The 72,089-nt window shown below is 39.5% G+C and overlaps 1 protein-coding gene, 2 long non-coding RNA genes and 1 other non-coding gene across 4 annotated transcripts; 3 read left to right on the forward strand and 1 right to left on the reverse strand.

Annotated features, from left to right (window-relative positions):
- The first annotated feature begins 2,013 nt into the window (after positions 1-2,013).
- Positions 2,014-2,119, forward strand: LOC145603261 (small nucleolar RNA R71). The gene has a single exon (XR_014104781.1). It is a non-coding gene; the product is annotated as a small nucleolar RNA R71 (small nucleolar RNA).
- Positions 2,120-8,589: 6,470 nt separating this feature from the next.
- Positions 8,590-13,837, reverse strand: LOC145601541 (uncharacterized). Its single transcript, XR_014104416.1, has 5 exons — positions 13,546-13,837; positions 13,223-13,297; positions 11,300-11,528; positions 10,381-10,660; positions 8,590-9,071 (listed from the first exon to the last, which is right to left on the reverse strand). It is a non-coding gene; the product is annotated as an uncharacterized LOC145601541 (long non-coding RNA).
- A 545-nt stretch (positions 13,838-14,382) lies between these two features.
- Positions 14,383-16,333, forward strand: LOC145603062 (uncharacterized). The gene is made up of 4 exons (XR_014104679.1): positions 14,383-14,473; positions 14,882-15,169; positions 15,674-15,791; positions 15,897-16,333. It is a non-coding gene; the product is annotated as an uncharacterized LOC145603062 (long non-coding RNA).
- A 1,267-nt stretch (positions 16,334-17,600) lies between these two features.
- LOC145602149 (uncharacterized) lies at positions 17,601-28,794 on the forward strand. Its single transcript, XM_081658317.1, has 4 exons — positions 17,601-17,936; positions 23,729-24,721; positions 25,855-25,898; positions 27,825-28,794. The coding sequence occupies exons 1-4, from the start codon at positions 17,715-17,717 to the stop codon at positions 28,666-28,668; spliced, it is 2,103 nt and encodes a 700-aa protein (XP_081514443.1). The 5' UTR covers positions 17,601-17,714; the 3' UTR covers positions 28,669-28,794.
- Positions 28,795-72,089: the final 43,295 nt, after the last annotated feature.

The following is a 72,089-nucleotide window of genomic DNA, read 5'->3' on the forward strand; positions in this document are numbered from 1 at the left end:
ATACAAATGGGAACGAGAGAATTCACTAAGCATGGAATCTAGAACATCTACTCTAAAGCATTCACTACTTGAGGAAGGTTGTTGCATGACACTATTTAAATCAAACTCAATTGAGTCATTGTCAATTTTCAAAGATATTTTGCCTTCCTTCACATCAATAATGGCCCTAGAGGTGGCTAAGAACGGCCTACCCAAGATAATAGGAATCCTTTCATCCTCATCCATTTCTAGCACGTAAAAATCCACGGGGAATGTAAACTTCCCTACCCTAAGGGGGATGTCCTCCACTTTCCCCATGGGAAATTTAATGGACCGATCCGCTAGTTGGAGAGTGGTGTTGGTGGGGAAAAGGGTTCCTACATTGAGCTTTTGGTAGACGGAGTAGGGCATGAGGCTCACACTCGCTCCTAAATCACATAAAGCTTTGTCAAACTCAATCCCATTGATAGAACAAGGAATGGAAAAACTACCCGGATCCTTCAACTTAGTGGGAAGTTTGTTGGAAAGGATTGCACTACAATTGGCGGTCAAGCTCACCGTTTCACACTCCCTTCTCCCGCTCAAAAGATCTTTCAAAAACTTAGAGTAATGGGGCATTTGTTTCATAGCATCTATAAAAGGGAGGGAAACATGCAAGTTCTTGATCACATCCAAAAACTTCCCAAATTGAGCATCAAGCTTAGCTCTCACAAATCTTTGGGGAAAAGGTAGCCTCTCCTCTCTAGGTTGGAGATTTAGGGGCAAGGGGGTGGTCTCTTTTTCCTTTTGCACCTCAACATCCCTCTCCCTCTCAACATTAGAAGGTTCCTTGGTTCTCTCACTCCCCCTCTCCAACTCTACTTCATTTCGAGGTTCTTCCTCAACTAAGGGGTCACTCCCTACTACCTTTCCACTCCTTGTTGTCACGGCATACAAAGGTTTTGGGTTGACTCCTTGACTAGGGATGGAGGAAGAAGAAGAAGAAGAAGAATTGGAAGCAAGTTCGGCAATTTGGGTTTCAAGCATTTTCATATGAGCATTGGTTCGCTTCTTTTCTTCCTCATTCCTCTTCTTTTCCTCCTCATGCATCTTCATGATGGCATCTAGCTTAGCCATCACGAGATCATTAGGAGGGGCCTCAATTTGAAGAGGTTGTTGAGGTGGAGGAAGTTGGGATTGATGGAAACCCGGAGGCCTATTGGTTTGGGCATAGTTAGAAGCATTTGGCCCCTATTGCCTCCGGCTCCTTGGTTGGGAACATTACCTTGTCGATTATTTCCCATGTTACCTTGATCACCAAAATTTTGATTTTGATGGTCTTGGTATCGGGAGTTAGGTTGTTGGTTTTGGTAGCCATACCCTCTTTGGTTAGAGTAGCCTCTTCCATTGAAATTGGAAGGGCCTCCCCCACCATGATATTGGTTACCATAACCACCACCACTTTGATTCCAACCACGGTTTCCACCTTGATTCCAATTCCCCATTTGATTAGGGTTTGGCCTCAAGTTCCCTACATTTTCCATTCTAGGAGAAAAATTCATAGCATTGACATCTTCTACACTATCATCATGTTCATAGGGAGGGGGTTGAACTTCACAAGCATACACACAATGGGAGGTATCATGATCATAGGTTTCACAATTTGAGCAAAACATGCATCCTTGAGGCATTTTATTATAAGAAGAGGGGGAAGAAGTGGCCATACCATTGCCTCCCTTGGTTGAAGGGGAGGTATTACCATGAGGATTGGACCTTTCTTTCATCATTTCATCCATTTGCTTGGCCATCTTGGAGATTTGGGAAGAAAGGTTGTTGATTGCGTTGGCTTGCTCCAATGCATAGACACCTTTGCTAGAAGTGGCCTCCCTTTCTCCTTCGTACCAATCATCATAGTGCTTTGCGGCCTCCTCTATGATGCATTCCACTTCATCCTCTCCCTTGTTCATGATTGGACCGCCGGCGGCGGCATCTAGGCTTGTTCTCCCTTGAGGTGAGAGACCTCCATAGAAAGTGTGGATGAGTTGATACTTGGGTATCCCATGATGTGGGCATTGGCGTTGGAGCTCCTTGTACCGGTCCCATGCCGCACTTAGAGTCTCACCACTCTTTTGGCGAAAGCCTTGGATCAACGATCGAGCCTCGGCGGTCTTCCTATGGTTATAAAATTTCCTCAAGAAAGCCGTAGTCACTTGGTCCCAAGTTGTGAGAGAGTTAGGGGGCACCTCCTTCTCTAGCCATTCTAGACCTCTCCCAATTAAAGAAAATGGAAACATCTTGAGGCGGATGTACTCTTGAGTCACCCCGTTGGCTTTGATTGTGTCACAATATTTCTCAAATTCTTTTAAATGCTCATGAGGACTCTCAGATTTTCCACCCGAGAATAGTTTCCTCTCTATCAAAGCAATCAAATTGGGCCTGATTTCGAAGTTGTTGGCTTGAGTGGTAGGAGTTAGGATCCCACTTTGGGCTCTAAAGGCTTCGGGAGCCCCAAGACGACTTAAAGGTGTATTCTCTCCCATTTGAGGACCGTCTTCACCTCCGGACTTAAAGTTTGAAAAGGGGTTGATTTCCGGACTTGATAGCGAATTAGGGCTATCTAAGTCTTCACTTGAGGGTGAAGATGGTGGAGTATCTTCCAATTCTCTTACTCCTTCTTTCGTTGGGGTGTGAGAATTTCTACTCCTCGCTCTCGCTTCTCTTCGAAGTAAGGACAAAGATCTTTCTAACTCCGGATCAATGGGAACCAAAGACCTTAAGCGAGTTCGTCCTCTGTTCATACAACAAAGCTAAGGAGAACGTAAGCACTGACAAGTAACAAGAAGTAACAAATACTAAAAGACAAGGAATGAGATAGTCTCAAATGAAGTAGTGAAAAATTAATGGAAGCCGTCTCCCCGGCAACGGCGCCAATTTGACAAGGGAATAATCGCGTCGTCAAACGACTACACCTCAATCAAATATAATTTATACACCTAAACAAACCTAATACAAATATAAGGCAAGTATAGGGGTCGAACCACAAGGAGACATGCATAAACACCACATTCACTACTCAATACTTAAGCTACCTCGGAACAAGAAGTGTGAAAAGCTAAGAAATTAAACTAGAGATTAAGAATGATTAAAACCAATATAACTAAGCACCAAGGGAAGTAGGTAGATGTAGTTGCCAATTGATCATGCAATAACACGAAGGCAAAGCAACGGTAAACTAAGCATGTAAGAATATCGAATTAAAGCTCAATCTAACCGCCTTCCGGGGTCAATCAAATTCTCCTAACATAGCCTCTATGTTTCCACACTAGAACCATATATTAGAAGGTGCAATCAAAGAACTATCGATAGTAATGGATCTTAACTAAGTCAACTTCCGTTTCTTGTTAGCAAAGATTCACCTTTAATCAACTAACAATGTGCACTTGCAAGAAGATTAAAGAACATCAAACACACAAAGACTTTAATCACCATTAACAAAACCCCAACATCATAAGCATGAATCAATCAACAACTACACCATCCCCACACCCTTGGCTAGGGGACTACTCACAAATCATATTGAAGGCAATATCAATCATCAAATCAATAAGCATCAACATGATCAATAAGCAATGAAGAAAATCAAGATAAGCAAATAAAACTAAATACAAAAGCAAAGAAAGAGAGTAAGAAATTGCTCATTAATTGAAGATGAAGATTTACAAAGGTTCAAGCAAGCTCCTTCTTCAATATCCAAGTTCATCAATGGAAATCCACACTTTCTCTCTCTACTAATGAAGTTTCTCTCACTAGATTAGGGCTAAAATGTACATAATGTTCTCATTACAAAACTAGGGGTCTTAATATGCCCCTCACATTACTCTAAAGATGAGTTAAAATGCACGGAAATACCCACGAGTGCGGCCGCTCCATCGAGGGTGAGCGGACGCTCCAGAGGGTATTAATTAAAACAGCCGCCTTACTGGAGCGGGCGCTCTCCCAGACAGGAGCGGGCGCTCCAGGTGTGGAGCGGGCACTCCTTTCTGATGGAGCGGACGCTCCATAAGTCTGGAAAATAGGGGATCAGATGAGAAAATGGAGCAGGCGCTCCTCTCTGGTGGAGCGGGCGCTCCATAAGTCTGGAAATCAGAACATCAGATGAGAAAATGGAGCGGGCGCTCCTCTATGGTGAGCGGGCGCTCCTCTTTACAGCTCCGGACTCTTCTCCAAATTCATGCTCCTCTCTTCCGCTATTCCAATGCACTCAAAAGGTTGACTAAGCCTCGAGCAGGACCACACGAGCACTCCATCAAACCTACTCAAACACTCATACACAAACATAAGCATAGAAAAGAGGGAAAGCGGCAAAGCAAGGCCAAAAACAAAGTAAAAAGGAGGGGAAAACACAAAAAGGAACAAGACAAAGAAATCTAAAACAAGGTGCTTGAAAAGGCTCAAACAAGTGTCAAGTGAAGGGAAAAACCCTTAAAGAAAAGGGTAAAAGAGTGGTATAAATACCACTCATCACTTGGCTAATAGATTATAAGTCTTGTGAATGCGGAATATTGTTTGTAAAAAGGTAGTTTAGAAAGAGAGAGAAAGAGAATAAGAATTAAGTAATTCTTAATGAGAGTTGATAGAGAGAATTGAGTAAGAATTGATAGTAGTTGATGATTGAAAAAGGGGAGATAAGACCTCTATTTATAAGAAAAAAGAGAAGGTCGAAGAATAAGAAAAGAATCCAAATTCGAATCGAAATAAAACTCGTAGACAGCAGTTTTTGCGAATTTTGTTTTTATCATATCCTTTGATCCAGAAATCCAAATAAGGCATATAATATGTCGTTGGAAAGCTCTTGAAGTCTAATTTCTAATTCAATCAAAATCAGATTAAAATATTTTGTAGATAAAAAGATATGAACGAAATAGTAGGACGGTGTCAGTTTTGGATAGAGTTTCGTATATCTTTTCATATCTTTTTCGTTATAGCTCGGAATTATTATTATAATATATCATTGGAAAGATAATTTTAAGATCTATTCAACCATATAAAATTTAGATAAAAAATATGAGGCACGAAAATAATATCTGACTATCTTTGAACATGTTTAAATCCGAATAGAATTAGGAAAGTTTTAAAAAAGGAAAGTTTATATTCAAATCAAATTCTATGATCTTATCTTTTCAAAAAAGGATAATTAAGATATTTTAGAAACTTATAGAAGATTCTAATCAATCCTAATTAGTTTAGGAATAGGATTAAACCTTTGGACCCTCCTCATGATCATTGGGTCGTAGGTAAAATCCGGTTTGGGCCCAGTTTAGTATTTTGGCCATAACTTCCTCAATATTCATCGGAATTGGGCTTATAATATATCGTTGGAAAGGTCTTTTAAATCCCCATCCAACTACACCATTATTGGACCCTTATCATGGACCAAAATAAACTGAATTGGACTTTTTCATAAAATAGAAATGGTTTTCGAAAACAGAAAGAAAGATTTTTAATAAAAACTAACCGCAACACTTGACTTTTCACACTTTCACCTCATTCGATTAGGGTTCGACGTGAAAGACATTCATCACTGGGTTTGGTTTTGGGGAGACACAAATGGGTGTCTACACTGTTAAACCAATCCTGGGCCACCCCTTTGAGAGTGGCCGGGAAGCATCTACACCAAGTAGCATCATCTACACTTTGCAAGTATATCAAGTTCTTATACGAGGTAATGTGCTCCTCTAGGTTGCCCGTACCATCATAGGCACCCACTAGTACACTCTTCACTTTTGCTAGTCGAGGGGACGCTAGTATGTCTTGCGAAAACGGAGGCAGCTTATCTCCCAAATTCAACAAACGCATTTGCCAATCAATAGGCTGAGGCTGAGCGGACGTTCCGGCCAGGTAGGGGGCTTGGCCGAACATCTGACCATACAGCCCATATTGCCCAAAGACTTGGGGAGTTGGCTGTATCAACCCATTGAGTACTTGAGGGGGTTGATATTGTGATGGCTGAATTGGAACGGGAGTGATAGTATGAGCAGCTTGACTTCTGCTGGAAACGGCCGTGTTGGTGTATTGGGAGAAAGATTGGTTGGAGACTTCATCCGGCATGGTTGGGGTAGAGGCCGTGTCAGAGTATGCGGCCCTCTCCCTTTGCTTGTGCCGAATGTAATCCCTTGCGTCCTTGAAACGCTGTGACGGCTCAGTCTCAACTCTTTTCGGCTGTCTGTCCCTCCCCCCAGCCGACTGTGTTTTTGCCAGCAGACTAGAGAGGTTGGTCCGTGGGACTTGGGGAGACCTTCCATGCGAACGGCGGAATGGGGTGTTACCAGCATCAGTTGCATTAGTCTTGTTGTTGGCTTTCTTGGAAGTGCCTCCTCCCCCCTTTTGCTGAGTAGCCGCCAACTCCTTGCGGAGCTTAGTCAGCTCGGCCATTAGGGTAGCTGGGGTGACAGGAGGTTGTTCGGCCTCTTCAAATGAGGCAGTCAAAGGATTGCTTGAATGTATGGTAGTACGTATGTCTTCTACATATCCATCCTCGCCTGGACGAGGACCAGAATTAGGTGTCTGACCATCTATTGCCATAACGGACGAGTATCCCCACAGACAGCACCAAATGTTTCGGGGTTTTTTGTGATTCCCTCGGATACTGGTCACGCTCTGCTGACAATGAGACTAGGAATCCTGCAAACTAACGAATATTCCGGTGATCGGAATATTCGCCTCCGACGATCAAGTTAGCGATCGGAAACCGAAAAGGCTAGAGAGAAAAAGTAGAGAGAAGTTGGAGCTTTTAGTGCTCTATATTGATGTTACGTCAAAATCCACCCCTCCCATCAAAAATGATTGGGGTATTTATAGGGGTGGGAACATGTGCCCCTCTAGGGTTTATGCCCTAGAATCTCGTGACATGATTGGTTGCGCAATCAGAGGTCGCCACGTGTCATGGGGGGGGCACCGTTTTATGGCTTTCAAGGGTTTCTCGGGATTTGGGCCTGAGGTCATCAGGGCCTTTTTCTCTTTCTGATGTTGAATTAGGGTATTTAGAGATGGCTGACATGTGTCACCCTGACAGGTGGACACGTGTCTCACTCCCATAGGGCCACGTGTCGCCTTTTTACTGGGCCACGTGTCACTATGAGATTGGGCCACGTACCTGGGGTATTTTTACCCTAAACAGTAGGGTTCGGGGAGGGTGGGTTTTTTGGGAAAATTTCCCAGAATTGAATGCTCTCAACCATCTTCAATCTGTATTGAATGCAGATTCAATGAAGGTGGTTGGGAGATGAAGGAATTTAAAGGGAAATGGGTAAATTTAATGGTAATAGTTAGGTTAATTAATCAAAACATAAAACTAAGGGTCCGTTTGGCATCGCTGTGGTTTTCTGTTTTTTGGTTTTTTGTTTTTTAAAAGTATATTACATATGTTACATAATGAATCAAAAAATATTTAAACTTATTAAAATCATGATAATTTTGAAAACTGAAAACAAAAAAGTGAAAACACCTTTTTCTTGTTTCCTGTTTTTGGTTTTTAGTTTTCAAAAAAAAACAGGAAACTAAAAACCAAAAATGATGCCAAACAAGCCCTAAGCAAATCCAATAAAATTGTTAAGTAGTAGGATTAGAAAAAAAGTAAGGGCATATATGTAATTGTGCAGCTCAAAAGTTACTAAATAAGGAAAAAAAATTGTTGCAAGTAATATGAACCACCCCAAAAAGGAAATTGTTGCAAGTAAAATGAACCGGAAGTGTACGACACCAATTTTGATTTCAGGTCGAGGAGTACGGGATTCTGAGCCAATGAAGGTTCACGTCAGAAACTACAACATATTGCCAGACCCCCTTGCAAGAGGCTGCATAGGACAGCGTTATATGAGCCAAGGGTACTTAAGAATGTCATTTTGCGCGTGCAATTGTAGTTTCCTTTATTTCGAACTTGTAATTGGTTCTGTTATCTTTGTATTGTTCGATTACGATCTCTTATCTAAGTGTCGTATGGCTTATTATTAATGAATTTTAATCTCCCCCCTTCAAAAAAAATGAACCGGTAGTAGTATTAGCAATTAATTAATAGCTTTTAATGATCACTACTACAAAAAAGGCCTTAGAGAACTGTTATAATATGCTTTATAGATCGCCTTAGGGGCGTTCTTCTGCTAAGCGATGTATAAAGTATATAGATCGGGTCGTTTAGGCGTTTTATATATTAACAAATAGAGAACGGTTGTTAGTCACAACCGTTCTCTTTTCCCTTCTTAAAATCGTACATTAAGGAAGGAATATAGAACGGTTTAGGCCACTTAACCGTTCTATATTGCATTACAATAGAGAACGGTTAAGTTAGATAACAGTTCTCTAATGTTTTTTTTTTTTTAAAAAAAAAATCCGGCTTTATATATTTGATAATTCAAATTACCATGTACGTATTTAATCTTGTATTATTCCTGCATTTTGATAATCTGTATTATTTTTGTATTTCATTTTAGACCTGTATTTGTTGTATTCTGTACTTTATTTTGCACATTTATCCTGTAAGAAAAATTCCACATTTTCTATGTAAAATAAATTCATGATCCTGTATATGTGAAATATAACTGTCAGTATAATAAAACTAACCAAAATATTTCCAGATACGACGAAAGCCATCAAAATATACTTCATATATATAATTTAAAACATCCAACCACAATTAAATTGAATCATTCCTACAAAATTTGTTCTATACAAACAAATACATGAGTAAAATATTAAAACACCTTTCTAATTAATGATGATTCAAAAAAAAATTATGCTTAGATATACCAATACCATATTGATCTACAATTCACATAAATCATCGTCGTTGCCATTTGATTTATGGATGGTATCCAGTAACATATGAAATCCACCTTTTCCTAAGCTTGTCGATCATTTGTTGAAAATATGTAGGAGGAACTTGCTTAAAATACTACAAAACAATGTAAAATACATACATATTAGTTAATAATATACAATAAATTCATCTAATTAAATATAAATTGATATACCAATACCATACTCTTTTCGCAAATTATGCAAACTGTTGGTTTCTTGGACCTGCTTTTGTTTAAATCAATTGAGCCATGTTGATTCACCTGCAATAAAATGTTATTTGCATGTCCTGCAATAAAATTTGAGAAGAAATACACTAAAACATGGTGTTGAGGATGTTTTGAAGTCCCTTAGTAAGTCATTCTAGTCAAACTATTTCCTTAGAAGTTTTTAGTTCTAAGACTTGTGAAATTTTGGTCTGCTAATGTATTTTTGCCTAATTAAATGTTGCTCTCATTCCAATAGATCTTCTAGTTGATAAAATTTAAAAGTGCATGGGAAATCCAGAAGCTGATGCATATAACGAATATTGAAATATGAAAAAGACAAGCAAGTATCATTACTTCAGCAGTTTTAGAGAATATTGTTTAAAATAATTTGGTACATTTTGAGCTGTGACAATATAATGTTGTATCACTATTCTCACTTTTAAAATGGATTGGAAAAGGATCATGTGGTAATATCACTATATTGCCCACATTGGTTATCAACGATGTGCAGTACAGAGGTTGGTTTGCCTGGTTTCGCATCAATTTAAATTAGATTGGAGAACGAGCTGCTCACAATATTACTATACGAATGCTTCTCCTTTAAAGTACTGATGTCTTAAGTGGAAGAGGTTTTATATAAGCATATATGAATGACTTTGTTCATTTCAGTTTTCAGTTTGTAAAACACCGAAAGAATTGAAATTTAGCTGCCTCATTATCCTCCAAAGCTAATGGTAAATAAACTTAAAATTCCCAGCCCTTGAAAAATGATTTAGCCATCTAAATCTTAACTACTACCACTCATCAAAAAAAACTCTCCACAACATTCTTTTAATGAATGAAAGAGTCCAGCAAAATATTTCTTCCGGGCCATATATCTCAAGCTACCAAGTTTGACAGCAGAAAAAATAAAAACTTTTCTAGATTTGATATTTACACCATCATATAGGTGTATCAGTAGCAATAAAACACATGAAATAAATAATTGACATATACTCATGGTTCACAATCAGAAACAAATAATAGGCATCATGGGAAGGCAAGCCTTAAGAGCATTTTTAATTAACAATAGCTGAATATGGCTAGAAGACATGGAGCAGGGTGATTCTGTGCAGAATCCTAGCAAGAAGCAGGGGAGTAGCTACCAGCCTACCAGGCCTCTCATTAGGCAATGCACAGGTTGTTTTTTTTTCAGGCACTGCACAAATGGATGCTTAACATGTTCTGGGTTATAGGTATATATTTGAATGATGGAGTAACTATTTTACTTAATGCATGTCACAAATGCAGTCTAAAAATGAGTTATGGTCTAAAAAGTTAAAGAAGTTAAAGCAGCAGCAAAAGGTGGTTTAAAATAGCTTACTGTAATGAATTTAGAGAGATCAAAATAACTTCTTTCCGAACTTCCTCCCAGTCGCGATAATTGATATTCACTCTTTCACGAACAACTTCACCAATGTATGATGAAAAGCAATTTATTGTGATTCCATTCCAAGGGGATTTTGACGCCACTCAGAATTGCTTTTCCAACAATTGCAGCTATTGTACGATCCCTTCGATTCTCACACTCAGCAGATTTTTCAGCCTCATCAGTTTCAGAGGCCTCATTAGCACTTGCTTGCTTTCTATGTTTAGACAACAACCTACAAATATACAAATATAGAATCATCACCAATAAGTGTCATTAAAATCAAATAAAATAAAGCATTTGTTGCAAAAATCTATATCAAGAATAGATTATAAAATTCAATACAAGAACCAGATTTTGTTTTTAAAACGGCACCCAATTCAAAAAATAGCCTCAGCCATATCCTCAACAATTCTACGAACAACATATATTATCACCACTAACCAAAACCAAAAATAGTAGTACTATTTTATGCTTATCTCACTGTTTAAAACCAAAAAAAAAAAATGATTAGGGTTCTAAATTGAGCTTAGGTAAGATTAATTTGGCTAAAATAATTTTGATTACAATTGAAATAAATGTAAATTCGACAAAATTAGGGGTAATTTGATTGAACTTACTGCAATTCGCCTGAAAAATTTGCATACAAACAATCGATTGTGTTTATCCCTAAAACTGGAACTTTGAAGTTTTTTTTTTTTCAATCCTCTAAAATTCGAATTGTAAATTACTTTAATAGATGAAAACTATGAATTTACTTCTGTTTCCTTCATAATTCGAATGATTCATGCAATTGGATTGACAAATTATCAGAATCTAATTACTCTATGATTCGAACCTTTGTTTCAAAAAAAAAAAAAATATTCGAGCCTACCTCATTGCACTGGTTGCTCAGCAGACAGGTGCGGTGCTGTAGACGTTGTGCGGCCGTGGAGCAGTGGAGCGTGGTGTGGTGGCGCGGCTAAACAGTAAGCGGCTACTATGGAGGTTTCACTTTTTGAAGCAATAAACAGTAAGCGGTGAAAGTGAAAGTGAAAGTGCGCTTCAATATTCCTTTAAATCGCCTTTGATTAATTTGGGTACTCCGTATATTTTTTTTCCTCCTAATTAAATTAAAAAAAACCAATTAATCAATACAATACAAAACGGTTGTCAAGATGACCATTCTATATCATATATAATAATTATTTAATTTTTTTAATTATTTGAGTAAAAAGAAATAGAGAACGGTTAACTATGCTAACCGTTCCATATGTATTAACATACAGAACGCCTTTTATATAAACATGTTCTATATTCTTCTGGAGAACGCCTACCTTTGCTAACCGTTCTATATTTTGCGATCTTTAATCTTGTTTTTGGTGTAGTGGATGGAGTCATTAATTGAGATTATTGTGGATTTATTTGTTGATACCGACACTAAACTTAAAATTTTATGAAATTGAATTTATGACATATATAGGACTGTAAAGAAGATCGGAGGGAGGGAAGAACATATTTGAACGGTGGGAGAAGGCGGTCGTGGCAGCGGTTGATCGAAGATTTGGAGGACGATGAGAATATCAAGGACAACTTGAACATCATAAAACTCAGCAAAATTAATCTTAACCAGACCTGAATCAGGTAAATTTTCTGTATTTTTCAAATTTCCTGGTTTCCTGGGTTCTTATTGGGGGTTTAAGGTTTGATTTGGGGAATTGTGGCTACAATCATATGAGGCAACGCAGATTTACTGCTTTTGAATTTGATTTTATGTGGAAGATCTGGGTTTTCTTTGAAAATTGTGATCTTTATTTTTCAATGAGGTTATACAACTCAATACATTTTTTACTTTTTTTTTCCAAGTTTGATTTTCATTGATTTGAAATGTAACGCCCCGACCTCTAAATCAGTTATTAAGAGAATCTTAACAGCGGAATTAACCTAACATGGTCGGGACGTCACTGCCGTAATTTCTCACGAGATTTACAAGGCAACAAACATGCTTAATTAACAAACTTGATTTATAAAACATAGTAATCTATTTATAACAAACATTATTCTTAATTTTTTTTTTTTATAATAGAAAATCCTATCTTATCTCAAACTTTACTAAGTAGCTTAGTCTTACTATTCAAACTAAACAACTTAAAACTATAACTACTATTAAGTGATAACTGAAAGTAAAATCCTCGCTACTACTCGTCTCCATCATCCCCAGCTGTACCTTAAACATAAAAACATAAAAACGGGTGAGCCGAAGACTCAGTAACGAACTACTCTAGTAGTGTAACATCATTTCAATTCATTTTAGTTAACAAAACAGGGAGAATGGAATATCTTAAAACATTTAATAAAATTCATATAATGATATATATATAACGTTCATATTAACATGCTAGTCGCTGGCAAGTATGACATGGCGGAACGTCTTCCACGATGGGCCGGTGCCCATAACATAGAGCAGTTGCTCGACATAGTTAGGCTAATGCCCCATGGGTACATGCATGACCGAAAGTAACCTGTAAACATATACTGCCAGACGGACTAGGTCTTTCACTGTTTTTTATCATGTTGTGTAACTTTTACATAAGTCATTCATAGATTCATGACATACTTTTGTAAGATCCAAAGATCAATAAAACAACGTTTATCAATAAAATCATTCATATAAATCATTAAACTGAAGTACATTAATAAACACGTTCATCATCCCGCAAGTCATTAAATCCAGAGATATAAATAACTTTCAAAAATGACATCATGATTTTATAAATACATTTCAAAGGGAATTGCGGGTACTAGCAATAGCCGTTACCTCGGTTTATAGTCCGATAACCTTCTTGTTAGCTTTTATCTTATCGTTCTCACTGAGCTCCGAGGTCCGATTCCTCTTTTATGAAACAAGAATTTAAATTATCATATTAGTAGGGAAAAATTGATTAAAACTATAAACTCATTAATTATTTTTAGTATGAAAACAACATAAATAGTCAAATACTCATTTTTATTAGAAATGGGTATATATATTAGTACGTAAGTATATATATGATACTATGATCATTTAGAAAAAATCAAATACTACTTTATAATCAATAAGGAAAGTTAAGGATTATTAATCCTACAAAACAATAGACTTACATGAGCTTAAACAAAAACAAGGAGCTTGGCAAGATGACAATCACGCACGAAGCTATAAAAGGAGGGGTGGCAGTGATGTTTCTTTTTGGTGGGAAATTAGTATGCTAAAGCTTGTAAGGGAAAGAAGAATGAAGATAAAGATTAGGCAAGTCACTTGGTAACTACAATCTCATTGTAGTGGAGTAACGTGGGAATTGGATGAAGCCAAAAACTTGGTCTTATCCCAAGACACAAGCTAATGCTTAGCCGTGAAGGAAGAAATAAGAAGAGGTGGGTTTTGTCTTTTATGGTGAGCAAGATCAATTCTTATCATTTGCAAAGTGATAAGCTTAGGAATTACATAACAAATGAAAGGATAGCAAATTCCATGTCCATCTCATAAATGTGGAGGTGGTGAAGAAATATGAGGTGATGCTTGTCCTTTTGTGAGTAAGGGTATTTTGGTCATTTCATTCTCTCGGGTAAACTACAAATTTTGATATAAATCTGTAAATACATAGTGGAACATGAAAAATATTACTTAGACTGAAATACATTTTAAATAAAATTACTTTCGTTCGTAAAATTAGCTTCTGGAATAATATAATCTTAAAATAAAATTAGGACTAAAACATTCGTTCTTCGTCAAATAGAGATTAAAAATAAATTAAGCTTATAATAAAGATTAGAGTATAATAAATCATGTTGTAAAATCCCGGATATTACATGAAAAATCGTCTCCACTCAATTTACCCTTAGTTGGCAGGGGATGTATGTGAGGAAAAGAATTTAACATTAATAAAACAAGGCCAACATAATAGTAAATCAATGAGCGAGCATTTGTTTACTAATACAAATTACAAAATTTAAATGACTTTTATAAGAAAGAGATAGTGAAATCTTGAAGCTACCAAGAGGCTCCCATGGCCAGTGCGTAAGAATTCCAGGGGTATACCACCATAATATATGTTTTCAAACTTATATCAGTTTGGGGATTTTTCTGCAATTAGTTTAGGCGAATTTTTCGTTGTTCGTTATCGATCGATTAAGCTTCATGTTTATTTTATGGGTTTTTATTTGTGAGTTTGAGCTCCAAGTTTTTAGAATGAAAATTTTGATTTCTAGAGCTTATTGTTTATCCATCTTTTCTATTTTCGCTTACTTGGAGTAAATAAAGCTCTAAGGTTCTTGAATACAATGGATTTTTGAAGAAAGAGATTAGGAGCATGTGACGTCCTCTTATACAATAATATTTGTGATCATTCTAATCTGTAGAATTTTCTGTGCTATTTCCTATGGTTTTATGTTCTACCTTTTCCTAGCTATAAACAATTTATTTTGTTTGTTTTCCCAACAGATTACATATTAAGGAGGGTTTCTATGGTAGCTATCACAATCGCTTTGAATTTCCTCATGGCGGTGTAAGGACATCTATATATGTTCTCTGTCCTCAAGGTCAACATCCTCTCTCTATTTGAATTGATTCTGATAGCAGTATTTGATCTTGGCATTTTCTGTAATTTGGTGCTTGATTGTCGCAAGACTATTGTTTACAAAGGTCAGTTGAAGCCTTCTCAAGTCTCAACTGAAGGGGTACTATTAGTGGGACCGTGGCATTGAAAGGTTTACAAGCTACATGGCCCTGGTAATTATATTTAATTGTTGTACATTCCATGGCATTTCTTTCACCAAAGTAGAGGAAGACCAGTTAGTTAGTTATCAATGTCTTCATCACATATTAATCCAAACCATTTATTAATCACCTTCAGTTCAAGAAACTCTTTGTGCATGTAATGCTCTTTCTTGTAATCTTTGCTCTTTGTGGAAAACTTTGAGGTGGATTTTTCTGATGTACTGTAAAGTCATTAGCTAAGGCAAATAAAGAGCAAAGAATGATGCTTTCGGGTTTTGAAAGAATTGTGCCACCATTTACATCCGTTAGAGATTAGTAGATGCATTAGAATTAAGTAGATTAGCTCTTTAGTATTTAATAACGGCGTCCACACTATGGACTTCATATAGAAGACGAGATCAGGGAATCGCCCTTGTGTCTTGTGATGTTTAAGTGAATGTGATTGTTTCATGTTGTGGTCATTTGAAGTTGTGCTTTCAGCTGATACTTATTGACTTGTTCCTCTTACAATTACAGATGGTGCAAAACTGCAAACTCCTCTTCATGTTGGTGGGGCTACAACAATGTTGAGATTGTTAAAATTTTTCTAAATTGGTAGGGATTAGAGAATGTTGAAATGAAAGCCAAGAATATGGTATGGCTTTGTGCACTTTGGTTAAATGTGCAAGAGTGCTAATATTGCAACGAGTTGTAAACTTTTTTGTTATTTCGATCCCTAATAGTACTCTGATATTTGCAGTACTTGCAGTACTGCGAAATTCCATTACACATGGAAGCAAAGAATGGCTGCAATGAAGCTGCAAAGCTGCTTCTTTCTCATCGTGCTTTTGTGGACCAAACTAAGGATGGATTATCCATAGCTAAGAAGCTTTAGTTACAAATTGAATAGTTGAAGGGCATAGGGATCATGATCAATCTTTCGGCGTTCATCAATTTTCTTCCTCAATTGTTTTGTACGGAGTAATAGAGTTGTTGATCATTCCTCTATCTTTGCTTCTGCATGAAACCATTCTTGAGTCTTTCTTTATTTTTTTTGTATAATTGATTAATACATACAGTAATTGATTAATACATAAGTATGTCATATAATTGATTGTAAGATTAATACATAATGTACTATAATTTTGTGATAAATCAAGTTTTTGTATAAATGAAGCAATTATTGATTCTTTTGCACTGTCCTTTGTTGGAGTTATTCACTTGTTCCCATAGTACAACTCCAAGTCTTGGTTCATTGATTTTGCTTCAAAAGATCAAAATTCAAATTTGCTTGATTGATACCATGATTATGGCAATTAGTTGACTTTGATCATCATATATTTCCTCCTCTCTAGCCGTTTAATACATAAATGGAAAACTAATTAGTAAATATGCATAATTAAATGGTTTTTGATTGATTTCTTATGCATGGTTCCCGTGAAATACTAATTCCCTTCTTTTGACTTGAGCTTGGTGAAACTTCTATATAAACTGAAGCATCTTCCACTTCACAAGGGAGATACACAATTAAAAGCTATACTTCTCTTCTTTACTCCAAAATGTTACACAAAATAACTTCTAGTTTTGGGCATTGATCATTGTATTCTCAATCTAGCTTTTCGTAGTACACCGGAGAGTTAGAGTCGTGTAACCCTGGAGGTCGATTGCTATGAGTCCGTGTGTACAAGTACGGGGCAAATTCGACTTTAGGGCAGTGATGCTATGTCACGCCACGACATTAAATCAGATAAGTTTGTTCTATTATTAATTGCTATTAGTCATAATTCTTACAATCACTCCGTTCAAAGCAATTTATTTTGGAAGTTTAATGAATGAGCCTTAGCCACGACACAATGTACAAGAATACATCTCCTAACACCTTAGTTTAGCATGTCGTGTCACAAATCTCACAATATAAAGTTTCAAATAACAAGTGAAATAAGCTATAGGAGTTATATATACTTATCAATTTCCATAACCGAATTAGATTGGATTGGATTGAATTGAATTTAAAATCGATTTGGATTCGGTTTTAATAATCCAAAAGGCGTGGGATTGGCAAAGTTTATGAATTTTGTTCAGAAATAATTAATATAAGAGTATTTGATATATTGTATTTATAAATCATAATAATTGATTACACATTTTATAAAACCACAACATATCAAAACTATGTAACTATTACTGAAGTCAAAACAATTAGCTAATGAGCAATAGTGATAACTTGGGGAAACGCGCGCATCGCGTGCGGGTCCACAACTAGTAAAATGGGAAATTTATAAGAGGTAAAAATAAATTAAGCTAATTAAGTTAGAGTAAATTAAGGTAAAATTAAAAAGGGGCATGTTAGTAATATCATGTTAAAATACGAACGTTACCTGATAAATACGGGACGCGATTTAGCAATTCACAATATTTTAAGGGTTGAGGATGTTTGGTACTCCACAAAACAAAATCGCCGCCCCTTATTTCTTTTTCTCTCTCTCTCTCTCCTCTCCTCTCCTCTCCTCTCCATCTCTTCTACTGGAGTTTAGTCTTGAAAAGTAGTCATTATTTTTGCGAGCGGACTAATAACACAATGGCCGCAAGAGTAGTCTCAAAAATTGCAAAATCCGCTTTTATGATTTATCCTCCTCGATTGGTTTGTCGAAATCGTTTTCATGATAACCAACCGAATCTACATCTCATAAGGCGCACATCCTTTACTTCCAGCAGTGGCAGTGGCAGTGGCAGTGCCAGTGCCCATTACCCCTTTTCGACCGTGCCGTCGAACCAGAGAAAGGATGCGGCCACGACTAAGGCAAGTTCAAAATTTTATTTTCTTTTCGTTTTATCACAATTAGTGCATTCATGTTATCAATGTTGTAGGGTAATTTTGTTAACAAGTCCTAATAATTACGAGTCTTAACTTGTTAATCTCATACTCCACAACTTTATACTACTCCCTTAATTCGCTTAAATTCCTTGATTACCACATCAAAAATTTCAATTTCCAAATCTAATTGCTCTAACCCATATTCAAATACATGAAGAGAAGGGAGAAAGGTAACTATAAATACAAAATATGGTGGGGTAAGAAATTGAAGGTTGTTGGCAGTCAACACCCACAACGTAGCCACTAGTCAGGTCTGGTCATCCGTCCAGGCGGTCTTCTCCTTCAGTCGACTGAAACCTCCATTTCCCCTGCTTCTTCGTGCTTCATAAGGTGGGGGTAAATATTTTTTTTTGAGGAAGGGTAAATACCTTTATGTGGGTTGGGGGTAGCTGAGGGAATACCTCCACGTTACTTTTAGTCTTTACTGTTGGACTATTGGTTATAATCCTTCTCTTTTACTCCCTCCGTCCCTAATTGATAGTCACTTTTCATTTGCTAAAAAATCACGGGAATTAAAGAGAAATAAAGAAAGTACGTTGAAAGGGAAATTGAAAAAAAATAGATAGAGAAAGTAATTAAAGTACTTGGGAAAGTAAAATTTACATTGAGAAAGTTAAATTTACAAATATTTATGCAAATGTTAGAGAATTTTGGTAAAAAATAATGTTAATAGTATTTGAGAAAAAACAAATGTGACTAACATTTTGAGTCACCAAAAATAACAAAAGTGACTATCAATCGGGGACGGAGGGAGGACATTTGTTTAAATCTGATGTCAGCCTTTGACTTTTCTCATTAAACTTTTTTGAAAGTAGTTTTTTTTTATTTAATTTAATCTCTATTTTTTTGTTTTTTCCTCACTGGTTATAAATAAAAAGAGTTAAGTATAGAAATGGTGATGAAGTTTTTGTTTTTTTCACCCTTTGTGATTGTGTTAGATTAACCGAGCACTTAACTCACCGGAAAATCTTTTAACTTGTTTTGAACTCAGCAAAAAAAACTTAGTCACCCAACATAAACATAATCACCTTCCCAAAAACATAATCACTTATCAATATTAAATTCTGAAATGAGTTTAAAAGCTGAATATATAATAATAGCCATTGGGATAAATTACAAAAGTATAAATACAAAATAATTCCAACAGCTATCTATTCCAAAAGGCTACCCAAAAATTTCTCTATTGCTATCATCAATGCAACAAGAGCTTAAGCGATCAAAACATCTTGAAGGAAAAAAAAAAACCAAAAAAAAAGAACAAATTATTTAAACTGACATAGTATATGTTCATTAAAAAAATGTGGAATTGCAGGAAGAAATAAAAGAGAACGGGAGGAAAATAAAAATTTAGAGTGTTGTAATTCTGTTTTTAATATTTGTTTTAACTTTAGTAGTTTTGATTAAGTAAGGTACCTTGTATTGTGAGGCTGAGTATGTTGTCCCGATGTTCCTCCAATGCTTGTTTGGCTCCAATTTGGATTGATGTACTGTTGAAAGTTTGAAAGACAATTAAATAGCTTTAATTGATTTTTTGTATAATTTGTATGAAAATGAACAAGTACTTGCCACAGCCTGCCTCTGATTCCGTTGGAGTATGTGTACAAACCAACCCCTCTGTTGATGGGGCAGTGGTTCTTTGCCTCTTCGGGCTTGGTGGTGTGTCATTGGGTGCTGTAGGACAAGTCTTCTTATTGTGCCCTTGCTGTTTGCAGTAAGAGCACTTTGTGATTGACCTTTTCTAGTTACCCTTGTAGTATCTACCACCTCACCAATAGATTCTTGAGTGGGGGTGGAGTGATTGGAATGACACTTGATTCAGGCCATTCATTTGGACCATTCAAGGGCTCAAGTGGGTACCGGTATGCCCTTAAGTAAGTGGTTGTACTAAACCACTCAGAGTTCCCGGGCCTTCCATATTGCTGCTACAGCATGCCTACAAGGGATACCCTTGTTCTGCCACACATTGCAAGTACATGTCTTGTTGAACAAGCTGACTACAAACCTTATTTGTGTACCTCCTTCCCTCACCATAAGTGAAGTTCCCATCCCAATAAGCCACCCAACCCCTTGCCGCCAATTTAGACCATTCCAACCTCTGCCGAATTCTTGGACACAGTTGAATGTCCTTATGAAGTATGAAGTCTCTCTTTTTTTGCATTCTATCCATTAAACCCTCCCTAATATCTTCTAACATTGTTATGATTGGTTTGTGCCTTGATGTTAAAATGTAAGCATTGAACACCTCATTCATGTTGTTGTCAATGCTATCACACTTACATTTATCTGTTTGAAAAGCCCTTATCCACTTCACATAAAACCTGTTCCTCACATCCTCAGCAGCCTCTGTGGTAATCTTAGAAAATTCATTCATGTTTGCATTGAAGTCATTCTCGGACACCTCCGGTAAAGAAGTTCCCCCCCCCCCCCCCCCTAACTTAGTCCAAAAGTTGCAATACACATGCCTAGCACAACATCTTGTCTCGGCCATAGGCCACACATTTGCAACTACCTTCAACAACCCCCCTTTTGTTGGTCAGACATAATAGTAGTATACCTTGTTCCATCAAAGGTACCTAAATCAACTGCCAACAACTCTAAGAACCACTCCCAACTACCCTGTATCCTTCACCTCCACTCATGCCCATGCTATAGGGTACATTTGGTTATTTGCATCTCTACCCATAGCAACTAATAACTGCCCCCCTAAAGGACCCTTTAAAAAACAACCATCAATCAAGAAACCCCTTTTTAATGGAGTCAAAACACATGTAAAGTCTCTTAACTTGTCCTTGATCTAGGCTGAACTTTATAGTGTTCAATGGGTTGGCTCTTTTGATCTCTTCTGCATACCTATACAACATAGAGTATTCATGTTCATACTCTCCAATTATAAGTTGATGTGCTTGGGTTCCAAGCAAGCCATAGAGACACCTTGATCCCATACTCAGTCCAAATTGTATCCACAATCTCCCGACACTTCAAATATGGATTGACCTTGAATTTCTTGTGGTAGGTTTCGGCAATCCATTTAGCTCTCATTTTTTTCACAGTGGGTTTCCTACCACATGTATGACTAGCTACTAATGTCTTCACAACTAAAGTACCATTGTCTTTGTCAACTGAAGCCCAAATGTAACAAGGACATCCATTAGTATGTGCTTTATATCTAGCCCCTTATTGCCTTTTTAGTGTTCCTAGTGAAATACACATCCCTCCCAACAATAACACAGTAATTACTAAGAGCCTTTCTCAACTCTATTGCATCTTGAAATAATTGGCCAAGAAAATCATGCCCGAGAGTGAGCATGTGTGCTTTATGTGTGAGGGGTTTTGTGTGCTTCATCTTAGGGGATTCAGGCATTAGGTTCCCATAATTAGCTTCCTCTTCACAGTCAATAGGACTTTGTGGGCAGCTATCATAGTCACTATCATGAGCTTCCTCTCCTACCCCTAGCTGACTTGAGAACATCCTAGTTATGTCCTCCTCTTCAGAGTGTAACTCATACTCTTTCTTTTTGTGGTCTTTAACTTGTGTTCCTGTACAACCTTCTAATCCTCTTCATCACTCCCTTGATCATCAAAGTCAATGGCATCGTCAATGTCATCCGACAGGTTCACATGAAAGCCTCCCTCTGTTTCACTAACCTCATTGGACATATCCCCCCCAAAAGTCTCATTTGTACCCTCACTGTCAGTTCCAAACAACCTGGTTATAGTGGCAGTCACTCTTTACCCCCTCTGGACAACATGACCTTTGTTCCCACCCAACCAGTTCACCCCTTTACCTGGCCAACTACACCCTCATACCTATCACTATCATCCTCTTCATGTTCGGTGTAAACTTCCATAAGCCTATATTTAACAAGTAAACTAAGGAATTTTGCAAAGGTAGCATCATCATAGTTTAAGAATCTAATGCCTGTTTTTTTTTGTTTTAGCAAGATCACAATAATGCATCTTAATAATGTCTTTATACCCTAAACTACCAATGATCTTCCTCATACCATCCACATTAAAATTAGTAGGGAGTTCATCAAACATTTTCATTTCACCACCAACATACTCTAAATCAGGAGTATGTTTCCGCACCCCACCAAATCGAACAACAAGTGCCATTAGGATCATCTCCATCTACAACATATAATTGTCATTTAATTAAAAACTACAATAGCTATTGTTTAACATCAACACACATTGAAAAATAAAACTTCCATATAATTCATAAACAAATTAACACATAAATACACTTTACTCGACATTAAATACTAAATCCTTTCAATTAAGTACAACTACTCTGTTTCACACTACTCCTTTCAATTATACTAAAGTCAAGATACCCACCCAATTTAACCATGCATTAGCAAATAAAGAGTCTTATAACAATAATCTAAAGGTAAAAATACGAAATTTTATCATCAAACACCAAATTCGACCCCAAGTTAGGAAGAATTCCACAATTTTTGACAAAATTTAAACCCTACTTTTTTCGATTTTAATTAGTACACCACAATTAAGGAAATTAAGAACAACTAAACCAAAGAGATGAAGTACAAATTTACCTTTCGAAGTGCCGAACTCCTTTAATCAAGCTTTCCAAAAGAGCAAATCACCATTAACTCATTAAGAGTGAAGTTTGAAGAACTAACTAGTAAAGAAAATAAAAATAAAAGGGGAAAAAGGAAATACGTGGGGAAGGGGATGAAGTGCTCCAAAGGGGGAAATTTTGGGAAAAGTTCATAAGAGAGCCGTCATTTTCACAATTGACATGCCTCGTGTGAATAAAGAAAATTAAATACTTGTTGTTTTCTTATTGGTTAACCACAAGTGACTAAGTTTTTAACCCAATGTATATGACAACTGATTAAGTTTTTGCTTCCTTTTTATTTTTATTTTTTTGCCAGAATTACCCCTCCAATCACCAAATGGTGAAAAAAAATAACATAATCACCAAACGGTGAAAAAATATAAAACATAATCACCAACCTTATGCTTAACTCTAATTAAAAACAATAAAATACCTTATAAAATTTGAATGTCAACAAAAAAATTTACAAAAAAAATAACTATAAAAAATTAATTTTCTGAATTTTTGGAGAAAGTATATTGTATTGTGGACTTGTAGTATACATGATGTGGAGGAGTAAGAAAATGGTAGAAAGAGAGGGATGATTTAAATTTTTATACTATGAGTGATGATGTCTTAGGTTGACAAAATGATGGGGAAAATATTCAGCAGATTAATTGGGAAAACTTTCCATCCAAAAGCTTTAAGATATTCATCATACCTCTTCTAAGGTTCAATTTTATTTGTTCCTAATTTACTTCTTAGGGGTTTATGTGAAAATTTTGATGTTTTTCAAGTAATTGTCATATAAAATTTTTGTGTTTGAAAGATTAAAGTTTTCGGTGTGCATGTTGAATGTTTAGATATTAATTATGTAAAATTAACTTATATTGTTAAAGTTATTTGTATGTTGTATCTAATGCATTCGTTGTCTACATATTTTGGGTAATCCTAGTACTATATATATTAGGTGTTCTCTCTCACATTATTTTCTCATTATATGGATCAACACCATGGATACACCTTTATTGTTGTTTCAACTTGCTGTTTATAAATTGAGTAATAATACAAGTATATAAAACTTTAACATATACATATCCTGAACTAGAAACCATTTAGGCATCATTAACCTTTGGTCCGATGTATATTCCAGGTTGATCAGCCCAAATCAAAGTCATATACAATAGACGACTTTGCAGAGATAGAGGAAGCCTATAGAAGTGAGTATTATCCTATTCTTGCATCACCCCTAGTTCAAATTTTTTCTGTCTCCATTGACACAAATTTTGATGATGAGAGACCATGTAAACTCTATGGTTTGATTCGAGCCACTGAAAGAGAAGGTACTGCCAGCTTTAGTCTCTATGATCGAGACCATGACAGCCCAGAAACAATTTTGAAACATGGCTATTTGTCCCTAATTGGGCCACAATGCAACAATGATTTCCCATGCTCACTAGGCAACACTAGCACAAAAATGGATCTGTATCTAAGGGATAAGACTCGGAACATTGAATTCATCAAAGCACAAGTTGATTTGGATTGTAACACTGAAGAGGCATACGATAAGCTTCAAAAAGCTGTAGTCCGAGGTGAACATGGCTCTGCTTCCGTCTACTATGCTACATTTCAGTTTGCTGCTTTTGCTTTTGTTGAGGTTGCAATATTTGCCAAGTATGATGAGAGTCGCCCATTTTGTGATGTTTATGGAAGCATTGTTGCCGGGTATGCCAACAGCAAAAGTTACCACAGCTGCGAAGATGGTGATATGGAGAGCACACTGTTTAATAAGTCAGCTGATGAATTTGTGCGAACCCCTATTTCTACACCACTTAGCCTCTCTCGATATGTCGTGGCAGTGCCGGTGCATTCCTCTCTTAAGATTCAAGCACACTTGTGGGATTTGCATTTGCAAGATGGTCCGTTTGCTAGCGGCTTTGTAGAATTTTTAGCAGCTCCTCATAGTGCCTCTAACAAGTTGATTTTTGGAGAAGGTGGTTCTGTTGTTGTGGCCGTCACATGGGACAATGCTTTTAATCGTGTTTATGATGCAAAAGATATGACCAACTACGCGGTTGAGGAGGAGGAGGAGGAGGAGATTGATCATGAGACCAAGGGTACAGATAATGCACAGAAAAACTCCTTGGTAAGTGGTAATTATGGTTTACAACTTCTCTAGTAAACTACTCCCTCCGTTCCTAAATGTTTTTTACGTTTCCATTTAGGGTGTTCCTTTTTATTCTTTACATTTAGTATCTTTCCTATTTTGGTCATAAATTTTGGACTAAATTACCCTTGTTTTACAATTTTTTTACTCAAAAGTCCTTACTTTTTCATGTGCTATTGTACTTTTTATACTATTTTATTAGTTTTTCAACCCTTATTATTACTTTCTCTCTCCTCTCTCCTCTAATTTTTCCACCCCACATGCTCAACATTGTATTTTTCAATAAATTTGTACTTTTAATCATTGAAATATTCCAATATACCTCAACTTTACACAATTTCTTAATTACCGCGCATAATTCCAAACGTAAAAAACATTAGGGAACGGAGGGAGAAGCTATTTCTACATAAACTAAAATTCTTATTCCAAAACTTAATTTGATGATTATATCAAAGGAAAGAATACAACAAGGACCTCAACTTTCAAGAGTTTTGAAATAGAATGGCTAAATTGTAAATATTAACATGAGTATAATGTACCATCAAATAGGTAAATAGTACTATTCAATATTGTAGTGGTATAAATATTTTTCTTATGATACAAACAAGTATGATGGTATAATATACATGCATAATAGTACACAAAAAGTACCATTGTAACTATAAAAAGTACCATTATGGATGTCAAATGACTATTTTACCCTTCTATTTGCAAAGAAAAAATATAGGCGATATGCGCATAGATGGACTCGAACTATAGTGTAGGGATGTAAGAAATAACGTAAAAGGGTTTTTTTTTTTTTTTTGCCTAAATTTCTAAGTTTCCATTTAAACTTTGATCTTATGTTATATTTAGTCCAGGAAACTTTAGTTTTCATATACTTTCCTATCCTAGGCTATCTATATACAAAAAAATTGAAAATAATCATTATTATTTGCAAATGTTGGCTTACCTTAAATGGTTTAGTACGTAAAAGACTCATAATTTGGGCCGATTGTCTTATATCTTTATGTCTACTCTAAAGCTGCCAACTTTTTAATTAGATGTCAATTCTGTTATATTTTCCTGCCAAATGTGGGATCTTAATTAATTGGCATCTCTTACATTTTCAGGTGCTTTCTGATCAGCTACTTCCGTTATCCGAAAATGCCTTGAGGTACATTGGTTTTATGTCTTTTAGCTTCTTGGAGTGCATGCATGCAGGCTCGTTTATGTGATTTAAGTGGCCTAGGACCAACGTACAAACTGGGGCCCTAACTAACAAGTACTCCATATTATTAATAATATTTAAACTTCAAGGGGAAAAAAAAAAAACCTACAAATGGAACTTTTTCTTGTGATTAACAAAAGATCTCATAATTTCTCAAAAAAAGAAAAAAATAAAATAAACTATCTCATAAAACATTTCTTATAAATATATTAAAGTAAAAGCCCAAATGTTCATACTAAACAATTTCTACTACTCCCTCCGTTCCTAAATTACATTCCTCTTTCTCTCTATTATGTGAGGAATTAATGCTAAAAAGAGGAATGTAATTTAGGGATGGAGGGAATAGCATTTTTTAAAGTAAAGTCAACAATAGTTAACTAAAACAATTAATGTAGTTACTGCTTACACCATATGAATATACTCAGAGCTAAAGCATTAGAAAAATTACAAATTTTGTAGGTTACTTGTATGGTGTTACTTGTATTATGAGGTTACTTGTAGAATATTACTGGTTTTGGTCAGAGTGTACTTGTATTCTGGGGTTATTTGTAGGGTGTTACTGGTCTTGGTCTTGGTCTAGGGTTATTTGTAAGGTGTTACTGATTTTGATCAGGGTGTTACTTGTATTCTGGATTACTTGTAGGGTGTTACTGGCTTTGGTCAGGAGTTACTTGTAGAGTGTTCCTTGTTTGGTATAGGGGTTTGGTCTGCGATTAGTTATAGGGGTTACTGAGAATACAAGTAACTCTAATATACAAGTAACTCTAATATACAAGTAACTCATACAAGAAACCCAAAATACAAGTAACATCTGCAAGTAACCCCTAACAAAACCAATAACACTCTACGAGTAACCCCTGCCACACCGTATGGCCCGCCAAACCTCTTAAAATTAAATATACTCTTAATTTGTTACCTACTCTTTCACCAGCTTTTTTTTGAATTAAATATACTCTTAAAATCAAACTTTTTTTTGAATTAAATATACTCTTAAAATTAATTTTTTTTTTTTTTAATTCAAAAAAAAAAAAAACAACTAATAACTTTACAAAAGTATGCATGTCTTCAAACAAGTGCATCCCATCAACTGAAAACGGGCTTTACAATTTCATATGAAATTAATTGAAATCTAAGGACTATCTAACAATCTAACACAAAGGGTTACGACTGAAAAACTTTTACCGAAGGTATTGAACGAACCAATCAAACAAATCCAAATTCAGAAAACATATGTATGAAAAATTGAAAATATATGAAGAATTTTTTTTTTGGGTAAATTATAGAAATGAAAGGAGGATTATGTATAATCGAAAAATGCTCATAATATATGAAGAATTTTTTTTTTGGGTAAATTATAGAAATGAAAGGAGGATTATGTATAATCGAAAAATGCTCATTGAAATTGAAGAGATACATGATCGTTTATGATAATTTTCATCATTAGTTAAGTAATTTGATTTCATTAAGAGGTACTTGAATTTGTGAAACAGAACTAGCAAAAAAGGGGGATTGATTGAATGATTTTTTGTTTTTTTTTTTTTGTTTTTTTTTTTTTTTTTGGGTATAAATTAAATATAGTTTTATTTTTTTTTTTTTGAGAAGAAATTAAATATAGTTTGGAAACTGAATAATTGGTGCGAAAAATTAGGGGGAAGAAAACCAAACCATAACCGTTTGACTTCTCTTGAAAACAGACATATTATAGTTTTTGGTTTTTTTGGGGCCTTAAGTAAAACTAAATTTGGGCTTTACAACATTGGGCCCAAGGCGGTTGCCCCACCTGCCCTGCCCTAGAAACAGGCCTGCATGCATTGATGCTTGTACTATATACCAGTATATGACTTGTTTTTTTGTTGGACTTTATGTTGCTAGGAGCACACATTCATCTCAGAGTAAGCTGCGTCCAGTTCGTGGAGACGAAGTAATTGAGGTGCTGTCAATATTTATTGATAGCAAAGCTAATGAAAGTCCTTCCGTTTGTGGCTGCGTTAGAATCGTCCCGAGTGGTAGAGAATTTTGTATATTTGACCGAGACATGAGTGATCCCGAATTTTGTTCAGCTGGTAAGCGCATGCTATCTTTAGGAAGTAGTGGGTGGATTATGTATTTTTACATGATGGAGTCTTGCATAAGATTATATCTTAAGGATCCGGTGAAGGATCTTGAAATCAGCAAAGGGACGATCGCCGGGCGGCCCTCGTTTGATTGCTATGACAAGCGCATATGTTCAGTGATTGAAGGTGCGCATGGGTATGCAGCGGTGCACTACATTATCTTTAGCTATGGATGTAAGGCTTTCATAGACATGACCATCTTCATTGATGATCCTATTCGGTCTTCTGCCAATATCTATGGCCATGTTTTTGCTCGGTATGGCAGCCACGATTATTCGAGTGTCTATGACAAGAAATATTATCAAACCAGACTTTTTGACAAACCACAAGCTCACCCAGTCAAGCTAACCAACAAGTCATCTAAACTTCGAATTCCTTTGTCAAGATCAGCTTTATCGATGCCTGTAGACGACTCCCTAATAGTAGAAGCAAATTTGTGGGTAGCAAATCCAAATCAAGATGTTGCTGTTTCTGGGACAGTAGAGTTTGAAGCTGATAATAAGTACGAGTCTTGCATTATCCATAAAGAAATTTACGGACAACGCTACCGTATTCAAATATCGATTAAATTTGCTTGCGGGGCTTTATTTTATTCATCATGAGTCTTATTGACTTACAAATTCTTAAATGGACCTGGTTCACACTAATTTATAGTGGAGCACCAACATTAGAGACAATACGATTGTTTTATTAATAAAAAAAAGGTTACTATATTAAAATAAGGAAAATTTGTCATAAACAAACTTTTAAAGTGCCCACTTTACTTAAAACAACCTTTTAAATTTTTTTTTGCAACTTCAGACCACATTATAAATTTTTTTTATCAAAGACAACCAAGTGCTACTTTTCGGCCTTGATTCTATTTTCCCCGATGTTGACCACTAGTGTGCAACGCACATGACCTCATGTATTGCTTAATACACCAATTTTCCCTCCAATTCACTCGTACTAAAAGAGGGATGAAAGAGAAGCAAGGGTTTTGATAGGAGTTAATTGGAGGGAAAAGGGGTGTATTAAGCAATATAGGAGGTCACGTGACTCGCACATTCGTGGTCAACGTAGGGAAAAATAGAGTCGAAACCATATAGCTGTCATCTTTGTTAGGGAGGTGGTCAAGCTTCATGGGGTTCCTAGCTCTATAGTTTCGGATCGGGATCGTATATTCATGAGTATTTTTTGGCGAGAGTTGTTCAAGCTACAAGGCACAGAACTCAAGAGAAGCACCTCGTACCATCTCCAAACCGGTGGTCAAACGGAAATAGTCAATAAGACCTTGGAAACATATCTAAGATGCTTCGTGAATGGGCAGCCTAAATCTTGGGGTAAGTGGTTGCATTGGGCTGAATTTGCTTACAATACTGCTCACCATGAATCAATCGGGTTTACCCCATTTCGAGTGGTCTATAAAAGAGATCCCCCGAAGCTAATTAGGGTGGGGAGAGGCCAAACCCCAGTGGATAGCCTGGAAGTTTGGTTGCAAGAAAGGGATTGGGTGCTGGAGGATTTGAAGATGAACTTGCTTCGTGCACAGCAAAGAATGAAGGCAAATGTTGATTTAAAGAGACGAGAGGTCGAATTTCAAGTGGGAGATTATGTCTACCTTAAGCTACAGCCATATAGACAAAAGTCTCTTGCTAAGAGGCCTAATGAGAAGCTCTCTCCGCGTTTTTATGGGCCATTTCTGGTGGAGCAACGCGTGGGAAATGTGGCCTATAAGCTGAGTTTGCTTGATTCTTGTCGCGTACACCCTGTGTTCCATGTCTCTCAATTGAAGAAGGCACTTGGCAACCAAGAAGTGAGCCCTACCATATATACCAACTCAGTTGACAGCAGAACTGGAGTTGCTGGCAGAACCAGAGCAGGTGCTGGCTGTCAGAAAATCCAGCAGCTCTCCCTCTCACTTGGAGGTGTTGGTTAAATGGGAAAATCTACCCATGATGGAAGCCACCTGGGAAGAAGCTTCTCTCATCAACGAGCGTTTTCCTTCCTTTCACCTTGAGGACAAGGTGAGTCTTCTAGGGGGAGGGAATGTAACGGACTCAATGCTCAACAAGGGTCATGACTTAATTACTTATTCACGAAGGAGAAGGAAGGGTCAGCAAAATAGAATGTCAGAGAATGCACAACAAGGCAGCCCCCAAGCAGAGAGCAGTCACCAAGCAGCAGAGCAGCATCATCCAATCAAAGGAGAGCCTTGACAGCTGCCACAACAACACAACTTTTGTTGTTTTATTCTTTTTGGCAGATAATGTATATATAAGAAAGGGAGAGTGGGATGTGCGAGTTAGGCAAGATTATAGTAATTCCTAGAGCTAGAGAGTGGTGCCCTAAAGGTGCTAAATTAGAGACTAGTAGCCTCAAGCTACCCTTGTTTGTTTCTTCCATTTTCATATTAATCAAAAAGCTGCCCATTTTCCTCAAAAATCAAGTCTTTATTGCATAACTTAATATTAATATAAGTGAGTAACCACTAGAGTGTTACATGTTCATGTGACCTTTAAATCCCAAGGCCTAGAGGTTTAAACCACCTGCTGCAGCTGCTGCCTCGCAAGGCTTTAACATTATGCAAGGCTTATGCTGCCTCCGCTGCCTCGCAAGGCTTATGCAAGGCTGCTGCTGTATGCCTCTAATGGACATGGATATGTAGAAAAAAGTAATTGGCATTCTTATGAGCTTAAAATTTTCTTTTAAGTGGTAGGATTTGATGAGAATCGTATTGCTTATCCCCTGAGTAGTGTGTGCATTTGATACGCAATTTGGGGTTTATCTTGTGTCAGATAGTGTGGATATGGGAATAATAGTTTGCTAAAAGCTAAGTGAACTACAAAGTATAAAAGACCATCTTCTTTTTGCTATCTTGTTTTTGCTTATGAGAGTCTTTGGTAATTGCTTATGGTGACTATCTTGTTTTGTATGGTGACTATCTTGTTTTTGCTATAAGAGTCTTTGCTAATCGGTTTTGCTATCTTGTTTATGTTGTTTGAGTGTAAGTGATAGAAATGTGTTATATATGATGCAGGGAACTTCTTATGTGTTGCTTCTGCTTCCATGTTACTGCTTTTGCTGCTGCTTCCATGTTGCTGCTGCTCCTGCTTCTACTTCCATGTTACTGCTCCTGCTCCTTCTTTTCTTTATGTTAGGATTAATTCTGCTACTTCAGTTTTTGGTAAAAAAAAAAAAAAAAATTATTTTGCTGAATTTGCTATACGTAACTCATTGGGTGAATTTGCTGACTTAATTACTGTTGCCGTGCCGCCCTGGCATGGTTGCAGCTACTGCTGCCCTGCCGAGCCTGCTGCTGCAGCTGGCTGGCAAGGTTGCAGCTGCTGCTGGCCTCGAAAGGTTGCAGCTGCTGCTGCCCTGCCAAGGCTGCTGTTGCAGCATCCCTAGCAAGGATGCAACTGCTACTACTCTGCCGAGGCTGCTTGTTTTGCTTGATTATTTTTTATTATTATTTTTTTTTTGACGAGTGCTTGATTATTAATCTATAACCTTTGAGGAAAGCGAAGTAATGGAGGGAAGAGGGGGAGAGGCTGAATAAAAAATAAGGTTGGTCCTTTGTCCGTGTTAAGAATCTTTTAGAATGTGAAAATATATTTTGCCAAGGCTTTTCTTCTCAATCTTCCTTACTGCATGTATATATGGTTGAATTTAAGGTAGTATTGCTCTGCTTGTTGTCTTTGATTAATAAACACTTCGAGATCTCTTATCTTTGTTTGTTGATGCAGGTGGCTGTCGGAAGATGTTATCTATACATACGCAAGGCTGCTGCTGCCTCGGTTCGCTGATGCTGCCTCGCCAAGGCTCGCTGCTGCTGCCTCGCCAGGTGTTACATTGGTGATTTGGTGTGACTTGTATTTAACAGTGACTTGTATTTTTTTTTTTTTTGGGACCAAAATTGTAATATTACAGCCTTTTTAAATGAAAATATGTAAGTTTATATATATGTTAGAGTTTATATATCAATTTAAGTGGAAAAAATTCAAAAAAAAAAAATTTTTTTTTAAAAATTTTTCTGGGCCATTTTGGGCGCCGGTTTTGAATAGAACCGGTGCCAAAAACCCCTTAAAAAAATAGCAGGAATGGGTTATTGTAATTGCCACCGGTTTTGAACCGGTGGCTTTTCAAGGTAGTATTGCCACCCCTCAAATTCCCACCGGTTCAAAACCGGTGGCATAGGGGGGTTTTGAACCGGTGGGCATTTGCATTTTTCTACTAGTGGTAGTTAATGTGGAAGACAAGCTCTTCTGGGAGGTCTGCTTTGCCCCTCCAAGTAACTCACCCAACTCCAGCATAAACCAGGCCATACTTATGGCCACTCACATTTATACTCTTCACCAATGGCAGCCTTCTGCATTAGTTTACTTTTTGATGCAGTACATCAGATAATCCTACATTGCAAATTTGCAACTCTTTCTGCCTTTTACAGTTCTTAAGGTTGGAGACGGAGTTTTCGAGCTGTTTTTTACATTAGGTGACATTCATTTGGGTGGTGATGACTTCAATAAGGTAGGAAACAATGGAGTGCCTAATGATGTGTTAGCTTGAATCAGTGCTTTACTCTTGTGTAGTGAAATGATACAATTGTTTGTAATTGCTACTGCAGAGAATGGTAGATTGGCTAGCAAAAACTTTCAACAAGAATGAGGGTATTGTTTTTCGAAATGACAGAAGCTCTTCATCGTCTAACTAAAGCGGTTGATCATTGTTTCAATGTTTTTTTTTTTCTTTTTTTTTTGTAAAACATCGTCAACCATTCTCCTGATTATTGTTTCAATGTTGTTTAAGGAATAAGGTCTAACAATTTCTTCGTAATCAAGGCTTGCTTCTTTAAAGCGTCTAACAAAGTAGTGTATCACGTACATATTTTGCAGATACAAATTAAATTAGCTCTTGAACTTATCTAACTATAATCAAAATACTTGAAGGAGGAACTTATTACTAATAGCTTGAATTGAAAAAAAAAAAACCTCGTTCCTTGATTGTATCTTTTTTTTATTTCAAAAAAAAATCCATTACAAAAATTATATTACTAAATCATAAATCATAAGGAGTATTATCAATAGTAACATGAATAACATCAGAAGTACAAGTAGGGATTATATTATTCGAATTCTCTGATAATTTAGCCTTCCATATTTGTGCCTTATGGTCGAGCACCTTTGTTTTTACGGCTTTGACGAAGTTTTCAGAGTCTCTCGGAATCCCCAAGCTTTGATCAACAAAAATTACAGCATTCTTGAAAGCCTCAACATCAACAAAACAAATAGATGTATTTGGGGGTATCCATTTCCGGATGAAACTAACCGGAATCCCATAATCTCGCAACAGATTAAAATTGGGCACAAAAAATTTGCAAACCTTTCCAAGATGCAAATCGCGAAGGAGCAACGAACTTACAATTTCAATCATATCATCGGTATCACCCATAATCTCCTTCAAACACTGGAGTGAGGGAACAATAACGGAATTCAACCCCTGATCAAATATGGTCGGGTTGCTGCCAAACACAAGACTACAGATATTATTTAGTGTGAAACCATAGTTCAGAAATACCTGGATCTTTGGTTTAAGAGTTTTAACTTTGAACAATAAGATTTTAGGCGAATTAGATACCAATATTCGAATATGAGACTCCCTGAATCCAACGTCGTGTTTAAGATAGGAGACAACAGAATTCGCATTTGCGAGGAAATTCAAGTCAGCAACTGTTTTCGCACCTCGATTTCTCCAGACTTGTAATTCGGGTGGCTCATGAGCAGCAATAATGGGTCTCTTACTCCTCCTTTTGTTACTCCAACACTCACCAAGATTCTTCTTCGAAACTAGATTATTAGCCTCTTCCCTGGAAAGCCCCAGACTAATTAAATAGTTACTTAACAACAAGGTTGAAGTCGAATAGGGTTGAAGATGCCGGATTTGGATTTGGAGGAGACTTTTGATGAAATTGCTTGTGTTATTGCCTATTTTCAGCATCTTCTCGTTTGTTGCCTATTGATGGTTAGGAGGCGGCTAATGTATTATTCATGATCAATTTATATACCTAGTATATGTATATAGGATTAGGGTTACCGGTTACATGATAATTCTAGAAGATTTCACTTTTTTTTTTTTTAAAAAAAAAAAAAAAAAAAAAAAAAAAAAAAAAAAAAACCAAAAGACAATTCTGCAGTGTAGTGACGATTATGCCCTTTCAAATAATTGTAAAATTTAATTAATCTTGTTTACTTGAAAAAATAATACTACTCACCCAGTTATGATTAAAGGCTAAAAGTTTATATATTGATGACTCAACCGAATCTTCACTATCCCTTCTTACATTCTCTTCCTATCATTTTTGATAGCAATATCTACTTCTCTACATGTATTTTGTCAGGTAATGCTATTACTGAAATCTGAAACTCTGTTTTGGATGCTTTAATATTGATCATGTATCTTATCCATTTCTCTTGCTTTAGGGTCAGTTACTTGTTTGTTCTTTCCTAAATGTAAAAATGCAACAACTGTTTATATATAGTCAGAGTTGACAGTGTAGGTGATTTTTAAACGAGGAAATACAAGTTACTCATCCTGAGTAACAACAAATGTAACTCAAGGGGCACGGATGTAATTTCGTGCTTTTAAGTTGGGGGTAAAAACGTCCACAGAAGGTATTTTTAAAAAAAAACAAAAAAATTAATATAAAAAAAATTGTGTAAAATTACAATATATGCCACTTGAGTAACAAATTTCGTTACTCAGGAAGAGTAACTGGGGCTTGCTCTTTTTAAACCATGTGAGAATGAAGAAACCAACATCAACATATTTATGCTTCTATTGTGGCACCCTGCAATCTTTGATCTATATGATGCCAGTTGACCCTTGATTCTAAAACACCAAGATTGTCTGATACTTTGCATTAAGAAATACATGTAAACAATTCAACGAGCCAGTTTGAGCGTAGTCTAATTAAAAGCCAAAGTAATGAAACATATGGATGCATTGAACATGTAATCATGATGGACACAATCTACAAACTGTTATGCCCCAACAATTTTTGGCTGCATATATTTGGGAGTGAGTTGAATTCTTTATATTTTCATACAGTATTCTTTAATTGCTTCAATTCTTGTGGATTTTATTTAGAAGCAGTTTGTCACGGGTCGTCTCCCACACCAAGGATGGGCGTCAAGAGGCTCACTAGGCAGCAAGGCAACAATCGAGGCTAGGGGGCTTGCCTTAGTGCTCAGCTAAGCACCTCCCCCTATAGAGCTTTATTTAGTACCTTGCTTCAAATCCTAGTGAACACTCACTTGACAGTAACACAATAATGGGCCATTTGGACGGGCTAATGGGCTCCAAATGGGCTCAAATTTTGGGGTCCACCATATTTTGGGCCAAGGAAGACCATGGAGGTGACGGTTTTCCAAACGGATGTCCCGAAGTATGAGTTTGGGCAACGGGCAGCCCGGAATACGTGAGAAGCTTCTAGAAGGTTCCGGGCTTATCTAGAGTGATCTTTTGAGGGAGTATTCTAGAGGGGATGTCTCTAGAATATTCAAGGATCTTCATGTACATAGTATAAGTGTCTAGGGACTTCTTGTATGTACATAAGGGTTGTAGAGTTCTAGAGTGTTCTAGGGTGGTCTTGAACATTCTAGCTAGGTGTAAGACCCCTAATGAGCCATGCGGGGCATGGCGTGCCTAGACAAAGGCACACTACGGCTTGGCTTGGTGCTAGGCCTTGTAAATATTAGTATTAGACCCCATGGTGTGGCTAATAAGTAAATAAAGGCATATGGTTGCCTATATATGTTAGCTTGGTAAGCTAAGGTTGTTTGGATGGGCATTGGACCCAAGGATTGGGGCCAATAGTCCATTATTGTGTTTCTGTCACTGGCGTGTTCACTAGAATTATAAGCGTAATACTATATAAAGCTCTATAGGGGGAAGGTGTCAGTCATGGCTTGGTTCGACCATGAGTTTATCATTGGCTAAGGCAATGATGCATTGTTCTATGGATAGTATGGTCTATCTAGGACTTGGGCACGACGTGAGCTTGTTGGTTTAGTGGGCTAAGTGACTCGGGTTTAAGCGAAGGCTTGTGGGGGCCTTTGCTGGTTGCGTGCTTGGTGTTGGCTACGAAGCGACGCGTCGGTTGAACTCCGGCGTTGCTAGGAAGCGACGCGTCGGTTGGACACCGGTGTCGCTATGGGACGTTGCCCAGCCAACGGCACGGGAGACCGAAGCGACGCGACGCTTGGGCACCGGTGTGGTGTGGTGAAGCGACGCGATGCTTGGGCTCCGGCGTAAGTGCTGACGAGGAAGCACGTGGGTGCATTACTATGTGATAAGTTGGCACGGATGATGGAAGTTAATCCTTACATGAAGAGGTGCGATGGGAATGCGAAGCAAGGCGTTGGTTAGAGATAACTGATTAATGCGAAGGGGTGTGATCTATGGATAAGGATCGAATGCTCAACCAAAGCGAAGCGACACTTCACATTAAGGATCAGGGATTAAGGGCAAAAGTATTCTGATTGGAGCGAAGAGACACGAGTGCTGATGGTGGCGATCCGCAACGTTTGGCTAGGATTGCTGATGGTGGCGATCCGCGACGGTTGGCTAAGGACTGTCATATGCGATGCTTGGTTAGGATTGCTGACTTGTAATAGTTTACGGATAATAGCATGAATGCCACTTGGCACGCATGCATGTTTAGTGTCTGTTCGCATTGGAGTGGGTCTGTCCTCCTTTTGCCTATAAATAGGTGACCTTGGGGTCTGTCCAAGGCATCTAGAAAACATCGTGTAATTATGTTATTAATGTTATTAATAAAAGAAGTATGCTTTGTTATATTCTAAGTGTTCGTGTGTGCCATTGTGTTTGATTATATTGTGTTCATATAATATATGAAGGTGACAAGTTAGGCTGGTTAGTGAATCTAGCGCCATCATAGTTAACGAAAAATTAACTGTGAAATTTTGGTATCAGAGCAGGCTTTACGATAGCGTTGTTGCAATTTTATGTCGCCCAATAAGAAGATCTTGAAGAAAGTTTCTCGTCCAGTTGCCCCTTACTTACGAGAAATCAAGCGTTTGAAGAAAGATAAGTGTCGACGTTATAAGGCACTTGATTATCAGATTAAGGATATAGTAGAAGAAGGTATTGATTACTTGTTCCCTGAAAATTGTGGTTACTCAATCCATCACCACATTCTCAATCCGGTCCCATTAAGTGTTGTTCCGCCCCCGTATAATTCTGGCCCTCAATCTTAGTCCCATTAAACTAGCATTCTTCCGAAAGCTTTTGTTACTCAATAAGCGTAGAAATATGGTGAATTTTCTGAAGATAACAAGGCCTCTTTGGCCAAGATGGAAAAATACTTAGGCTTGGGGAATGATGATTTACCTCCAAGTACGGTTCGGGAATCGATTCATTTGCTCTCCGAGCAACTGAAGGAAATGAATGGGATGATTCAGAATTTGGTTGGAAAACAGAGAGAGATGTTCAGCCCCAATGGAACTCCTTTGTACAAGGAGAAAGAGATTGAAATGGAGGCGGAGATGAACTATTTAAGGGAAGAACTTTCCCTTATTCGCAAGGGGATTGAGGAGAAAACGTCTTCGTATTCTTCTGGGGATCGTGCTAAGGTTCCAGAACCAAAGGCATTTGATGGATCTAGGGATTCTAAGACCCTAGAGAATTTTATTTGGGATTTGGAGCATTACTTCAAAGTGACAAATCGGGGAGATGGTGGCAAAGTTGATTTGGCCGCACTGTATCTTTCCGGCGATGCGAAGTTGTGGTGGAGATCCCGCCAAGAAGCGGATAGGTTGGCCAGAAAAGATCCCATAGCTTCATGGGATGTGATGAAGGAAGAGATTCGGAAGCAATTCCTGCCCAACAATACTTCTTGGGTTGCACGGGATAAGTTAAAGGATTTGAAACACACCAACACTATCCGTGAGTATGTGCAATTTATGTCTTTAATGTTAGATATAAGTAACATGTCCGAGGAGGACAAATTGTTTCAGTTTATGTCAGGTTTGAAGCCATGGGCACAAACCGAGTTAAGGAGACAAAAAGTTCAAGATTTAAATTCTGCTATTGTTGCCGCGAAGGCATTAGTAGATTGGAAGCCGTCCACTGTTTCTGATAATAAGGGGGGTAAAGAGAGAAGCAATGATCGAGGAAAGAAGCGGAAGTTCATGAAGAAAAAGAACTTCCAAAACAACGACAAGTCGGGTCAGAAATCCGACAACAAGAAGGAAGATGGTTCGTCGAACAAGAAAGGCCGTTTCACTGACGGGTGTTTCATTTTTAAGGGCCCTCATATAGCCGGCCCGAAACTGTCCAAAACGCCAACAACTTTCTGCGTTGTTGGGTGAATCAAGTAGTGTTGAAGAGGATGTTTCGGAGAAGGAGCAAAGGGAGGACGAAGTTGCACCCAGGATGAATACAATGAAGATATTGTGTGCTGCGATCAAGGGTGAATAAAAGGAACCAGTTGATGGCCTTATGTACTGTAGGGTTACGGTGAATGGTTCCGATATGTGGGCTATGGTAGACACTGGGGCTACCCATAATTTTCTGAAAGGTGGTTTGGTTCGGAAGATGGGGTTGAAAGTTCAACCATCTTCGCATATGATTAAGACATTGAATTCTGCCGCTGCAGATTCCGTGGGTATTATGAAGGATGTCTCCGTCAAAATGGGGACATGGAAAGGAAAGGTCGAATTGCTTGCTGTAGAAATGGATGATTACGAGTTGGTTCTTGGCAACAAGTTTTTCAAGCAAGCAAAAGCTATGGTTGCGCCCCACTTGGGTGGTGTTATGATAACCGATGAAGCATACCCTTGCTTTGTTCCTGGTAGGTTATCTACTGCTAGTGTTACTTCAACTGATAGTTTGTTGTCAGCCATGCAGGTTAAGAAAGGTGTTAAACGTAGAGAACCTACGTTCCTAGTTGCTTTGGTTGAAATGAAGAAGGATGTTATCGTTGAAGTACCAGATGAAATCGCTGATTTGTTGAAGGAATTTGAGGGTTTGATGCCTGGAGATCTGCCCAAGAGACTTCCACCAAGGCGTGAAGTTGATCATGCAATAGAGTTGGAGCCCGGTGCGAGGCCTCCTGCTAAGGCACCGTATCGGATGGGGCCATCTGAATTGGCCGAATTGCGCAAACAGTTGGATGGTTTGTTGGATGCGGGTTTTATCAAGCCATCAAAGGCTCCATATGGTGCGCCAGTGTTGTTTCAAAAGAAGGCCGATGGGTCAATGCGTATGTGTGTGGATTATCGTGCGCTGAACAAGGTAACGGTGAAGAATAAGTATCCCATTCCAAGAACCGAAGACTTATTTGATAGGTTATCTAAGGCTACTTATTTTACTAAACTTGATTTACGATCAGGTTATTAGCAAGTTAGAATTAAGGAGGGTGATGAGCCCAAAACTACTTGTGTAACTAGGTATGGATCGTATGAATTTCTTGTAATGCCGTTTGGGCTAACCAATGCCCCGGCTACTTTCTGTAACTTAATGAATAATGTTCTTTACGAGTATCTTGATAGTTTTTGTGTCGTTTATTTGGACGACATTGTTGTGTATTCGAACAGTTTAGATGAGCATGTTAATCATCTTAGGTTGGTTTTTGATCAATTGAGGAAGTACGAGTTATATGTGAAAAAGGAAAAATGCGAGTTTGCAAAAACAGAGATCATGTTCCTTGGTCACAAAATTAGCAAAGGAAGAGTTCGGATGGATGAAAACTGTTGGGGTTTGGTGAGTCCGACTCACCGCGGAAATAAACCCAAAACCAAGATCGCACTCGCAATAAATAAAACCATGAACATAATTAAATTAATCACAAGATTAAGTTAAGCTAATTACCTTTGACGCGTGCTTCGCTCCAAATGAGCTCTTACTTGAAAGCTTCAAGTCCCGCTCGCACGGAGACCTCCAACGAAGTCCACCCGCACCAACAAAACCGACTAGGTCCAATGTCTTGGAGTTAGCAAGACCCGACCAATAAAACCCGAGTAATAATATTGAGTTCAAAGGTTTTCACTAATTGTGATGCCTTTTTCAACTCTTACTCAAGCATCATTCCCAATGCCCATACATGGGTATTTATAGGAAATGATGGGAGTATCATTTGCTCTCCCATCAATGTGTGATACTTTGATTTTTCCATTTTATTTTAAAGCTAAAATAAAATTAATAATCAAGCTAGTAATAAATCAACAAGTGGCAAGCTCATGTGAGTGGTTAGGTGAGGACCATTTGGAGAAGGGGGGGACCAAACTTGCTCCCCACTCCCTCTCCCATAGCCGGCCAACACACTTCCCACACACTCAAGGACCACAAGCCACATGGCACCCACCCTTGGGCACCAAGGCAGCCAAGGTGGGCTGCCATGTGGTGCGGCAGCCACGCACAGCAAGCCTAGCAAGCATGCGGGCTGCTGCTGCTGCTGGCCAGCATGCCCCGCATGCTTGTGCGGGCTGCTGCTGCTGGCCTTGTGCCTCGGCCAGCACTGCTAGGCCTAGCAGCAGCGGGCTGGCGTGCCTAGCATGCTAGCATGGGTGCGCTAGCACGCACCAGCCAGCCTAGGCTCGGCTTGGTGCGCATGCTAGCCACCATGCTAGGCCATACGCCCTTAGCACTCGGTTTGCTAGGGCATTCCGATGCTAGGGGTATTTTGGTCTTTTGTTGATTTATTACTATTTCTCGTCTCGTCTTTCACTATTTTTCGACTCGACTTCCGACGCTCGGTTTCGACGCTCTAAGCTCGAATTTCCGACGTCTAAATAAATATTACTCGGTTGACTCATTAATTCCTTCCGAATTAATTCGTCGATTCGGTTTGTTGAATGCTTGGGTGTGACCCGAAGGGTTCAGTCAAGATTAAGCTGTAACATTAATTATCCATTAATATTACTGATCGGAAGCGGCCTCCACCCAGGCATTCCGATCACTTGACCTTACTGAATATATTAGCTTTCTAATAATTCTGAACCCGCTAACGGAATAATACACTTGTTCGAAGGACACCATTCCTTTCAATCTCCCACTTGTCCTTCCGGACAAGTGCTCATTTTGTGTACAGCCCTTTCCTATGTCGCTTAATGTCTCTTCATGAACTATAAGGTAAGATTTATCTTGTCATCCTTATTACGTCCAGAAGTGTTTCCCGATTCCGAGTCCGACTGTCAATAAACAGATGATTTCTAAAATCCATCCGAGCACGGCCATGCATTTTACAGTCTCGCTCTACGAGAGGCCTTGTATACAACAAAGACATCTTCCCTATTTTACTAGGGGGACATTCCCAGTCTTGTAATGTAGCTCCTCTTAATGAGAGGACCTAGCCGCCCGAGTGTTGCCGTTATAATCCCCTATTACGGCAGACGTTTGACAACATCAAAGCGAACTAGTACTCAAACAAGAGAACTCCCACTACTCATGGTCGAGGAAATAGGTTCCGATAGCCATAATGAGAAGTATACTTATGACAAAAATTTTAAATTTCTTAAAGTATTCTCATAGGTCGATCCAGTATGGTTCTAAACCAATACCTGTGCAAATGATTTATGACAATCATGTCCTCGTAGCACATGAAACGGTGCTATAAATCAGACTACACACTAATCTCAAATGGTCATTAATCGTCCATCGTTTAAATGACCTTGATTAGGGATAATTTTCGATTATAATATTCAATGTTCACTTAATAGGTGTTTCCTTACCAAGACTGGTCTTGATACCCTATTTTGAATATTCTCAGAATCGAATGGACTCATTATTTAATCCTAAACCACAATTAAATAGCATAATGGAGTAATAAAATGTTGCATGAAATTTTATATTACTCCTAAACATGAATGGTTTTCCTTAGTGTCTTACATTAACTTTTCTCAAAATTAACTAAAAACACTAAACAAGGAAATCAAAGCCAGTCTCCAACATGCTTGATTCCCATTGCCTCAATGTGCTTGTTGTGCTTCACTTGAGGCAAAGGTTTAGTAAGTGGATCGGCTACATTGTCATCCGTTCCAACTTTGCAAATTCTGATTTCACCCTCTGATTTCCATTCTCGAATCATGTGAAATCGCCGCTTGACATGTTTGACCTTCTGATGTTCTCTAGCTTCTCTGGCCTGAGCAATAGCTCCATTGTTGTCACAATAGAGGGCTATTGGACCCTTTATAGAGGGTACAACATCAAGTTCGCCAACGAACTTACGAATCTAAACAGCCTCCTTAGCTGCTTCAGCAGCTGCCAAGTATTCGGCTTCAGTTGTAGAATCTGCAGTTGTACTCTGCTTTGCGCTCTTCCAACTAAACGCCCCTCCATTTAGACAGAACACATATCCAGATTGCGATTTGAAATCGTCTCTGTCTGTTTGGAAGCTTGCGTCGGTATAACCTTCCACAACCAAATCCTTTGTGCCACCATACACCAGGAATTTATCCTTGTTCCTTTTCAGGTACTTTAGGATATTTTTGGCCGCAGTCCAATGCGCCTCTCCTGGGTCTGATTGGTAACGGCTCGTAGCACTCAAGGCATACGACACATCTGGCCTAGTACATATCATGGCATACATGATAGATCCAATAAGCGAAGCATATGGGATCTGATTCATTCTTTCCCGCTCATCAGGTGTCTGTGGACACTGCTTCTTGCTTAGGGTTATGCCATGTGACATTGGCAGGTGACCTCTTTTGGCCTCCTCCATGCCAAATCGAGCAAGTACCTTATCAATATAAGTACTTTGACTCAATCCAATCATCCTTTTCGATCTATCCCTATAGATCTTGATGCCTAGTATGTACTGAGCCTCTCCCAAGTCTTTCATTGAGAAGCACTTTCCAAGCCAGGCCTTTACAGACTCTAACAACGGAATGCTGTTTCCAATGAGCAATATGTCATTGACATATAAAACTAGGAAGGCGATGTTACTCCCACTGACCTTCTTGTAAACACAAGATTCATCTGGATTCTTGATAAAACCAAACTTACTGATGGCTTCATCGAAACGCAGATTCCAACTTCTGCTTGCTTGCTTTAATCCATAAATGGACTTCTTAAGCTTACAAACTTTCCCAGCATTGTTTTGGTCGACAAAACCTTCAGGCTGTGTCATATACACAGTTTCTTCCAAATAACCATTAAGGAAGGCGGTTTTGACGTCCATCTGCCATATTTCATAGTCGTAATATGCAGCAATCGCTAGGAGGATCCGAACGGATTTAAGCATTGCAACTGGTGAAAAGGTTTCATCGTAATCAATACCATGAACTTGTCTGTAACCTTTTGCCACCAATCTAGCTTTGTAAATGAATACATTTCCATCTTTGTCGGTTTTCAACTTGAAAATCCACTTACATCCGATCGGTATATAACCTTCGGGTAAGTCAACCAAGTCCCAAACTTGATTTTCAAACATGGAATCCATTTCAGATCTCATGGCCTCTTGCCATTTAGCAGAGTCGGTGCTTGCCATCGCTTGCTTGTAGGTTGCCGGTTTATCTCCATCCATAATCAGGATGTCCTGATTCTCAGTTAATACTAAACCAAGATATCTATCAGGTTGAGATCTCGGCCTCAGAGACCTACGTAGGGTAATGGATTGAGCATTTGCATTGTCGGTTCGACTTTGCATATTTTGATCATTTTGACCTTCGTCAACAGATGCTGTTTGAGCACTTTGACTGTCATTATGATTTTGTTGCTCATCCTCACGAACTTCGTCGAGTTCGATTTTCCTCCCACTTGTCATTTTGGAAAGGTGCTCCTTCTCCAAAAAGACACCATCGCGAGCAACAAACACTTTGTTCTCCGATTTGTTGTAGAAGTAATACCCTTTGGTTTCTTTTGGGTAGCCCACAAAGTAAACCTTGTCAGATTTGGGATGAAGTTTGTCAGAGATCAATTTCTTGACATATGCTTCGCATCCCCATATCTTCAGAAAAGATAACCTAGGAGGTTTCTTCGTCCATAATTCATATGGAGTCTTTTCTACAGCTTTTGATGGAGCACGGTTCAGTGTTAGTGCCGCAGTTAGAAGTGCGTGTCCCCAGAAAGAGATAGGAAGATCACTAAGACCCATTGTTGATCGTACCATGTCTAACAAGGTCCGATTTCTCCTTTCGGATACTCCGTTCCATTGTGGAGTTCCTGGAGGTGTCAATTCTGAAAGTATACCCTTTTCTTTCAGATGGTCATCGAATTCTTGGCTCAAGTATTCACCACCTCGATCCGATCGAAAGGCTTTGATTTTCTTGCCAAGCTGATTTTCAACTTCACTCTGAAATTCTTTGAACTTTTCAAATGATTCAGATTTGTGCGACATGAGGTAGACATAGCCATATCTACTATAGTCGTCTGTGAAAGTGATGAAATATCGACGTCCATTTCTTGTGGTTGAGCTCATTGGTCCACATACATCGGTATGTATAAGACCCAATAAGTCACTTGCCCTTTCTCCCAACTTGGAGAATGGCTGTTCAATCATCTTGCCTAATAGACATCCTTCGCAATTCTCAAACGATTCTAAATCGAAAGAGTCAAGAACACCTTCTTGTAGAAGTTTCTTGATGCGTTTGATGTTAATGTGGCCAAGACGACAATGCCACAAGTAAGTCTGATTTGACTCCATGGTCTTAGCTCTTTTGGTATCATTATAAACAATTTGTCCAAATACACAAACGTGTCATTCCATAAATATAAACAAGATGATATATCTTGTGATCAAGTTTACGTCCAACGCCACAAGATCAAAATATGGTAGATAAAACTAAACAAGTTTTAAATCTAGACAAAATATGAGGTTACAAGTGTTCTTTGAAAGATCATCTTCTTCTTCCACTTGTACTCATATCCACTTGAAAAGCATCGCTCACTTTGTTCCTGAAATAGGAGCATATAGTGAGCCAATTTTTCCGGTATCTAATACCTCATAAATTGCTTATGTTCAAGTGTAAAGATGATACCTGAGATCGAGGTTACTTTTCCATTCGCCTCATCTGCTAGATACATGCTACATTCTCTTTTGTAGTGTCCGGGTCTACTACAATAGAAGCAGCGCATCTTAGCTTTGTTCTTGAACTCCTTCTTCTTTGGTCTCAGGGCAACCTTAGCCTTCTTGCAAGAATAGGTTTTCTGGAGCTCTTGAATAACTTCCATCAAGGAAAGTTTGTTCCGCTTGGCCGTAAGTCGCATCTTTAATGCAACATACCCCGAGTGGAGTGAGCTTAGTAGCATGAGAGCTGCTTGCTCATCTTCCACTGGTTTGCCAATTAGCTCCAGATGGGTGAATAGCCTTGTCATGCTGAGCACATGAGCTTGAAGTGGCATCCCGGGTCTAAGTCTTGCATTATAGACCTTAGCCCATACTTCTTGTCTCTCTTTGATGAGACATCCATCTTGCGGTGGCTTGATCCTCATGTTCGAGAGTGACCTAGTCACATCTTCCACATGTCCATCATAGTTGCCTCTGGTACTCTTGGTGACTCTCAAATTGACTACGTCTTCTAGAGCTTTGAGCATCATGTCCGGAAAATAGTTGGAGAACTTCTCCTTCCATTGTACCGGGATGGAGTTTGCCATGAGTCTGGAAACTCTTTTGCAATCCTCACTCCATTCCTCATGTGCCTCATCACTCATAATCCCCTTTGAGTAAAAACTCGGGATTTGAGTGTCCAGAATGTGCTCTAGGTAGCAATTTCGGAGGGTCTTTCGGAGTTCCTCTTCCCATTCCTTAAAGTTTACCAAGTTCAGAGAAATTGGCAACTTTTCGGGTAATTCCGGGAGCATAAGGTCGATGTTATTAGTTGAAGACATGATTCTACAATTGAAAGAATTTAAAATAAAAAACCATTCATTATACTTAAATAAGATTGAAATCATGCATTTTAATCAAACTTATTTAAAACGTCTTATTCACACATTAAAGATTGTCCCCAATATTGGTGAGAATAAGTCGATTCCAAGATCCAAAGAAACAAAGAGTGGTTAAGCATGCTTTGGCTTGTCTTAACACTCAATCTCCTAAGGTAAGCAACGCTTTGCTAATGGCTCCAAGCCACTCTTGGTTGAATAAATCGTTGCATCCCATGCTCTCTAAACAATTTATTCACTTTGCCACGACATGTTAGGACTCCATCACTCATATCGTTGAGTATAACCAAAACCACTTGCATACCTAGTATGCCTTACGTTCTTTGGAGAAGTAGTGATGCCTCGCTTTGGCGTAGCCCACCACTACCCTCGTTCGGTTGGTAAGTGTGTTTTGGAATGGCAAGTTTTACTCAATTTTAAGGGACCTAGGGTTTCTATGTTGGTTGATTTAAGTGAACTTAATTAATCATCTCAACATTCGAAATCCTAACCATGCATCTAACATATAATTCATATATATAAACATAAATATATATCGAAAACATAAATAGAGATGCATTTGGCAACTAGCATGACCCCTTGAGATCTTCAAGTCTTCAAAAGGTCTTCTTTTGCAACTTTATGGCTTCGTCTTCTAAGAACCCCGTCTTCAAGACTTGACCAAATAATATAATTGCTAGTGTCTACGATTAGGACTAATCTAAATATTAAGGTACAAAAATACTCAACGGTTCGCAGACCGTATTTAGATTTACAAAAATACATCACGGATCACAGTCCGTATTTTCTATCCTAATCGGGCCCCACTAGTTGCCATTTCATAAAACCTGTGAGAGAATTTTACATTCCATTCATCCATTCACTATCTGTGAATGGCCCATGCATTTTACAACGATTAAACAAGTAACAATGCATAAAACCGCGCGCGAACTAGTAATTAATCTAGGTGGTTAATTCAATTAACACGCCTAATTAAACTAGTCAAAGTTGTTTTATCCGGTTAAGGTAATGACTAAGATACGCTCCCACTAAATTCCGCATCCAAACTTAATTAATCCAATTAATTAAGTCGGTGAACCCAAATATTTGTCAAAATTAATTTTGCAAAAGTCGCTCATAAACCCGAGGCCTAGCCTCCAAAATTTTAATTAAATAAACAAAATAATTAAAATAATTAAAACGACAAGTTAAGCAAAATTACGTATTCCATAATGTCTAAGTGCCTAGCACTAAGACTTGGAACCCAAAATTACCCTTGTTTACATATTAAGCAATGCTAAAATTAACTTTAAAAAATAGCATCGACTTAATAACCCGGGGTTATTATGCTAATTATTGAATCGTACATACCGTACAACAAGCTCGTAGCATAACCATCGGCACCCCGCAACACCAAGCATGCCCATGGGCTGCTTGTGCTCGCACACGCCACGCCCAGCCAAGCCAAGCGTGGCAGCAAGCACAGCGCGCACAGCACTATGCTGCTGCTGCGCCATGCTGCTGCTCGTTGCTGGCTGGTGCGGGGTGTGGCTGGCAGCGAGCAGCAGCCACTACTAGAAAACAGGCAAATAGCGACGGACTGGTTCCGACGGACACATTTTTCCGTCGGAAAAGTCAAAATTTCCGACGGATTTTTGATCCGTCGGATATTTCCGACGAATTCAACAATTCCGTCACAAATCCGTCGGAAATTTCCGACGGATTTTTACTCCGTCGGAAAATATGTGCTTTCCGACGGAAAAATCCGTCGGAAAAGACATTTTCCGACGGAAAAATCCGTCGGAAAAGACATTTTCCGACGGATATATAGTCCGTCGGAAATTTCCGACGGAAAAATCCGTCGGAAAAGCCATTTTCCGACGGAAATTTCCGTCGGAAAATATTTTTACTTTTTTTTAAAAAAAATCAAATTTCTTAAAACCCTAGACTCCCTCACATAGTCACATTGCCGCCTCCTTGTCTTTCCTCTTCTCTCTCCTCTCCTTATCCTCTTTCCTCTTCATTCTCCCTCTACCTCCTCCTCTCTCTTCTCTTCTCACCGTATGCCCTCTCTCTTCTCTTCTCACCTCACCGTATGCCCTCTCTCTTCTCCTCTCATTCTCGATCCTCCTCTCTCTCGTACCTCCTCTTCTCTCTTCTCCTCTCTCCTCTCATTTAATCCTCAATGCTTCTTCAAAATCACACATCGCAACAGTCAGATCGTCTCCACTGTATCCCATTGTTCGCCGAGCAACTTCATCAACATCCACAATATTTTTTATACATAGCTTGGTGTTTTCCATGGCCAAATTAATGGTTTTTTGGTGAAATTCGACCATGAAAAGTGTAGATCTACACTTTTTATGGTCGAATTTGACCTATTTAAACCAAATTCAAGCATTCAAAGCCAATTTCAGTTAATAAGGTATGTTTTTTCGAGTCTTTAATTTTTTTTGGTTTTTTTTAAATAATATTTTCGGTTTTTGGCTGTTGGATGTTGTTGTGGTGGCTTGTGTGGTGGTTTGGTGCCATGGTGGTTTGGTTTTTGGTCGGATCTGGGTCGTCTAGGAGGGTGGGTCGGTTTTAGGGTGAGGTGGGCTGGGAGTTTTTCGGGTTTCTGGGTTGGGATTTTAATTTTTTTCTTTTTTTTTTTGTTTAATTTGATTGGGTTGTGGTAGTTTGTTTTGGGGGTGGCGGTGGTGGTGGATGTTAGAGGTGGGTGGTGGGGTGGTAGATTTGGGCTCGTTTGTGTGGGTTAGGGTTAGGAGGGTATGGGATTCGGTGGTGTGGGTGGTGGTACGGGGCGGGTTAGGGGGCTGGTGGTGTGGGGTGGTGGTGAGGGGTTAGTTAGGGGCTGGTGGTAGTGGCGGTGGTCTGATGTAGGGGTAAGGATTTATTTGGTGGTAGGTGGTGGTCTGGTGGATGATACGCCGTGCCGTGGTGGCGCGGCTTTTTTTTTTAATTCCTTAAAAGCAGTTTCCGACGGATTTTCCGTCGGAAATTTCCGACCGAATTATATCCGTCGGAAATTTCCGACGGATTTTCCTGGTGCTGTAAAAACCTGTTCGACGGAAAATTCCGTCGGAAATTCTGTCGGAAAAGTGTTTCCGACGGAATTTTCGTCGGAAAAAGGCAGATTTCCTACGAAAGGTTTTCCGACAACCGGTTACGACGGAATTCCGTCGGAAACTGGATTTCCGACGGATTTCGGGGTGGTTCCGACGGAATTTTTCCGTCGGAAATGACCTTTTTTCTAGTAGTGAGCCCCACTCCCTTCCTCGCACACACAGCACCACGCACCTAAGCACGAGGCACCCAGCAGCCTCGGCAGCCACATATGGGTTGCGTGAGCAGCCCAGCTGGCCGAGAGCTAGCTCGGGGCTCTTAGGCCTCGTGTTGCGTGCTAATGCTTAGAAAATTATCGAATTTTGCGTGTGACATTATAAATCAATTCTAAATTAATTTTAGAATCAATTTTTGAGGAAAAATGAAAAATAACAAGTCCAACTTAAATAATTCATCCAAAGCAATTAACCAAATTTATTACCAAGAATCATTCTTTAATAAAATTGGTCTAACTTGGTGTAACAAAAATAATTAGGGCATTTCTCACTATTAATTTAATCACTTTAAACTAATCTTGAGATTTTGACAAAATAAAAGGGAGTTGGAAAAATGAACATAAGTTCAATAAAGACTCCAACTTTAATACTTGTGACTTCATGAAAAATTATATCTTCCAATATGAAGATAAACTAATTTTTTTTTTATCACAAGTTTTAAACTTTATGATTCCAATCAACTAAAAAATGATTAAATCAACAAAGTTTAACCAAAATTCATGGAATTTAGTAACTCAAAGTTTCAATCACTTATCATAAGTAAAGATTGAATCTTTAATACTTGGAAGCATCAAAGAACAACTATTTCACACTCAATGCAATTAATTTGCAATTATATGAAAAATAAAACCAAACTTTCAAGCACCAATTACTACCAAGTAATCATGCTTAAAGTGGTCTAAAATTGCATATAAAATAAGGAAAGAACCATATACATAACCACCATAAATATGCAATCAATTTTCAAGGTTAGAAAGACTTAAAATTTTTCGTCAAAACGAAAAATCCCTCGAAAAATGCATTTCTGGTCGTTTTTTGGCTAAAAACCGAGCCCTAAAAGGGTAAAACCATTTCCAGAACACGTTTTCCACCCAAAATTCACTATTTTTGGGTCGAAATCTGAGTTCGGGGCTGAAGATAGCTCAAATACGAGGTAAAAAATAGGAAAAACGAGTTACTAATATAATTAGCAACTTAAAACCAGAAAAATAAGCCATAATAACACCTTGAAAATATCATGATTTTAAAAATAAACGAGCGAGGCTCCGATACCGCTGTTGGGGTTTGGTGAGTCCGACTCACCACGGAAATAAACCCAAAACCAAGATCGCACTCGCAATAAATAAAACCATGAACATAATTAAATTAATCACAAGATTAAGTTAAGCTAATTACCTTTGACGCGTGCTTCGCTCCAAATGAGCTCTTACTTGAAAGCTTCAAGTCCCGCTCGTACGGAGACCTCCAACGAAGTCCACCCGCACCAACAAAACCGACTAGGTCCAATGTCTTGGAGTTAGCAAGACCCGACCAATAAAACCCGAGTAATAATATTGAGTTCAAAGGTTTTCACTAATTGTGATGCCTTTTTCAACTCTTACTCAAGCATCATTCCCAATGCCCATACATGGGTATTTATAGGAAATGATGGGAGTATCATTTGCTCTCCCATCAATGTGGGATACTTTGATTTTTCCATTTTATTTTAAAGCTAAAATAAAATTAATAATCAAGCTAGTAATAAATCAACAAGTGGCAAGCTCATGTGAGTGGTTAGGTGAGGACCATTTGGAGAAGGGGGGGACCAAACTTGCTCCCCACTCCCTCTCCCATAGCCGGCCAACACACTCCCCACACACTCAAGGACCACAAGCCACATGGCACCCACCCTTGGGCACCAAGGCAGCCAAGGTGGGCTGCCATGTGGTGCGGCAGCCACGCACAGCAAGCCCAGCAAGCATGCGGGCTGCTGCTGCTGCTGGCCAGCATGCCCCGCATGCTTGTGCGGGCTGCTGCTGCTGGCCTTGTGCCTCGGCCAGCACTGCTAGGCCTAGCAGCAGCGGGCTGGCGTGCCTAGCATGCTAGCATGGGTGCGCTAGCACGCACCAGCCAGCCTAGGCTCGGCTTGGTGCGCATGCTAGCCACCATGCTAGGCCATACGCCCTTAGCACTCGGTTTGCTAGGGCATTCCGATGCTAGGGGTATTTTGGTCTTTTGTTGATTTATTACTATTTCTCGTCTCGTCTTTCACTATTTTTCGACTCGACTTCCGACGCTCGGTTTCGACGCTCTAAGCTCGAATTTCCGACGTCTAAATAAATATTACTCGGTTGACTCATTAATTCCTTCCGAATTAATTCGTCGATTCAGTTTGTTGAATGCTTGGGTGTGACCCGAAGGGTTCAGTCAAGATTAAGCTGTAACATTAATTATCCATTAATATTACTGATCGGAAGCGGCCTCCACCCAGGCATTCCGATCACTTGACCTTACTGAATATATTAGCTTTCTAATAATTCTGAACCCGCTAACGGAATAATACACTTGTTCGAAGGACACCATTCCTTTCAAAAACAAGGTGAAGGCAATTGTCAATTGGGAACAGCCCAAAACAGTTCCGGAGTTGCGATCATTTTTGGGGTTAGCCAATTATTATCGAAAGTTTATCACGGGCTATTCTCAAAAGGTGGCACCGCTCACTGATCTTTTGAAGAAAGGACAAGCGTGGGCATGGTCAGAAAAATGTGAAGATGCTTTCAAGGGTTTGAAGTTAGCCATTTCATCCGAACCTGTGCTTAAACTTCCGGAGTTTGATAAGTCGTTCGAAGTACACACTGATGCTTCGGGCAGAGCCATTGGTGGGGTTCTGGTCCAAGATGGACATCCCGTTGCTTTCGAAGGGCGAAAGCTCAAAGAGGCGGAGGAGAAATACTCAGCCCATGAAAAAGAAATGCTGGCAGTTGTTCATTGTCTTCGTACTTGGCGCCATTATCTGTTGGGTACAAAATTTACTGTTTTGACGGATAATGTGGCGAATACTTTCTTTCAATCACAGAAGACGTTGTCGCCAAAGCAGGCTCGATGGATGGAATTTCTTGAGGAATACGATTTTGCTTGGCAACACAAACCTGAACGCCATAATAGTGTACCAGATGCACTTAGTAGGAAAACGCAAGAGGTGTTTGCGGCCCTTACTAGTGTGCAATCTGATTTTACTCAGCGTGTTCGGGATGAGTGCAAGGACAATGCGGAATATATGAAGTTATGTGAGTTAGTGAAGGAAGGTTCTGTGCGAAGATATTGGCTAGAGAACGGGTTGTTGCTAGCACAAGGAGGGCGTTTGTACGTCCCATCGGGAAAATTGCGTCAAGAATTGTTGAGATCAGTCCATGATGCTGTATGGGCTGGACATCCAGGAAGGGAAAGGACGCAAGCGTTGTTGGAACGTAATTATTTTTGGCCTAGGATGCAGGCGGAAGTGGAGGCATATGTGAAATCATGCCATGTGTGCCGATTAGACAAGACTGAGCGTCGCAAGGAAGCAGGTTTATTGCAACCATTGTCTATTCCGGAGAAGCCATGGGTTTCAGTTTCGATGGATTTTATTTCAGGGTTTCCCAATGTTAACGGGCAGAAGTCTATCATGGTGGTGGTAGATCGTTTTTCGAAGTATGCTGTGTTCATTCCGGCTCCTAATGCATGTCCTGCCGAGGAGGCAGCGAAGTTATTTCTTGGGTATGTTGTTAAATATTTTGGTTTACCGCAAGATATTGTTAGTGATAGGGATACACGGTTTACTGGTCGATTTTGGGTTGCTTTGTTTAATTTGTTGGGTTCAGAATTAAAATTCTCGGCAGCCAATCATCCACAAACGGATGGGCAAACGGAACGAATCAATGGGTTATTAGAAGAATATCTAAGGCATTATGTTACAGCCTCTCAGAAGAATTGGCTGGAGTTATTGGATCCTGCTCAGTTTTGTTATAACATCCATAAGAGTTCGGCAACGGGAATGAGTCCCTTTGAACTTGCTATGGGTTGGCAGCCACTTACGCCGCATGAAGTCATAAAGCAAAGTAAGGATGTGGGCTGCCCTGCAGCGCATAGCTTTGCTAGAAATCATCAAGAGTTGATGGATGAGGCGAGAGATAGCCTAGAGAAGGCCTCTCATCGCATGAAGAAGTACGCTGATAAGGGAAGGCGTCCATTAGAGTTTAATGTTGGAGATAAGGTATTGCTGAAACTTACTCCTCAAATTTGGAAAAAGATTAGCACCAAAACGGCGCAAAGGGCTTTAATTCCAAGGTACGATGGTCCATTTGAGGTGTTGAAGAAAGTGGGTGCTGTTGCATATCGGTTGCAATTACCGGAGAGATTGAAGGTACACCCAACCTTCCATGTAAGCTATTTGAAGCCTTATTACGAGGATGTAGAAGGTCTACATCCTGCCTCAAAGAGGAACCCTCCAACGATCAGAAAACAGTTCACTAAGGAAGTGGAAAGGATATTAGATCGAAGGGTGTTGGGCCAAAGTAAGAAAAATCGCCGAGTTGAGTACTTGGTGCAGTGGAAGAATTGCCCCGAAGCAGAGGCTTCGTGGGAACGAGATACAACGTTATGGCAATTCGAGGCTAAGATTGAAGAATACCTGACGAGGGCGTCAGGATCTTCAAGTGGGGGAGGTTTGTAAGACCCCTAATGAGCCATGCGGGGCATGGCGTGCCTAGACAAAGGCACACTACGGCTTGGCTTGGTGCTAGGCCTTGTAAATATTAGTATTAGACCCTATGGTGTGGCTAATAAGTAAATAAAGGCATATGGTTGCCTATATATGTTAGCTTGGTAAGCTAAGGTTGTTTGGATGGGCATTGGACCCAAGGATTGGGGCCAATAGTCCATTATTGTGTTTCTGTCACTGGCGTGTTCACTAGAATTATAAGCGTAATACTATATAAAGCTCTATAGGGGGAAGGTGTCAGTCATGGCTTGGTTCGACCATGAGTTTATCATTGGCTAAGGCAATGATGCATTGTTCTATGGATAGTATGGTCTATCTAGGACTTGGGCACGACGTGAGCTTGTTGGTTTAGTGGGCTAAGTGACTCGGGTTTAAGCGAAGGCTTGTGGGGGCCTTTGCTGGTTGCGTGCTTGGTGTTGGCTACGAAGCGACGCGTCGGTTGAACTCCGGCGTTGCTACGAAGCGACGCGTCGGTTGGACACCGGCGTCGCTATGGGACGTTGCCCAGCCAACGGCACGGGAGACCGAAGCGACGCGACGCTTGGGCACCGGTGTGGTGTGGTGAAGCGACGCGATGCTTGGGCTCCGGCGTAAGTGCTGACGAGGAAGCACGTGGGTGCATTGCTATGTGATAAGTTGGCACGGATGATGGAAGTTAATCCTTACGTGAAGTGGTGCGATGGGAATGCGAAGCAAGGCGTTGGTTAGAGATAACTGATTAATGCGAAGGGGTGTGATCTATGGATAAGGATCGAATGCTCAGCCAAAGCGAAGCGACACTTCACATTAAGGATCAGGGATTAAGGGCAAAGGTATTCTAATTGGAGCGAAGAGACACGAGTGCTGATGGTGGCGATCCGCAACGTTTGGCTAGGATTGCTGATGGTGGCGATCCGCGACGGTTGGCTAAGGACTGTTATATGCGATGCTTGGTTAGGATTGCTGACTTGTAATAGTTTACGGATAATAGCATGAATGCCACTTGGCACGCATGCATGTTTAGTGTCTGTTCGCATTGGAGTGGGTCTGTCCTCCTTTGCCTATAAATAGGTGACCTTGGGGTCTGTCCAAGGCATCTAGAAACCATCGTGTAATTATGTTATTAATGTTATTAATAAAAGAAGTATGCTTTGTTATATTCTAAGTGTTCGTGTGTGCCATTGTGTTTGATTATATTGTGTTCATATAATATATGAAGGTGACAAGTTAGGCTGGTTAGTGAATCTAGCGCCATCATAGTTAACGAAAAATTAACTGTGACACTAGGGGAGGATGTAGAAATCTCCTTGTATCTATGTTCCTTTGGAGGTGGAAACGTTCTAGAGTAGTGTAGAGAGTAGTGGTCTAGAACCCTCCATTTGAGGTTAGGAACTCTCTAGATTCTTAGGAGTTAGCTTGGATGCCTATAAATATGCCATCCCATTCATTTGTACATTTCAGCCAATACAAACCAATACAAGTGTAAAGATCTCTCAAGTAATCAAAGCTTTCCTTTGAAATCTCTTGTGAGCATCTTAAATATCTTACTTAGCCAATTTCGTAGCACACTTAGCCTAGCAAAACAAGGGGAGTCCTGACTAGGAGACTAACGGGTGCTGTCGACTAGTGGACCGCGTGCAAGGGGACTTAGGGAAATAAGTCAGCACGTGACAAGTGGTATCAGAGCAACGTCGATCGTGGGGGCGGTCTGTTGCATTGGGTGCTAGCTGTTGTGTGGACGAAGTGCTATGGCGTCGGGTGTTGGTCAATCAGGGGTTGTCGATGAGTCGACAAAGAAGAAGAAGCAATCGACTGCGGAGTTGGATAGTCGTATTGCTAAGTTGGAAGGTAGCATTGGGGCTATCTCCGACGACGTCGAGGGGATGAAGGGGATCACCTCGACAATGGGGCAAGACGTCAAGACGGTGAAGACTCTTGCCAAGGATCTGGTGCGTGGTATCGATGGGATCGATAGCCGCATCCAAGTCTTGGAGGTAGGGGTCGAGGCAGCGGCATCGGGAGCCAAGGAGGCGGCCCATGAGCTTGTCTCGCAAGTGGCCAGCGCATTCAAGGGAGAGTTGGCCAAACTCCAAGAAACCCTTTAGGGGCAGCTCCAAGCAATGAAGGAGCAAGTAGAGTCACTCAACGGCGTCGTGGCTCTATGTAGGGCGGCAGTGGCCGGGTGCGCCATACAAGGGTCGGGACCAAGGGTGAAGGTTCCGGAGCCGCCAAGATTCGAGGGGAAGCGTGACCCCAAGGCTCTTGACAACTTCTTATGGAGTGTCGAGAGATACTTTGAGGCCATGGAGGACGATGCTTCCAAAATTTACACCGCCACAATGTATTTATCGGATGATGCTATCCTTTGGTGGAGAAGGCGACAAGAGGACTTCAAGAAGGGGTTGTGCTCGATTGCGACGTGGGACGAGTTCAAGAAGGACTTGAAGAGGCAATTCTACCCGGAGAATGCCGAAGAGCTAGCTATGAAGAAACTACGTGGTCTGAGGCAAACGGGGTCGATTCGGGACTACATCAGTGCATACTCGTCACTCATGCTCGAGATCCCCGACATGGAGGAGAAGACTCGCCTTATCTTTTTCATGGATGGCTTACAAAGGTGGGCCGAGCAGGAGTTAAGGAGACGTGGGGTCAAGACTCTTGCGGAAGGCATTGCTGTGGCAGAGTCCTTGGTCGAAGTTTTGAGTGGGTCGAGGCGCGACAGGGGCAAGACGGTCGAGGAGGGCGACCATGAGGGGGAGGAGGCATCACTCCAATCAAGGGTCAAGCACGGCGCATATGGCAAGGACAAGGCCCAGTCCAAGGGGGATAGTCGCAATGAGAAAGGTAAGTCTCGCAAGCCATTCTCTTGTTAGTTGTGCGGAGGGCCGCACATGGCTCGCACTTGCCCGCAGCGACAAAAATTGAGTGCCATCATCGCCAACTTTGGGGAGGAGTCCGCACCGAAGGAGGCTACACTAGCCCGTATGCGACTCCTAAATACAGGAGTAGTCGAGGAAGAAGTGCCCATGGGAGAGGCACACTCGACAAATGAAGAGGCAAGCACGCAGCAGCAAGGAGACTTCAGGTGAACGGGGGTTATGCTAGGATGCTCTTGGACACGGGTGCATCACACAATCTTGTGAGCTTGAAGGAAGCCAAAGACCTAGGCATAAGGTTCACCAAGACCGATGGCGAATTGAAGACCATCAACGCCAAGGCCACGCCGGTGCATGGGAGAGCGTGGAAAGTCCCTATCCGCTTAGGGAAGTGGAAGGGAAAGGTCGACTTCTTGGTAGTCGACATGGATGACGAGGACATGGTGCTAGGCATGGAGTTCATGAATAGCGTCGCGCCCGTCAATTTGGATCATGATGTGATGACCATCACACACAACGGGTGCAAGCACGAGATCAAGCTTGCAAGGGGCAAGGAAGCTGGAGCGAGGCTCGCTTCCATGAAGGCATGGTGGGCGCTAGGCCATAAGCGTCAAGGGGCGGTCCGACAAAGGGTCGGAAACTCGGTGCCAAGGGTGAGGCATCATGGTGCGTCTCCAGCTTGGGACAAGGGGCTCAAGCGTGGAGTCCAAAGGAGGGATGTAGCAGCGTTGCACGGAAGCATCAATGGGACGAGTGGTGCGCTAGACCGGGACGCGGGCACATACTCCAAGGGTCGATCTTGCCGTGGTCGGCAAGAAATTGGGTGGGGGAGAATGTCACGGGTCGTCTCCCACACCAAGGATGGGCGTCAAGAGGCTCACTAGGCAGCAAGGCAACAATCGGGGCTAGGGGGCTTGCCTTGGTGCTCAGCTAAGCACCTCCCCCTATAGAGCTTTATTTAGTACCTTGCTTCAAATCCTAGTGAACACCCACTTGACAGTAACACAATAATGGGTCATTTGGACGGGCTAATGGGCTCCAAATGGGCTCAAATTTTGGGGTCCACCATATTTTGGGCCAAGAAAGACCATGGAGGTGACAGTTTTCCAAACGGAGGTCCCGAAGTATGAGTTTGGGCAACGGCAGCCCGAAATACGTGAGAAGCTTCTAGAAGGTTTCGGGCTTATCTAGAGTGATCTTTTGAAGGAGTATTCTAGAGGGGATGTCTCTAGAATATTCAAGGATCTTCATGTACATAGTAGAAGTGTCTAGGGACTTCTTGTATGTACATAAGGGTTGTAGAGTTCTAGAGTGTTCTAGGGTGGTCCTGAACATTCTAGCTAGGGAAGGATGTAGAAACCTCCTTGTATCTATGTTCCTTTGGAGGTGGGAACGTTCTAGAGTAGTGTAGAGAGTAGTGGTCTAGAACCCTCCATTTGAGGAGGTTAGGAACTCTCTAGATTCTTAGGTGTTAGCTTGGATGCCTATAAATATGCCATCCCATTCATTTGTACATTTCAGCCAACACAAACCAATACAAGTGTAAAGATCTCTCAAGTAATCAAAGCTTTCCTTTGAAATCTCTTGTGAGCATCTTAAATATCTTACTTAGCCAATTTCGTAGCACACTTAGCCTAGCAAAACAAGGGGAGTCCTGACTAGGAGACTAACGGGTGTTGTCGACTAGTGGACCGCGTGCAAGGGGACTTAGGGAAATAAGTCAGCACGTGACAAGTTGTCTACTTTCGTGACGCTTTTTTCTGTCAGGGCAACAGCTTTCAGTCCATCATTTTCTTTCTCTTAATTCGCCATTAATAAGTTATTTAGAAGGTGTAATCAACACATAAAATCGAAAATGCAAATTTCAATTGAAAGAGATTATCAAAGAACACCACCAAAATTCTAGTATTCTACTACTAAGATTAAGCAAAACAAAATTAAATTATAAAATAAAAAACCCAGTTAAAGAAAATCATACCGAAGGGCCAGTCACAGATTGTTGATTATTTTGCTGGTTTTTCATTGCAATTCAGAATCTTCAAAGAAATTGGAAAACAGAGGTTTGAATGTGTAAATTTAATGAAAGTGTTGAGTAGCAACGAGAGAGAAGTGTATTCTTTCTATTTTATGAGTGGTATAATATGTAGTCGTGACTTGTGTACGGGGTGTACTAGGCATACTCGCTCGCGCTCTTTTAAATTTTTCTTACATGGGATTATTATGCTATTTCCTATGTAAGAACTAAAAGATCGCCCTTCAATTAGGTTACATGGATACGTCACATATGTCATAATATGAGTATATGATATCAGAGTGCTATGTTATGGATTGTTTGACATCTATACGATGAGTAAAAGTATCTAAAATTTAATTCATTGTTTAAAATATTAAGTATATATATACTTGTTTTACGATATTTTAACTGACATTGGTAGGATATACTTATAATCTAATTTTAGACCGTCAATAACATTATCCATCAATTTATTAGGTTGGTATTGATTGAGCATACTAAAAAATTTGTAAACTTAGTTCATATTCTCATAGTTGCCTAACATTTGGATTATGATTTAAAGTTCTCACTTGCTCCATCATCTTTCGATAGCCAATCATATCTACTTAGGAATCATATCACCCTACAATAACGTATCTCATTAGTAATCTATTTTACATCTAATACCAAACATATTTTTAAAAAAATTTATTCAACATAAATGAATATGTATCAACCCGCTTCTAGTCATCATAATAAAAATTTGTTATTAAAAATTGACTCCGATTACCATTTTATAACACTCTATGCTAAAATGAAAATGTATTATAACACACTATGCGTTATTTGGGACAAAATTAGTGGACAAAACCCTTTGATAAACCCCAATGAGCTTGTCTGAATGGAGTTTTGAGATGCATTAACAAATGCATCTTCAGGGGTAAGCTTGTAAATTCGCGCGATTGAGTGGAAATCCACATAAGTTCCCGTTTTGCTTTTTGTCAGCCCGTTTCTACTGTATATCGTATTTAGTAAATGTATTTGGGTAAGGTAAGTACTCCGTATTTTGTACTCAACAACTTGTCTTCTTGGATACTTTTTCTCTCTCTTCCCATTTACTCGTCCTTCTCTCTTCACCCGCTGAAAAAAAACCCTTTATTTTCTCCTTTTGAATTTGAATTTCGAACCCTTTTTGTCACTCGAGCTCTCTGTATTCCTCCATTTCCGTCGTTCGTGGTTTGCGTGGTGGGTTTGTTGAAGAATTCATTCTGGGATTGCTGTGGGGAGAACTCAAGAGGGTGTTACGCAAATTCGATATTTTTCATTTTTCCTCAAAAAATTGATTCTAAAATTAATTTAGAATTAATTTATAATGTCACACGCAAAATTCGATATTTTTCGAAGCATTAGCACGCAACACGAGGCCTAAGAGCCCCGAGCTAGCTCTCGGCCAGCTGGGCTGCTCACGCAACCCATATGTGGCTGCCGAGGCTGCTGGGTGCCTCGTGCCTTGGTGCGTGGTGCTGTGTGTGCGAGGATTGGCGTGGGCTGCTGCTCGCTGCCAGCCACACCCCGCACCAGCCAGCTGCGAGCAGCAGCATGGCGCAGCAGCAGCCTTGTGCTGTGCGCGCTGTGCTTGCTGCCACGCTTGGCTTGGCTGGGCGTGGCGTGTGCGAGCACAAGCAGCCCATGGGCATGCTTGGTGTTGCGGGGTGCCGATGGTTATGCTACGAGCTTGTTGTACGGTATGTACGATTCAATAATTAGCATAATAACCCCGGGTTATTAAGTCGATGCTATTTTAAAGTTAATTTTAGCATTGCTTAATAAGTAAACAAGGGTAATTTTGGGTTCCAAGTCTTAGTGCTAGGCACTTAGACATTATGGAATACGTAATTTTGCTTAACTTGTCGTTTTAATTATTTTAATTATTTTGTTTATTTAATTAAAATTTTGGAGGCTAGGCCTCGGGTTTATGAGCGACATTTGCAAAATTAATTTTGACAAATATTTGGGTTCACCGACTTAATTAATTGGATTAGTTAAGTTTGGATGCGGAATTTAGTGGGAGCGTATCTTAGTCATTACCTTAACCGGATAAAACAACTTTGACTAGTTTAATTAGGCGTGTTAATTGGATTAACCACCTAGATTAATTACTAGTTCGCGCGCGGTTTTATGCATTGTTACTTGTTTGATCGTTGTAAAATGCATGGGCCATTCACAGATAGTGAATGGATGAATGGAATGTAAAATTCTCTCACAGGTTTTATGAAATGGCAACTAGTGGGGCCCGATTAGGATAGAAAATACGGACTGTGATCCGTGATGTATTTTTGTAAATCTAAATACGGTCTGCGAACCGTTGAGTATTTTTGTACCTTAATATTTAGATTAGTCCTAATCGTAGACACTAGCAATTATATTATTTGGTCAAGTCTTGAAGACGGGGTTCTTAGAAGACGAAGCCATAAAGTTGCAAAAGAAGACCTTTTGAAGACTTGAAGATCTCAAGGGGTCATGCTAGTTGCCAAATGCATCTCTATTTATGTTTTCGATATATATTTATGTTTATATATATGAATTATATGTTAGATGCATGGTTAGGATTTCAAATGTTGAGATGATTAATTAAGTTCACTTAAATCAACCAACATAGAAACCCTAGGTCCCTTAAAATTGAGTAAAACTTGCCATTCCAAAACACACTTACCAACCGAACGAGGGTAGTGGTGGGCTACGCCAAAGCGAGGCATCACTACTTCTCCAAGGAACGTAAGGCATACTAGGTATGCAAGTGGTTTTGGTTATACTCAACGATATGAGTGATGGAGTCCTAACATGTCGTGGCAAAGTGAATAAATTGTTTAGAAAGCATGGGATGCGACGATTTATTCAACCAAGAGTGGCTTGGAGCCATTAGCAAAGCGTTGCTTACCTTAGGAGATTGAGTGTTAAGACAAGCCAAAGCATGCTTAACCACTCTTTGTTTCTTTGGATCTTGGAATCGACTTATTCTCACCAATATTGGGGACAATCTTTAATGTGTGAATAAGACGTTTTAAATAAGTTTGATTAAAATGCATGATTTCAATCTTATTTAAGTATAATGAATGGTTTTAAATTCTTTCAATTGTAGAATCATGTCTTCAAATAACTCGAACAACTTACGCTCAATTCTCGACAAGGAGAAATTGAGTGGGCCAAATTTTCTTGATTGGCAAAGGAATTTGCGTATTGTTCTCATGCAAGAGCAAAAGGAATATGTCCTTGATGAGGAAATGCCCGAGACTCCCAATGAGGAGGTGACTCAAGCTGCCCTAAATCGATGGCAAAGTGCCAATCGAGATGTCAAATGTATTATGCTGGCCACAATGTCTCCTGAGCTTCAAAAGACATTTTTTGAAAAGGAGACGGCTTTTGAGATCATTTCTGAATTGCAGAATATGTTCCAAGAGCAGGCCCGAACTGAAAGGTTTGAAACCCACAGGCAGATCCTTGAGAGCAAGCTCAAGAAAGGAGAGCCAGTCAGCCCACATGTACTCAAAATGATTGGATTGTTTGAAAACATGGGAAGGCTTGATGCGGGGTATTCAACCGAGATGGCAATTGACATCATTCTCCACTCGCTGCACAAAGGCTATGATCAGTTCAAGATGAACTATAATATGCACAGCATGGAGAAAACCCTCACCGAGCTTCATGGTATGTTGAAGCAAGCCGAGCAAACGCTCAAGGATGAGGGAAAGCATGACATGCTCATGATTAAAAAGGGCAAGCCGTTCAAATTTTCGGGCAAGAAGAAGAAAGGCTTTAAGGGGAAAGGTAAGAAGAAAACTTTTCCGCCTAAGTCTAAAGCTACCAAGGATAAGAAGGTAGCGTCTTCTAAATCTGATTCCGAATGTTTCTACTGTAAGAAGAAGGGACATTGGAAGAGAGATTGCCTCAAGTTCAAGGAGGATAAGAAGAACGGAACCGTTGCTTCTGAATCAGGTATATTCGTTATAGACTTTAACTTCACTAGCTTAACATCATGGGTATTAGATACCGGATGTGGCTCACACCTTTGTTCCAATTCTCAGGGACTAAGGAACGCTAGAAGGCTAGAGAAGGGAGAGATTGAACTCCGGGTCGGGAATGGAGCCAGAATTGGTGCCGTATCCGTAGGAACTCTCAGTTTGTCTTTGCCCACCGGGCTAGTTTTGGAACTCGATAATGTTTATTATGTTCCCAACATTACCAAAAACATTATTTCAATTTCGGCGTTGGACGCCAAAGGTTTTGAATTTCGAGTAAAGGACAAAGAATGTTCATTTTATCTCGATAATGTTTTATATGGTATTGCACATTCTGAAAATGGTCTTTATGTGCTTTCATTAGACAAACAAGTTTATAATGTGAATAATGATACCAAAAGAGCTAAGACCATGGAGTCAAATCAGACTTACTTGTGGCATTGTCGTCTTGGCCACATTAACATCAAACGCATCAAGAAACTTCTACAAGAAGGTGTTCTTGACTCTTTCGATTTAGAATCGTTTGAGAATTGCGAAGGATGTTTATTAGGCAAGATGATTAAACAACCATTCTCCAAGTTGGGAGAAAGGGCAAGTGACTTATTGGGTCTTATACATACCGATGTATGTGGACCAATGAGCTCAACCACAAGAAATGGACATCGATATTTCATCACTTTCACAGACGACTATAGTAGATATGGCTATGTCTACCTCATGTCGCACAAATCTGAATCATTTGAAAAGTTCAAAGAATTTCAGAGTGAAGTTGAAAATCAGCTTGGCAAGAAAATCAAAGCCCTTCGATCGGATCGAGGTGGTGAATACTTGAGCCAAGAATTCGATGACCATCTGAAAGAAAAAGGTATACTTTCAGAATTGACACCTCCAGGAACTCCACAATGGAACGGAGTATTCGAAAGGAGAAATCGGACCTTGTTAGACATGGTACGATCAACAATGGGTCTTAGTGATCTTCCTATCTCTTTCTGGGGACACGCACTTCTAACTGCGGCACTAACACTGAACCGTGCTCCATCAAAAGCTGTAGAAAAGACTCCATATGAATTATGGACGAAGAAACCTCCTAGGTTATCTTTTCTGAAGATATGGGGATGCGAAGCATATGTCAAGAAATTGATCTCTGACAAACTTCATCCCAAATCTGACAAGGTTTACTTTGTGGGCTACCCAAAAGAAACCAAAGGGTATTACTTCTACAACAAATCGGAGAACAAAGTGTTTGTTGCTCGCGATGGTGTCTTTTTGGAGAAGGAGCACCTTTCCAAAATGACAAGTGGGAGGAAAATCGAACTCGACGAAGTTCGTGAGGATGAGCAACAAAATCATAATGACAGTCAAAGTGCTCAAACAGCATCTGTTGACGAAGGTCAAAATGTGCAAAGTCGAACCGACAATGCAAATGCTCAATCCATTACCCTACGTAGGTCTCTGAGGCCGAGATCTCAACCTGATAGATATCTTGGTTTAGTATTAACCGAGAATCAGGACATCCTGATTATGGATGGAGATGAACCGGCAACCTACAAGCAAATTCGCGGAAGAAATTTGACCCAAGTAAGCGACGTATTTATAAAATTCATTAGTTTTTCTGAAATTTGTAATGCTTGATGATTTTAATTTAGTAATTTGTCTAAGTGAATTTCAATTAAATCGTTTGACCTAAAAGTTAGGGTTTTTATACTTTGGATTTTCTGGGTTTTTTTAGGGGGTTTTGGTGTTGTTGTTATGCTTAAAAGTTAAACCCCCAAATTGATTGCTTAAATTTTCTTCAGCTCGAATCTTCTGCTAGAATAATTTGCTCGTGCATTTGCTCGGATCGAATCTGTTCTAATCTCTTGCTCGAATCTCACCCAAGTCGAAAGTTTTAGGTATTGTCTCATTGCATGTGACATTGCTTAATTGTATGAGCTAGAATTCTTGTTCTTTAATTGTATGAGTTGTTGCTTAATTGCTCGAAATTGTTACATTGATTAATTGCTTAATTGCTCGAAATTGCTTAATTGTATGAGCTATTGATTACCGTGAACTGTGATATAATTGCTGTGATGAGCTATCGATTCGTTGTTTGACTATTGATTACTGTGAATGTTGTCCCTGTTTTTTGCATGATTCAGAAAGCGGCTGTTCAAGTATTCTGTGAAACCCAATTTGTGTTATTTTTATTTTTCTGGTTGATTTCTGGGTTATTTGATTATCGGTTGATTTTTGATGAAAATTTAGATTGATTTCTGGGTTTGATTCAAATTAATTTGTTTTTGGGTTTTGGTTGAATTTGCATTTAGAAGTTTTGAGTTCAATGACTACTGCAAAATCTACCTCAATTATCAAATTCTGCTTGCTTGGATAATGTTGGAATGTATTGGTTGTTGCACGGCTGTTTCTTCTGAATTTCATTAAAGTCAAATAAATGATTAAAATTTTGTTATCATATCACTTTGCATGTGTTGGAAATTTGATATGCTTTGCTTTGTAATTTGTACTCCTTGAAAGGAATGGTGTCCTTCGAACAAGTGTACTATTCCGTTAGCGGGTTCAGAATTATTAGAAAGCTAATATATTCAGTAAGGTCAAGTGATCGGAATGCCTGGGTGGAGGCCGCTTCCAATCAGTAATATTAATGGATAATTAATGTTACAGCTTAATCTTGACTGAACCCTTCGGGTCACACCCAAGCATTCAACAAACCGAATCGACGAATTAATTCGGAAGGAATTAATGAGTCAACCGAGTAATATTTATTTAGACGTCGGAAATTCGAGCTTAGAGCGTCGAAACCGAACGTCGGAAGTCGAGTCGAAAAATAGTGAAAGACGAGACGAGAAATAGTAATAAATCAACAAAAGACCAAAATGCCCCTAGCATCGGAATGCCCTAGCAAACCGAGTGCTAAGGGCATATGGCCTAGCATGGTGGCTAGCATGCGCACCAAGCTGAGGCTAGGCTGGCTGGTGCGTGCTAGCGCACCCATGCTAGCATGCTAGGCGCGCCAGCCCGCAACTGCTAGCAGCAGCACGGCTGGCTGCCTAGCGTTGCTAGCCAAGGCACAAGGCCAGCAGCAAGCCCGCACAAGCATGCGGGGCATGCTGGCCAGCAGCAGCAGCAGCCCGCATGCAAGTGCGGGGCTTGCTGGGCCTGCTGTGCGAAGGCTGCCACGGACAGCACCACATGGCAGCCCACCTTGGCTGCCTTGGTGCCCAAGGGTGGGTGCCATGTGGCTTGAGGTGCATGTGTGTGTGTTGAGTGTGTTAGCCGGATATGGGAGAGGGAGTGGGGAGCAAGTTTGGTCCCCCCCTTCTCCAAATGGTCCTCACCTAACCACTCACATGAGCTTGCCACTTGTTGATTTATTACTAGCTTGATTATTAATTTTATTTTAGCTTTAAAATAAAATGGAAAAATCAAAGTATCCCACATTGATGGGAGAGCAAATGATACTCCCATCATTTCCTATAAATACCCATGTATGGGCATTGGGAATGATGCTTGAGTAAGAGTTGAAAAAGGCATCACAATTAGTGAAAACCTTTGAACTCAATATTATTACTCGGGTTTTATTGGTCGGGTCTTGCTAACCCCAAGACATTGGACCTAGTCGGTTTTGTTGGTGCGGGTGGACTTCGTTGGAGGTCTCCGTGCGAGCGGGACTTGAAGCTTTCAAGTAAGAGCTCATTTGGAGCGAAGCACGCGTCAAAGGTAATTAGCTTAACTTAATCTTGTGATTAATTTAATTATGTTCATGGTTTTATTTATTGCGAGTGCGTTCTTGGTTTTGGGTTTATTTCCGCGGTGAGTCGGACTCACCAAACCCCAACAGTGGTATCAGAGCCTCGCTCGTTTATTTTTAAAATCATGATATTTTCAAGGTGTTATTATGGCTTTTTTTTTCTGGTTTAAGTTGCTAATTATATTAGTAACTCGTTTTTTGTATTTTTAACCTTGTATTTGAGCTATCTTCAGCCCCGAACTCAGATTTCGACCCAAAAATAGTGAATTTTGGGTGGAAAAGGTGTTCTGGAAATGGTTTTACCCTTACCGGGCTTAGTTTTTAGCCAAAAAACGACCAGAAATGCATTTTTCGAGGGATTTTTCGTTTTGACGAAAAATTTTAAGTCTTTCTAACCTTGAAAATTGATTGCATATTTATGGTGGTTATGTATATGGTTCTTTCCTTATTTTATATGCAATCTTAGACCACTTTAAGCATGATTACTTGGTAGTAATTGGTGCTTGAAAGTTTGGTTTTATTTTTCACATAATTGCAAATTAATTGCATTGAGTGTGAAATAGTTGTTATTTGATGCTTCCAAGTATTAAAGATTCAATCTTTACTTATGATAAGTGATTGAAACTTTGAGTTACTAAATTCCATGAATTTTGGTTAAACTTTGTTGATTCAATCATTTTTTAGTTGATTGGAATCATAAAGTTTAAAACTTGTGATAAAAAATTAGTTTATCTTCATATTGGAAGATATAATTTTTCATGAAGTCACAAGTATTAAAGTTGGAGTCTTTATTGAACTTATGTTCATTTTTCCAACTCCCTTTTATTTTGTCAAAATCTCAAGATTAATTTAAAGTGATTAAATTAATAGTGAGAAATGCCCTAATTATTTTTGTTACACCAAGTTAGACCAATTTTATTAAAGAATGATTCTTGGTAATAAATTTGGTTAATTGCTTTGGATGAATTATTTAAGTTGGACTTGTTATTTTTCATTTTTCCTCAAAAAATTGATTCTAAAATTAATTTAGAATTAATTTATAATGTCACACGCAAAATTCGATATTTTTCGAAGCATTAGCACGCAACACGAGGCCTAAGAGCCCCGAGCTAGCTCTCGGCCAGCTGGGCTGCTCACGCAACCCATATGTGGCTGCCGAGGCTGCTGGGTGCCTCGTGCCTTGGTGCGTGGTGCTGTGTGTGCGAGGATTGGCGTGGGCTGCTGCTCGCTGCCAGCCACACCCCGCACCAGCCAGCTGCGAGCAGCAGCATGGCGCAGCAGCAGCCTTGTGCTGTGCGCGCTGTGCTTGCTGCCACGCTTGGCTTGGCTGGGCGTGGCGTGTGCGAGCACAAGCAGCCCATGGGCATGCTTGGTGTTGCGGGGTGCCGATGGTTATGCTACGAGCTTGTTGTACGGTATGTACGATTCAATAATTAGCATAATAACCCCGGGTTATTAAGTCGATGCTATTTTAAAGTTAATTTTAGCATTGCTTAATAAGTAAACAAGGGTAATTTTGGGTTCCAAGTCTTAGTGCTAGGCACTTAGACATTATGGAATACGTAATTTTGCTTAACTTGTCGTTTTAATTATTTTAATTATTTTGTTTATTTAATTAAAATTTTGGAGGCTAGGCCTCGGGTTTATGAGCGACATTTGCAAAATTAATTTTGACAAATATTTGGGTTCACCGACTTAATTAATTGGATTAGTTAAGTTTGGATGCGGAATTTAGTGGGAGCGTATCTTAGTCATTACCTTAACCGGATAAAACAACTTTGACTAGTTTAATTAGGCGTGTTAATTGGATTAACCACCTAGATTAATTACTAGTTCGCGCGCGGTTTTATGCATTGTTACTTGTTTGATCGTTGTAAAATGCATGGGCCATTCACAGATAGTGAATGGATGAATGGAATGTAAAATTCTCTCACAGGTTTTATGAAATGGCAACTAGTGGGGCCCGATTAGGATAGAAAATACGGACTGTGATCCGTGATGTATTTTTGTAAATCTAAATACGGTCTGCGAACCGTTGAGTATTTTTGTACCTTAATATTTAGATTAGTCCTAATCGTAGACACTAGCAATTATATTATTTGGTCAAGTCTTGAAGACGGGGTTCTTAGAAGACGAAGCCATAAAGTTGCAAAAGAAGACCTTTTGAAGACTTGAAGATCTCAAGGGGTCATGCTAGTTGCCAAATGCATCTCTATTTATGTTTTCGATATATATTTATGTTTATATATATGAATTATATGTTAGATGCATGGTTAGGATTTCAAATGTTGAGATGATTAATTAAGTTCACTTAAATCAACCAACATAGAAACCCTAGGTCCCTTAAAATTGAGTAAAACTTGCCATTCCAAAACACACTTACCAACCGAACGAGGGTAGTGGTGGGCTACGCCAAAGCGAGGCATCACTACTTCTCCAAGGAACGTAAGGCATACTAGGTATGCAAGTGGTTTTGGTTATACTCAACGATATGAGTGATGGAGTCCTAACATGTCGTGGCAAAGTGAATAAATTGTTTAGAAAGCATGGGATGCGACGATTTATTCAACCAAGAGTGGCTTGGAGCCATTAGCAAAGCGTTGCTTACCTTAGGAGATTGAGTGTTAAGACAAGCCAAAGCATGCTTAACCACTCTTTGTTTCTTTGGATCTTGGAATCGACTTATTCTCACCAATATTGGGGACAATCTTTAATGTGTGAATAAGACGTTTTAAATAAGTTTGATTAAAATGCATGATTTCAATCTTATTTAAGTATAATGAATGGTTTTAAATTCTTTCAATTGTAGAATCATGTCTTCAAATAACTCGAACAACTTACGCTCAATTCTCGACAAGGAGAAATTGAGTGGGCCAAATTTTCTTGATTGGCAAAGGAATTTGCGTATTGTTCTCATGCAAGAGCAAAAGGAATATGTCCTTGATGAGGAAATGCCCGAGACTCCCAATGAGGAGGTGACTCAAGCTGCCCTAAATCGATGGCAAAGTGCCAATCGAGATGTCAAATGTATTATGCTGGCCACAATGTCTCCTGAGCTTCAAAAGACATTTTTTGAAAAGGAGACGGCTTTTGAGATCATTTCTGAATTGCAGAATATGTTCCAAGAGCAGGCCCGAACTGAAAGGTTTGAAACCCACAGGCAGATCCTTGAGAGCAAGCTCAAGAAAGGAGAGCCAGTCAGCCCACATGTACTCAAAATGATTGGATTGTTTGAAAACATGGGAAGGCTTGATGCGGGGTATTCAACCGAGATGGCAATTGACATCATTCTCCACTCGCTGCACAAAGGCTATGATCAGTTCAAGATGAACTATAATATGCACAGCATGGAGAAAACCCTCACCGAGCTTCATGGTATGTTGAAGCAAGCCGAGCAAACGCTCAAGGATGAGGGAAAGCATGACATGCTCATGATTAAAAAGGGCAAGCCGTTCAAATTTTCGGGCAAGAAGAAGAAAGGCTTTAAGGGGAAAGGTAAGAAGAAAACTTTTCCGCCTAAGTCTAAAGCTACCAAGGATAAGAAGGTAGCGTCTTCTAAATCTGATTCCGAATGTTTCTACTGTAAGAAGAAGGGACATTGGAAGAGAGATTGCCTCAAGTTCAAGGAGGATAAGAAGAACGGAACCGTTGCTTCTGAATCAGGTATATTCGTTATAGACTTTAACTTCACTAGCTTAACATCATGGGTATTAGATACCGGATGTGGCTCACACCTTTGTTCCAATTCTCAGGGACTAAGGAACGCTAGAAGGCTAGAGAAGGGAGAGATTGAACTCCGGGTCGGGAATGGAGCCAGAATTGGTGCCGTATCCGTAGGAACTCTCAGTTTGTCTTTGCCCACCGGGCTAGTTTTGGAACTCGATAATGTTTATTATGTTCCCAACATTACCAAAAACATTATTTCAATTTCGGCGTTGGACGCCAAAGGTTTTGAATTTCGAGTAAAGGACAAAGAATGTTCATTTTATCTCGATAATGTTTTATATGGTATTGCACATTCTGAAAATGGTCTTTATGTGCTTTCATTAGACAAACAAGTTTATAATGTGAATAATGATACCAAAAGAGCTAAGACCATGGAGTCAAATCAGACTTACTTGTGGCATTGTCGTCTTGGCCACATTAACATCAAACGCATCAAGAAACTTCTACAAGAAGGTGTTCTTGACTCTTTCGATTTAGAATCGTTTGAGAATTGCGAAGGATGTTTATTAGGCAAGATGATTAAACAACCATTCTCCAAGTTGGGAGAAAGGGCAAGTGACTTATTGGGTCTTATACATACCGATGTATGTGGACCAATGAGCTCAACCACAAGAAATGGACATCGATATTTCATCACTTTCACAGACGACTATAGTAGATATGGCTATGTCTACCTCATGTCGCACAAATCTGAATCATTTGAAAAGTTCAAAGAATTTCAGAGTGAAGTTGAAAATCAGCTTGGCAAGAAAATCAAAGCCCTTCGATCGGATCGAGGTGGTGAATACTTGAGCCAAGAATTCGATGACCATCTGAAAGAAAAAGGTATACTTTCAGAATTGACACCTCCAGGAACTCCACAATGGAACGGAGTATTCGAAAGGAGAAATCGGACCTTGTTAGACATGGTACGATCAACAATGGGTCTTAGTGATCTTCCTATCTCTTTCTGGGGACACGCACTTCTAACTGCGGCACTAACACTGAACCGTGCTCCATCAAAAGCTGTAGAAAAGACTCCATATGAATTATGGACGAAGAAACCTCCTAGGTTATCTTTTCTGAAGATATGGGGATGCGAAGCATATGTCAAGAAATTGATCTCTGACAAACTTCATCCCAAATCTGACAAGGTTTACTTTGTGGGCTACCCAAAAGAAACCAAAGGGTATTACTTCTACAACAAATCGGAGAACAAAGTGTTTGTTGCTCGCGATGGTGTCTTTTTGGAGAAGGAGCACCTTTCCAAAATGACAAGTGGGAGGAAAATCGAACTCGACGAAGTTCGTGAGGATGAGCAACAAAATCATAATGACAGTCAAAGTGCTCAAACAGCATCTGTTGACGAAGGTCAAAATGTGCAAAGTCGAACCGACAATGCAAATGCTCAATCCATTACCCTACGTAGGTCTCTGAGGCCGAGATCTCAACCTGATAGATATCTTGGTTTAGTATTAACCGAGAATCAGGACATCCTGATTATGGATGGAGATGAACCGGCAACCTACAAGCAAGCGATGGCAAGCACCGACTCTGCTAAATGGCAAGAGGCCATGAGATCTGAAATGGATTCCATGTTTGAAAATCAAGTCTGGGACTTGGTTGACTTACCCGAAGGTTATATACCGATCGGATGTAAGTGGATTTTCAAGTTGAAAACCGACAAAGATGGAAATGTATTCATTTACAAAGCTAGATTGGTGGCAAAAGGTTACAGACAAGTTCATGGTATTGATTACGATGAAACCTTTTCACCAGTTGCAATGCTTAAATCCGTTCGGATCCTCCTAGCAATTGCTGCATATTACGACTATGAAATATGGCAGATGGACGTTAAAACCGCCTTCCTTAATGGTTATTTGGAAGAAACTGTGTATATGACACAGCCTGAAGGTTTTGTCGACCAAAACAATGCTGGGAAAGTGTGTAAGCTTAAGAAGTCCATTTATGGATTAAAGCAAGC

The sequence above is a fragment of the Chenopodium album genome, chromosome 21 (genome assembly GCF_948465745.1).
Source record: "Chenopodium album chromosome 21, dcCheAlbu1.1, whole genome shotgun sequence".
NCBI lineage: Eukaryota > Viridiplantae > Streptophyta > Magnoliopsida > Caryophyllales > Amaranthaceae > Chenopodium > Chenopodium album.

Excerpts from the sequence above, each read along its gene's own strand:
- LOC145602149 (XM_081658317.1), top strand. The coding sequence starts at position 17,715 with ATGGCCGCAAGAGTAGTCTCAAAAATTGCAAAATCCGCTTTTATGATT. Across the intron at positions 24,722-25,854 it reads ATGCACAGAAAAACTCCTTG|GTGCTTTCTGATCAGCTACT; the intron begins GTAAGTGGTAAT and ends TTACATTTTCAG. Across the intron at positions 25,899-27,824 it reads TTATCCGAAAATGCCTTGAG|GAGCACACATTCATCTCAGA; the intron begins GTACATTGGTTT and ends TTATGTTGCTAG.